The sequence below is a fragment of the Ornithodoros turicata genome, chromosome 1 (genome assembly GCF_037126465.1).
Source record: "Ornithodoros turicata isolate Travis chromosome 1, ASM3712646v1, whole genome shotgun sequence".
In the NCBI taxonomy this organism is placed as follows: domain Eukaryota; kingdom Metazoa; phylum Arthropoda; class Arachnida; order Ixodida; family Argasidae; genus Ornithodoros; species Ornithodoros turicata.
Window position 1 is genome coordinate 40,549,849 of NC_088201.1, and position 70,673 is coordinate 40,620,521.

The following is a 70,673-nucleotide window of genomic DNA, read 5'->3' on the forward strand; positions in this document are numbered from 1 at the left end:
AGAAATGATACACTGTTAAAACAGAACTTCACCACATAGCACGCTCCTAGCCAACCATGATTCCGAATGATATCATTCTGTGCATTGATTTGTTGAAAATGGGAGGAGGTGCCTATCTGGGACAGATTATCTTGTCCCAGATAGGCGCCTCCCCCATGTTTTGAACAAATCATGACACAAAATGATATCATTCGGTATGATGGTTGCCTAGGAGCGTGCTATGTGGTGAAGTTCTGTTTTAACAGTGTAGGGTTATCGCTTCTGATTCGAAGAGGGAGGAGGGCGTACGGCTTTTTTGGATATATGATAATAGCCGCAAAAAGGCGTACGCCCCACTCTCTCCTCGAGTCAGAAGCGATAACCCTATCATTCCCGGCGATGGTTGGCGCACAGCGTGCTATGTGGTGAAGTTCTGGGTTTAGGGTGAAGTGCGCCGAAGAGTACAGTGAGTCGTTTCTCAGTTTCTCTCTGTCTCTCTATCTCTCTCTCCGTTTTTTCTTTCTTTTTTTTTCGTTGCCTGAGAGTTTTCGGATGCGAAATTCAAACTTGTGTCCCGTACACATGTGCACGTCACTGCAGTCACTTTTCAAGAAGAGAGTATAAGTTAAGAGTGCCTCGCTATGTTGTTCCTGCTATGCAACATTGAACAGTGAAGCATTGAACAGTATTGAACAGCGAAGAACAATGACCCCGTCGAGGTCCCGGGTCGCAATCCCCTTTTCGCTGGGGCGACATTTCCTTTTGACAAGACTCGCCTCCGGACAGCACCCCCTGCAGGGATGTTATTTCCTAAATTAATTTCTGGGCGTCTTCAATGGTCCACAGTCTGCCCACGTTCCCGGATACTAGTGACTAATTACAGGACCGGAGCATTGCCTCGGGTGGCACAAAAGCACGTAGTACGTCTCGAAATATACACACATTAATACAACGCTAAAAAATTTATATATATATATACATCTCTATGGGGCACGTTCTTTGTGCAGACGAAAGTGTGAGCCCCAGGGCATGACCGAGGGACAGGACCGTGGACATTATTAATCGACATCCTAGCGCCGCTGTCGGAGACTATCGCCCATAGTTTTCCCTTCCCCGGATTTGCAGCGCTGTACCCGAGGCGAGCCAAGTCATTCGTCAGCTCTCTTTGTAATTACAGGATACGCACACTCAGTAACGCTCCTAAAGCATCGCCTAGCTTGTTTTCATCGATATCCAATATTCGTTCATAACACAGTGTCTGATAAAAAGAGTTGCTGAACCAAACTTTGCAAAAGATATCTATTAGCATTGTTAGAGAACTCGGAAAATGCGCGACAAATACAAGCAACCAACCCTATATGTTGTCATTCCGCCTCTAAGTTAACCTATATACCTGGAATTCCTCGGCCATCCTCACAAAGCGTGCACTGAAACAACACGTTTAAAGCAGTGGTGGCGCTGGTGAAAGGGCTGCGTTTAAAGCACCGCATAACACGCTGAAGTCCAACCATTGAACAGAATGATACCATTATCGTTCCTGACAGGGTGAAAGCTCCGGGCGTACGCCTTTTTGTGGCAATTAACATGCCTGCATAAATGTCACACAAAAAAGCGTACGCCTCCCATTTTCAACAAATCAGGAATGAGAACGATATCTTATTTTACCTGTACTTGTTAGTATACTACACTCTTAAAAATTTGGGGGGGGGGGGGGTGATGGCAGGATAGGCTCGCCGTTGTTGGCCACACAGAAGTGGGCGTCGTCACGACTATAGCCAAAAAAGAAAAGGAAAACGCATAGCAAAACAAAACACAAAGGAAGGACGGACGGATGGAGGATAGAGGAGGTTGAAGGATGGGGATGCGGTGAGGTGCATGAGTTCATCGGGGAGGGTATACAGTATTAGATGGGTCGATCAGCAAGGCCTGTCTTCAGCAGGAAGAGAATGAGGTTTCTTGCTTTGGCGGAACGTTCGGCAGAAGAACCAGCGGGGTAGAGGATGTCTGCTAGCGAGCCCGAGGTGGAGCGAGGGAGATGTGTTTCGCGCGCAGAATGGTATGCTCGGCAGTCTCGCAGGATGTGTTCGATTGTTTCGGGTTCTTGACAGTGGCCACAGCAGGCGTCACCCCTAGAGCCTATCTTGAACAGCTGAGAATAGGTGAACGCGCACCCAGTGCGGAGCCTATGGAGCATGGTCTGGATGCTTCGAGGAAGATTTTTCGTGGGAAGAGGAGGGCGATTATGATGCATGATGTCCCGTATTCCAGGGTGGCGCTGTTCAACAAGGAGCTGAACAGACATCTGCCTGTCGGCGTCGTCCGGAGTTGGCAAAACATTGCTGCAGCCCAGGTGTGCCGAGGACGCCAGCTGGTCCGCCCTTTCGTTGCCGCCGACACCGACGTGGGACGGTATCCATTGGAAGGCGATATCGCCTCCAGCTTGTTTATGTTGGGCGCACGATCTTCTGATGCTTCGGGCTAAGATGTTGTCACACATGGGGTTCATCACGTCCCATAGAGCGCTTCTCGAGTCTGTGAGTAGGACTGCTCTGGCAAACCCTCGTACCTGGACCGCAGCAGCTGCATGCAGGAGAGCCAGGAGCTCAGCAGTCGTGGAGGATATCGGGTAACGCGATGATCTCCCTTGCCAGGACACGTTCACTGACGGGATGTGGAAGGCACACGTGGCACTTTTGGTACGATCGTCAATAGAGCCATCAGTGAATACCAGAGTATGTGAGTGGTAGACGTCAGTTATGAGGTTCTCAGCCGCCGTTCTAGCGACCAGGGGGCTACATTCCCTCTTTTTATGAAGGCCCGGAACGTCGAGCGTTACACCCGGTACAAACTCTCGCCATGGCACTGAAGGTAACCCAGCAGGATGTTGAGGCGATCGCTCACTGTGGGCCAGGGCGCTAGTAGCGTATACGCTGGCCAAGCGGCCGAGAGACGTGTGTGACCTTTTTACGAGGGCAGAAAAAAGAGAGTGCTTGCTTCTGGACGTGGCCAAGTTGTCTAAGTGGCGGAGCCCCCTAAGCTCGGAGTGGATACTGACAGACTTTTCCTTGGCTTCCAGGTAGGTCTGGGTAATTCCAGAAAAGCTGGGTATTCCAAGCGCCGTTCTTATCCCTGCCCGATGGAGCCGCTCAAGAGCCTGCCATTGTGAAGGTCCCAGATCCACGTACGGCGACACGTACAGGATACGCGAGAGAATGAGGGCTTTGTGTAGCGTGAGCAGCGAACTTGAACTGCAGCCCCATGATTTGCCACTGATCCTTCGGAGTAAATTAAGAGTCTTCTTGCCTTTACACACCGTTTGGCTTACTAGCCTAGACCAGCGTAAAGAGCTGTCAATGGTGACACCAAGGTAACGACAAACCTCACATCTTGGGATGGGGGTGCTGTTGATGGAGAGATTAGGGAAACCCTTGCCCACGTACTTTCGGCGGGGAATGCAAACCAAGCATTGAGATTTTTCTGGAGATACGACAAGACCCCTTTCAAGAAGAGCCGCACTGAGGCCGTTCAATGCAATTTCGGCGGTGTCACGAAGCTTCTCCTTGTTGTCTCCCACAACGCGGAGGCAGATATCGTCCGCGTAGATGGTAAGCTGAAGGGTATACGGAGATGGGCGAATCCTGCGGTGGACACCGGCCATGATCAGGTTGAATAGAGTAGGAGAGAGAACACTGCCCTGTGGCACCCCACGTTCGAACTTTTTCTTTGAGCTCATGCGCCCATTGACGCACACATCGAACGTACGGGCAGAGAGAAAGTCCCAGAGGTATCTCAGCAGGCGGCCCTCGATACAAGCACCTTGTATCGCAGCCAAACATGCTGCGTGAGTGACAGAGTCGTAGGCCTGCTTTACATCAAGAAACAGAGCGAGGGCAAATGCATTTGACTCCCTTGCCTCTTTGAGCGATGTAGTCACTTCAGCGATGGCGTCAGATGAAGACCAACCCTTCCGAAAAGCTGTAATGTGTTCGGGGAAGTGATTGTCGCGCTCCAGGACCCAACACAGCCTCTTGTGAATTATCCGTTCCAATAGCTTGCCGACACATGAGGTTAGAGCAATAGGACGGTAGGAGGACAACTGCGAGGGGGGTCTACCCTTCTTGAGGACTGGAATCACCCTAGCATGCTTCCAGTCAGGCGGTATGGCCCCAGAGGTCCAGACAGAATTGTACAGATGAAGGAGAGCCTCCAGCTGCTCTTCACCCAGATTCTTCAGTGCCTGATTGGGGATTCCATCTGGGCCAGCCGCGCTCCGTCGTTTGAGGCTACGAATGGCGTATTTCAGTTCCGACATGGTGATATCGTCGTCCACCGGAGAAGGGTCGGTGACTGACTGGCGAAGTGTGGGGCGGCAATCACTGGAACTGGCGGTCTGCGCTAATTCCCTGGCAAAGTCTTCAGCTATGACCTTCGGATCACGTCGAGACGCGACCGATAGCGTGACGAGCGTGACACAAGTATAGCCTATCTTGCTTTCTAACCTAGTACTACACTCTTAAAAATGAACTTCACCGCCACGGTCCTAGCCAACCATCATCTCGAATGATATCGTCGTCTGCCCTGATTTGTTGAACATGGGAGGCGTACGCCTTTTCTGTGACAATTATGTACAGCATAAGTGTCACAAAAAAGGCGTACGCCTCCCGTGTTCAACAAATCAGGGCAGATAACGATATCATTCGAGATTACGGTTGGCTACGAGCGTGCTATGCGGTGAAGTTCACTTTTAAGAGTGTAGTACTAGGTTAGAAAGCAAGATAGGCTATACTTGTGTAAGCTAACGTTTGAGAAATCATCTTGAGTTCCACACTAAAAAGTAGTTATATACAAACTGAAATTGTTCATCACATTACACCGCTCTGAGTCAACCGTCATTCGGAATGATATCGTTTTGTCCCCTGATTTGTCGAAAGTGGGGTGCATCCACCTATATAGTTTAGATGCTTCGCATTTTGCTCAATATGATATCTCTGTTATTCCACTACCAGTGAAGGCGGAAAAGACGCTGAATGGTTCCAGACACTTCTTGAAGCCGCCACGTGGGGCATGTCCTGCATTTTCAAAGAACTGATTATCATGGTAGTTTAACGTTAACACTCGCGGAAAAGGACAGCGGTTGTGCGTGTGTTTTAGTCGTAAATGTACACTCTTGAGACAGATGGTGGACACTCTTTAGAAAGGTGGTGGCGATGATGGATCTGCTTGCCGTAGTCGGCCACGCTCGGGCGGGCAACGTCACGACTATCGCAGGGGAGGATCGGGCGTCCTGGGCCGACCTCACACGGAACTGTGCCGACATTTGTCTAAAAGCGTCCGAGGAAAACCCAGGGAAGATAGCTCATCCGGCGCCCGGATTCGACCCCGGATCACCTCCCAGTCAAGACAGAACTTCACCGCATAACACGCTCCCCAGCCCAATGACGTCGTTCTCTCCCCTGATTTGTCGAAACGGGCATTGCGATACTCAGTACGCAGTTATATTAGCTGTCACAAAACAGACGTACGTCCCACCCTTTCCACAAATTGCGAGTGATAACGGTATCATTCTGTGAAATAGTTGGATTTCAGCGTGTTGTGTGGTGAAGGCCAGCCATTGCACAGAATGATACCGTTATAACTGATTTGTGAAAAGCGCCGTGCGTACGCCTTTTTGTGACAATTGACATAGCTGCATAAGTGTCATAAAAAGGCGTACTCCTTCCGTTTTCGACTAATTAGGAGAGGGAACGATGTTATTCGATATGAATGGTTGGCTAAGAGCGTGTTATGCGGTGAAGTTCTGTTTTAAGCGTGCACCCGCCATGGATGCATTCGTCTGTGTGAGTGTGAGAGCGTCTGACAACAATGTATGAGAGAATGTGTTGAGTGTGACTGCGAGTCCCTGTGTTTCCTAGCGTGGCATGTGTATGTAGGTTGGTATTTCACTGCTGGTGCCTTTGCACCAGTCGCCATTATTTAATTATGCACTCTAAATCGTTTTACACCTTAAAGGGTGTAAATCAAAATGTCCATGGCGCATACCTTTTAAGGTGTATTTTAACACCCTCGTGGCAGTTGGGGTGTAAAGGTTGTAACGCCGAATAGAACTGCTGGGTTCGTGGCAATATGCTGGTAACTGTGTATTCACAATTACCAGCATATTGCATATCATCACATTGAGGTCCATATATGTATGTACATCAAGGTGATTAAATATGTGTGTAAACATGCACAGCCGACCTACAGAAAATCATGTATGGCGTGGCAGCTGTGTATAGCTTTTTGTGAAATTGTAGACCTGCTCATGAGCGGGCACCTCCCCCATATGCATGTTCATTACTTAGAACGTTGCATTTATTCGTTTCTTCAAGGCTTTTCAGTGTTGTTCCCACAAATATCTAACCCCTGTAAAATGCATTACATTGTTCATTATCCGCGACTCATCAGGATGTTTGGTCCTCTCCTAGCTGTGTGGTGTATGCGTTTCGAAGGGAAACACCAGCATTTTAAAGATGTTGCTAGAAAAACTCGACATTTTAAAAACATAACCCTTTCATTAGCAAGAAGACATCAATTTTATCAAATATATGTGTGGTCGCAGCCCTTCATCAGAAATGCCACATCTACTGATGGTTCCAAGCAGATACTGCTTCAACATGCCCCAGAAGCAATTCAGAGTTACATTCATGACCGTGATGTTCACGCAGAATCTATAGTCTATGTGAAAAGTGCAGTTGATAACGATAACACATTTGCTGGTGGCTGTGTTGTTGCCAAAGAATCTTCCGAGGAGGACTTACCCGTGTTCGTTGAGATTACAGGCATATAGTGTTATTAACTCTGATACCATTTTTCTCATACAAACATTAACTACAGTTGAGAATGATGAGCACTATCTTGTATTTGTTATGTCTTGCAATGAGGAGCAACGTGTTTTAAGAAATTTAAGCACTATCTCAACAGATCTTCTAAATCTGCATACATTACTAGGTGGTAGACGTGTTGTAAATCCACGCCATGCACTTTTGTAATGTAACTTCCCGTTCCTTGTTGTTGTATATATTTACTTTTGTTCATGTGAACGAAAATAAACATACTCCCTTCCTACACCAAGGCGACACACTTATCACCATATTTCACGTGAGGGTGTAGTACACCATTGTTACACCCTCAGAAACTTCCAAAACAAAGCTTTAGGGTGTGAAAGGGGTGTGATCTTTGTTAATACACCTATTTCACACCTTTAAAGGTGTGAAACGATTTAGAGTGTGGAACGGGTCGCGAGAGCCTGCTTGCACCGTACACGTGACCAGGGCGGCTTGGCCTTGCCAGTGGTGCTCGACAAGTGCCTTGCTCTTCAGTCGCGCGTTTAGTTCGAGGCATTGCACACTCCCGAACACCCAGCGTGCGCATTAGTGCAGTACGCTCTAAATAATTTTACACCTTAAAGAGTGTAAAAGAACATGTGCATGGCGCACACCTTTTAAGGTGTAACGGAACACCCTCAAGAAATCAAGGGTGTAATTGTGTGGAAGGGTGTAATGTAACCTGCAAACCATAGAAGAGGTAGCTGGAAATTATTACAGCTTCACTGTGAAAGTATAGTGTTTCTAGTTTTTACAGAAGCCACATGCTTGGTACTTTGGAGTGTCATTGTGGCTATCTTGGCATCACTCTTCGATCACAGCCATGCAAAATATTCTCTAAAAGGCCAAGAATATACTTTTCTCACACTGAACTTGTATAATACTTTCCATGTATACTACTCAGATGTACCCCATGTGAAGCAAAAATACGACATTGCAGACACATGTTGCACAGCACACACATGTTAGGTGATTGATGGGGGTTTATGCGGGCATCATACATAGAAGGCACAATCACGGGAACTGAATAGTTATGCTTTTATTAGGTTGACATTAGGCCATGCAGCATACATATCCTACATTACGTATGCATGAAGGTATTCAAACGTATCACTTAATACAGCTTTATCACATAGTCCTCTAACCTTGAGGGGTTATATGACACTGTACCAAATGTTGAGTAACTGGGCATTTGGTCTTTATATCACAACTTGTATCACAAGCTTAAGTTTTGAGTACCACAAGCACTCCAACACTGCACAGGAACAGAAATACATTTAGCCTGTGTAATGGAGCCTGTCCCACCTCCAAATACAGCCTTTGTTGCACCCTGATCACACCCTCCTGACAATGTATCATAAAAGGGTGTAATCCACCATAGTTACACCCTCGAAAATTTTCAAGCCAAGCTTCTAGGGTGTAAAATAGGTGTAATACATGAGAATACACCAATTTTACACCTTTAAAGGTGTGAAAATATTTAGAGTGTGAGGTGAAGTTCTGCTTTTTGAATGGATGGTTTAAGCTGTTCTTAACAGTTCCCACCTAACAAACAGTAGGGGTGGTGGCGACTGCACCATATTCCTACTAAGTGTCACAAAAAAGCGTACGCCTACTGCGTTCAACATATCAGGGTATACAATTACGATGTCATTCGGGATGATGGTTGGCTATAGTGCGTTATGCGGTGAAGGTCTGTTTTGAGACTGCATGGGGTGCTGCTAAGACATGTCTAGAACGCCGATACTCAAAAGAAATACATGTAGTAGTAGTAGTCAAACACTACTCCTGCTTGCCCTCCTAAGTGTGCTCCAAGTATGCCGACAGTCGCAGGACACTAGAAATAAGTCTGGCTCGCCTGGATGCCCGGCCATTTGACCTTGTAAAGCTCCTGGGTCCTCAGCCATTCAATCACCAAGCGGCTGCATTGAAAGCGCTCCTACGTTTCCTCGAAGAAACTGATCTGATTGACATTTTGTGAGGCTTTCTGGTCCCGCGTTTGTGACAAGTGTTCCCACTAGTTCGGGATATTTGTATCCCGACCCCCAACTACTGGGTTTTCTACTTCTTTTTATTTATTTCATCTAACTGCGCCTAAGTGGTCTGGAGTAGCCAGTCTGACTTTGTCGTGACTTAAATCCCTTTTCTTTTTTTCTTTTTTTCTATCACATCACATCACATCACATCCTGCACGCCCATTTCCGTGTGTGACAAGGAAAAGAAGAACGGAAAGGACCTGGTGTATCGGTACTGGACTCTTTGATCGGACTGGTCTTATTCTTTCTTGCAAGCATTCATTTTACGCAATCTTTTCACGCACGTATCAAACTCAGAAGGCATGCGGAGCGGAGCAGATGCTGCTTTTCTCCGCAAAGCACGACGAGGAGATTAACCTCAGGACAGTAGTTAGGACGCAGCAGGGCATCCCTTAAACTATATACGAGGCACAGACGGCAGGGAAGCAACCGATCAAGCTCCCGACCCCTCCGGGGTTCCCCGCAATCTGATCGGCCAGTCTGGGTACCACAAATGCCCTGAAAAGTTAACCCTATCTCTACGGCCTCCCACATCAGTTGCAAGAATATTAATTGGATACTCGACGTTTGAAACTTTTGGTTACGAAGCTTAAGGGCCGCGAACCAGTCCATCCATTTTCTCGAATTATCCGGGAACGTCTGGCGTCATTCATAGTGTACCAGAGAAATAACCTAAGCCAGTCATTGAGCTGACTGAAAGCAGGTCTGGTATGCTGATTCTATTCGTCACATTTCTTGCGTCTAAAGAAATCGAGCAGCACCAACAAAATATTGCGGTCCGTGCAGGTCAACATTTCCCCAGATACGCAGCTAAGCTAGATAAATTTCTTCCAGTTCAATCCAATTGGAATTGATATTACACGGTAGGAATATCGAACCCTCTGCACCGTCAACAACTGTTCACGTTTATTCTCTACGCATGGGCAACGCAATAAAGATGTCCGCGGTACGTCAAGTGAGGCATACTTGTCGAACAGATTCTTGCATGACGACGTCGTTGCAGATCGTATCCGTAGTACGAGTGGACTTGTCGATCTTCCCAGAATGTTCGGCACGAGTGATCTGAGAACCGTTTAAAGTAGGGTTGGAAGGTCACGACAGTGAAGAAACCTAACAAACGAGCGGAACATCGGCTTGTTTGTTGAGTTCAGATGCACAATGCGTCTCGACCATCGAACGAATAGTCTCATTGTCCCTGCTATAATCGAAGCAATACGGCTACAGAGCTTTACTGATAACTTCCCAAATGTTTTTTGCTCGGCTGCTCTTTTGTGATAACGATGAATATAATTCATGACCATTATACCGTTCTCTGTTTTCTTTTCGGCTAAACGAACGCTACTGTCGGCGAGGGTGCATATAAAATAAAGCCTGAGCTAAGAGCAGAATTTCTTATTCCTAAGATCGTCACAGAAAACGTTCAGTGAGGTGTATTGCTTGCAATTTAGAAATCGGATAATTGTGGAACTCACATATTCAATGCGATTAATGAATTAGAATTTGTGGTAAGTAAATATTTTGACTGTTATATATATTTGTATATGTAGTTACAATGTTGTATATTGTTAGATATGTGTACAGTGTTATGTATGCTGCTTCTGGTCTGGGGGCGGGAGCGCGTCAAGCTGTTCCTACAGCTTTTCCTCCCACTTCCAACATCATTAATAGATGAAAGTAAAAATGGAAATTCAAAATTAGATTCAATTCAATATGCACACCTGCACCTCCGTTGTTGATTAATATTCTGAAAGAGTACCTTCATACGCTGTTACCAAGCACTGCAGAACCCCTGACCAACATCTGTGCTGCGTTCCACTCTGATGTATGACTTCAGGAACATCACCCTCAGGGTGGCCCACTTTCCGGTGAGAATCGTGTGCTATACTCTTGTGTGCTATGCCACGCGTGCTAAAACAGTGGCGGTGATGGTGGAGGCACTCTAAAAACAGAACTTCACCACATGACAGTCTCTTAACCAACCAACATTTCGCATGATACCGCACTCTCTCCTGATTTGTTGGAAACTGTAGGCGTATAGTACACTTTTGTGACACTAATGTAGTTATTTTAAGTGTCACAAAAAGTCGTGCGCCCCTCAAGTGAGGAGTGATAGCAGAATCATTCTGTGCAGAGGTTCGCCTTGAGCGTGTTATGTGGTGAAGCCCTGTTCTTAGAGGGCACGGGATGTCACACCTCTCCATGATTTTCGAGATAACCTGACAACCCCTGATATCCGCTTCTGTGAAAATTATAATATGTGCAACAATGCAAAATGGTCACCTATGGCATCCCCAACTTTATCCGAACTCCATGTGTTTCTTTTCTCAATCAATCAATCAATCAATCAGCATCCATCTAGAATTTTGGTAGCGAAACCTGCCACCATATAGGTGTGCTGTATATAGTAGCCGGCCCAAAGTAGAGTTGAGTCAACCTTTTCCACATTGTCTTCTTTCGAAACCGAGCCAACCACCTCCAGCAACATAACAATGGCACATTGCAGTACAATCCATACGTAATCCCGTACGAGAAGGATGGCCGAATGCGTGTTTATGGCATCATTGGGTCAGTTGTCGACAACGTTACAAGTGTACTCAATGTAAGGTAAGTGTAACCTATTTAGTGTGTTCCAGCAGTATAGGCTACACGGAAACGCTTTCTTTTATTGTCACATCACTCGATAAAATACCCATAAATTATACTGTTTACTTGGACGAATTGATGAGTTTTTAATTATGTGTGATTTGTCCAGACATAATTAGTACATACACTCCTAAAACAGATGATGGTGGTGGTGCTAATGAAAGAGCTCGCCATTGTTGGCCTCACGGAGGTGAGCAACGTCACGACTTACGCTCTGGAGGGAATGTGCATCCCGGGTCGACTTCTAAGGGAACTGTGCCGACATATATCTGACAGCGTCTGAGGAACCCAAAACAGAACTTCACCGCATAACGCGCTCCCAGCCAACCATCATCGTTCTCCCCCTGATTTCTTGAAAACGAGAGGAGCACGCCTTTTTGTGACACTTATGCGGTTATGTTAATCGTTACAAAAAAGGCGTACGCTCCGTTTTGTGCAGTGTTTTGATCTTCAGCGTGTTATGTGTTGTACGTAGTCCTATTTTAAGAGCATATAGGTCTGATGCGGATTCACTGCGTAAGTTACGTCAGCTTTATTTGCGTTTTAGGGCAGTTTTTGTTTTCTATGCGTTTTGTACCTTCTTCTGAAAGCCCTTTACCACTATACACCTCGAAAGGCATTTCTTGTGCATGCGACCTAGACGCAGACAAATGGAAGAAATGTAGCATTTTGCGCACATTCCGAGGGTTAGTTTCTTGAGTAATGAAGTTATCCCTATATTACTTTAGCTATACCTTAGTTCTTCCAGAAGATGGGATGTGGGGAGCCATTCAAGAAGACGGTTCTTACAATGGGATGTTGAAGATGGTACACGAAAAGGTTGGATCATCATATATCGCCACGCAGTAACATTTGGCTAACTATCTGAATCCTTTCTGTCTTTTCGGTCACTCAGAAAGCAGATATCGCACTAGGCCCGATCACGCCCGATGCCCAGCTGATGCAAGACTTCCACCAGTCTGCTGTCAACAGCCACATCTACATAACAATTATGAGTGGAATGAAGCACCTTACCGAAGCTAACTCCTTAGGCATTCTACAAGCCTTCGATTTAAATGTAAACCCTCTTTATCGCATGAGTATACCGCATCATTTCAATAATTTCTATTATACGGTTTAAAGTTTACCGCATGTTCGGCGACAAACACGTCTTCCAGTGTGTGTCATGTCGCTCTCTACTGCAAACGTAGTGACACGTTCCATAACAATGTACTGATACCGTATATTCTCGTGACGCTCATTTCTCAGCACAAGTGCCTCATTTCCAAATCACCCGTTTGGATTCAGCATAAAGGATAAGCTGTTCTCTTTTTGGACGCGCAGACATGGCTGTTCATCTCTCTATCCATCGTGCTTTTATCCTTCTTTGCACCTTGCTTTCAAGTCATATTCGAAGAAACAGGACCCAAAGTTGAACGGCGTTTTTGGAAGACGCTGGATTTCATTTGGACCTCTATATCGGCTCTACTCAGACAAGGTACAGATCAATGTCTGTTAAGTGTTTATGATAACTGGCAATCCACCAACAACACACTATTTTCCTCACTTTGTCATAACATTTTAAGAGTGGTAGCGTATAATTATAATTCCCTACAGTATAGCTATATTTCGTGCGTCGGAACTTGTTCTGTGTTGTCACACAGAAACACAGTCACACAGAAACAGAAAACAGAACTTCACCGCATAACACGCTGTATCCGACCATCGTCCCGAATTACATCGGTCTCCCCCGATTTTTTTAAACGGAAGGCGTACACGCTTTTGTGACACCTATGCATTTATGTTAATTGTCACAAAAAGGCGTCCGCCCAGCGCTTTCCACAAATCACGAGTGATAACGGTACTATTCTGCTCAATGGTCGGCCTTCGGCAAGTTATGTGGTGAAGTTCAGATTTAAGAGTGCACCTTCCGATGGAAGGTTCGTGACTACATTTTTCTTGCACACTCTTAGAAATGAACTTCACAGCATAGTAGGCTCCTAGCCAACCATCATTTCGAATGATATCGTTATCTGCCCTGATTTGTTGAAAACGGGAGGCGTACATCTTTTTTGTGACAACTATGAACAGCAGAAGTGTCACAAAAAATGCGTACGCCTCCCGTTTTCAACAATTCAGGGCAGATAAGGATATCATTCGAGATGATGGTTGGCTAGGAGGGTGCAATGTGGTGAAGTTCATTTTTAAGAGTGCATCATTCCTGTTTATGCACGTAGGTGTGGGTGCAAGACGCTGGACGAACAGAACGAAAATAGCATTCGGGGCATGGCTTATCAGCACTTTGGTGCTGATGACGTCATTCACCAGTCTGATCGTGGCAACCCTCACTGTGCGCTTATCTGCTCCTAGAATCGACAGCATCGAGGACCTTGTAGCCCAGCCCCATCTTTACCCTGTAGTTCCTAAAGCCACTCAACTGGAAACGCTATTGGAAGTAAGCGATATACATGAATTGCTAGCACCCTTCTCACATCCTTGTTTGTTTCCTTGTTCTTAGACCTCAAAGTCAGAAGTATATAAAAAGCTCCATCAAATGGTTGTTCAGCATAACTCCCTGCGGGAAATTCCTGACCTGTATAACCCAGTAGTGATTCGGGACATCGTGAATGAAAAGGCAATCCTCTTACTCGACCGTGTGTCTCCCAAGCTCCATCTGTCACAACTTTGTCCTTCGCTACACGGCTACTTCCACCTGAGCAAGGAGTACGTCTATCTATGGAACAATGTGTGGCCCGTAAACAAGGACCTTCCCAAGCGGTTCCACATAGAAATGGATAAACGGTGAGCATGCAGTTGTATTTTACAACTCATCTGCTTCTGAAGCTCCACTCTTCAAGCTAAAAAAAGAGAACAATTACTGTAACCAGGACCGGTCCTCCAAACCGACCGGACCTGTGCTCCCTCAGTTTGACAGGGAGTACCGGGGCCGCGTTTATAGAATGTACAGTTCTACTTGAGATGTACAGATGTGCCATCTGCTTGACTCCAGTTTCGCTCTTTTCTTTTTCCTTTCCTTTTTTATTGTTTGTTTGCAGCATCAAATGGTGGGTCGAAGGTGGAGTTCCTACTATGCGCCCGTACGAGTTGCATCCACCGCGGGCTACCTGCTTCGTTGGAACACACGGGGACACAACGTACAGTTTCGCGACTATGGGCTTTAAGGACCTCACTACAGTGTTTTATTTGTATCTGATACTCAGCGGTGCGGCCTTTGTTGTGTTCCTTCTGGAAATAGCGTTGGGGAAAATGTTCAGAAGAGCGGCGCTGCCGCAGTGAAAGAACACACTTTGAGTCAAGAAGGGTTCAGTTTAAGCCTTGAACTATAAAACCAAAACTTCATCGCATAATGGGACCGAGAGCGTATCAGAATCGCCCTATCTTTTCGTTGTCCACCGGCTCTCTCAAGAAGATACTAATCTGGGCAGTGGCTGGCTTTAAGCATGTCGTTTGTTGAAAGTGGATAGGCAACCACACGCAGAACAATTCATTCAAGACATTCCACACAGAAAAAACAAAAAAACAAAACAGAGACTAGCTCATTGTATATAGAAGACACATAGTGTATGCGGCCGGTTGGTACATATCCCTTGGCCAGGCGACAAAAGTGCGGCGACGCCTTGCGTCGTCGCTGTCTCGTTCCTTTCTTTTGTCGCCTGGCCAAGGGTCATCGTATAGACTGGTAACTTGTGCCACCATGTCCCCTAAAGGTGGAGACCTCTAATCCAAGAGGAGGCAGCAACAGGTGATGGCAGTGTCCTCTTAAAACAGGACATCGCAACACAACACGATCCTAGCCATCAACCATCCCAATGACATCGTTGTTTTCCTGGTTTGTTGAAAGCAGGAGGCGTACGCCTTCCGTGACACTTGTGTAGTTACGTTAATTGTCACAAAACGAGTACGTCACGTGCGTTCCACAAATCAGGAGTTATGACGGCATCATTCTGTGCAAAGGTTGGTCTTCAGCGTGTTATGTGGTGAACACTACCGTCAGGGATACTGCCTCCCCCCCCCCCCCCGGCTTAGAAGTCTCTGTCGTTGGGGTGGGACAGAGATTTCTAATACACTGCTCTGGGGTGGGGGGACATGGTGGAACTCCAGAAGAAATATAAAAACAAGTGTGGAGATATCTACCAGCCGACGTGTAACCCTTGAAGTGGAACCTTGCTGTATTTACTGTGTCACTTGTGTTCAGAAGTAGACGAATAAAACAGCAACTTTATTTTATGGTTATGATTGCGGAGTTTCATCCCCAGGAGCGATGTTCTACCCCATTGCTGGTGGTAATGTGGTGAAATGGAATAATGAGCCGCCTTACAGTCAGGACCTAGTCCTACGGTGTCCAAAAAGGTCAGAAGTGCTTTGAGGGCAGAGCGTTGGTGGGCTAGATTTGGCCATGAACCAAGAAATGTAGACAAAGTGAGGGGGACAAAGCTGGACATCAGCTGGACAAAGTCCAGCTGATTAAGAAACCGTGAAAGTGTGGTTCGGGAAGGTTGGTAGTGCGGGCGATGGAGAAGGATGTGCTCTATAGATCTTCCAGGTCGCCGCAGTGACGGCGTCTGGGAGAGTCAGCTTGTCTCAGGCGGTAACGCCACTGAGCTGTAAAAGCCCATATTGAATCTCATCCGATGAATTAATGCAGCACCTTGACGAGAGGTGTTTCGTGGCATCCGGAAAGCGAGCGTTGGAACAACTCTTGTAAACATAGATTTTCATTTCATTGCATTTATTAAACCTTAAGGGCCCTTCCGAAGGGCATTACATAAGGGGGGATTGCAAAGATAGGGGAAGAATGTCATTTGCCCATTGGCGGAAAGCCAGGGGTGCCATTAGACGTCGAAGAATGGAACGACTGTCTCCTCTCAGCAGTGCAATACTCGTCCGTCTCCGAGATGAGAGAGCCGTTTCTGGCGTCGCTGTCAGCCTGCTCATTCCCCACGACAGCACAATGGGTTGGAACCTACCGGAGAACCGCCTGTGTCCTGCTTCTTACGAATGCTAGTAAGCCATTAGGGAGCTTTAGGAAAACATACAAGTTTCACGATAACTTTTCCGGGAACATGATAAGCCAATCGCCTGATTCCTTTGGAGTGGCTGACATCACATTACTGATATCTGATAGACTGACAGCGATACGATACGGAGTCGGAATCGGAGGGCGCTTACGATTTCCTAAAACCCCCTAATAACACACACGTCACTGGTGCGGACGAGTCTCGTATGCCCATGTGTTCCCAACATAGCTGGGCGAACTCACTCATAAGTGCCCCTCACCTCACGCCTTTGAGGTGAGGGTGAGTGAGGGCAAGCCCGCGATGACCCCATCCGTGAGTGCACTCATGCGCTCTGGGAGAAACTCGTGCCATTCAGGTTCCTGAAGATGGAAGAGTCTGGTAGCCATCTTTAGAAAGAGCTACCGGCTACAGGTAGAATGGAGCAGAACACGGACATACAACTAATAATATGTAAGGAACTGCATAAAAACCTCGCAATATCAAAAGCTATACTTAAATGTGGCTTTCTTGTGACTTATTGATTTTTTGCTATATTAGTTCCAGTCTACCAAGGTGCGGCGCTGTTGTACCTTCTGACGTCATTTGTTTGTTTGCATTGGCTATGGCTTGGCTATGGCTTGGCTATAGTTGCCAGAATGGTGCGATGGTGCGATGCTAGAGCCTCTAGATAGCGTTCGTGGTGAGTCCATCAAGTTCGTTTAGCATCTGTTATCTGTTTGTTTGCATGGTTTTCATCGTTCGTGTTTTTCTGTTCAAACTTACAAGTGCTTAATAGCACACGGTGTGTGTAGTTAACAGAAGAGTGGAATCCAAACGACATCATAGTAAACACTGCATGGTTTTACTGTTTTACTACGGTGTAGGCACCACTTTTCCGCATCACTACTACTTTTACTACCTTTATTGCTTATATCACTTAATTCAAGCGTTGAATGCACAACTTTATGCCCATTAGCTTAAATCCTTGCAGAGGATGCCACTTTTAAGGTTTCGGTATTGTTCGTAGTTTATCGGGAAATGGTATACAGCGCGCTGAGTTGCATACTTATTAGCTTTTTTGGACTTCTTCCTCTAGGATGGCGTCACGTGTGGTGTTAACCCGACCGTTTTCTGGAGCGAGATTGTTGACGTCCAGCTCGAAGACTATGCTGAAAGCCCGAAGTCAACCAAGTTCCGATCTGGCAGCTTTCAAAGAAGTCCTTAAGGCGGCTCGGCACGTTGTTGCACTTACTGGTGCAGGAATTAGTGCCGAAAGTGGCGTACCTACATTCAGAGGAGCTGGAGGGCTCTGGAGAAAATATAATGCCCAGGTACTTTGTGTGACTATTTCCTAAAGAGCTTTCACCTATGTCACATGGGGTTATGCAGGTATTAATGTGCAGACATGCCCAAACGATGTTTCTAGATCTTTGTTCCAGATCCAACACCAGGTCAAGGATAGGAATCAACTAGATTCTGTTGTACTTGTCAATGCTTGTACTTAAATTACCTCTAGATGGTTCTGAATCAGTTCAGTTTACCCAAACAGTTTCTAACATCGTTTAGGTAACACATTCGTATTTCTAAGCTATGATCAAAAACATGTTGTACACAATTTAGCCAGGTAATAACAATATCATAATGACCACTGTATTTAATCTGCAGTACAGGTCGGGACAAAAGTTTACGGAACACGCAAGCGGTGTATTTCCTCCTCGGTGCAGCACCCTACCAGCGAGCGGAAACTTGCACGTTTCAGAGGGGTGAGCGAGTGTGCTGGTAGTGACACACCACAGGAGTTTTGATATCGCTTGAATGTGCTCAAAACATGGTTTGAATTGGTGGTGCTGCCAGCGCACTTTTCCACCCCTTTGAACGAGTGAACAAGCCTGCTGCCGCTTGCCGCTAGGGTATCGCACCGAACAGAAAATACAAGGCTCGCGTGTTCCATAAACTTTTGTCGGGACCTGTACAATGGTCAGCCGTGGTGATTAATTTTTTAGCAAGCCATTTCGTCATAAGAAATAGTATTGGCGTACTGCCCTTATATCAGCAAATATCTAAACAACAATTTAAACAATCAACAATTGAAATTAACAGTCAGATATGTGAATGATTTCACTTAATTGCACTCTGTTGTTTCATGCAACCAGCCTACGGTCTCTTATTGAAGGTGTACATGGTTCCGCATTTCCAGTGTTTCTTATGGACAAATTCGGCTTATGTTCTTCCGTATTTAACTTTTTTCTGAGAAGTCTGTCTTTATCGGGTAATGTTGTAGAATCTAGTTCGCTTAGCTGCGACAGTCTGCAAATTCAAATTGAGGAACCGACAGTGGTGATTGTTTTTGTAAGAAACATGTTCTTTTTTTTTTTTTTGCAAGCTCTGAACATAGTGTAATGTAAGATTAGCACTCAGCAAACAGGCATGCCGAAGGTACCGCATTTGCAAAAGTTCACATCATAAATAACTGAACACTCCTGTGCTGAGCACAGATATTGCCTTTGTACTTCGTGAAGAAAGGGCTACAGCCTTTGAGGCACATTGTGAGAGTAAAGGCCAGTTTGTAGCATGTAGCCATCAGAATATAAGAAGATGGACAGCGTCTTGCCAGTATACTGCTTTCAGCACACTTGTATGTAATCTAGCTCGTGGTGGAAGAATCCTCTATTGACTGTGTTGTGCACAAAGGAGCTGTACTGAAATCAACTCTGAGGGGAGGTCAGCAGACAGTAGAGGCATTGCGGGCGCCGTTCAGCACATGAGACTGCATGGCCACCCCGGGGAAGCAGTTTTGGTATAGCTCTTTCATGTGTGACGCCGCCAACAGGAGGTTGTTGTGCCACGAACTGGAGACTACAGACAAGTGTCTCTCAAGCAGTCCATAGGTCCTACGAAGAAAGTTTCCTAGCAGCTTCATCAAGTACACCACTCTGAGAGAGGACAAGGAGAAATAAATCTACGATTATAATAGAATGGGATGGAAATGGTCAGCTTTGCACTTTCCCAGCAACTGAGGAAAAATTGCTACTGTTTTACATGTGTGTATCTTGGACCCGCACATGCAATCAGCGTTTCTCGGCTAAAACTGAATAGAATCAGTAAAAGTTACTAGCATGTGTTTATTGGCTTTCTTCAGTTTCAATCAAAAACGACGAACCCTATGATAGAAAGTGATGACTAGAGGGCGGATTTCCAGGCGTACGCCTTTTCGTCGGAAGGCATACAGATGCTGCCTTTCAATGTTCTAGGCACGAATCAGGTTGAAGGGGACCCGTTAGTGCCGTTGTTGCCTTTCTTTTCTTTTCTTTTTTTCTATTAGCACCTTTTTTCAAATAGGCGCTCATAAGTGCCTAAATGGGTACTTTACACGCTGCTTTTCATTTATTTTATCGTTTTTGCAACGAAAACAAAAATGTTCGCAGCAGCCGAGGACAGGCTCCGCCGCGCTTCAACACATAATGGAAGTGTCTCCCTCGGTTACTGAAAGTGAATTCTTTTTCACCTGCATCCCTTGCACCCAGCGCAAGACCATGTCTGCCCCTGCAGCTATGCTTAGTGGTGACCGGAGCTATATAAATTACTCAGAAAGTGTCAATAAGTTACTGTTACATGACTTTAAAAGTAACGAAGTTCAGGAAAAGTTACTTGGACTGAAATGTACCTCAGTTACTGTTAGAGTTACTCATGAAATTTCATTGAGTTGCTTCCCAATTACTTCCGCTTACTTATGTTCAAAGTGACCACGTCTAAAACTTTGGAACGCAGTGTATCAAACGTAGTACTTGTGGAAAACAAACTTCTGAAACCACCCACATACTCACTCGCTTGGTAGTCCAGCTGATAATGCTGATAAATTTGTTCTTAACAGTGGGACATTTTTTAAGTTCTCATTAGAATCGCTATGTAATGTTCCACCCCAGGACCTAACACTCGCATGGAAGTTCGATTGGAGAAGTAACTTTCCTCAGAGTACAAATTACTCAAAAAAGTAATTAAATTACAGTTACTGATACACGTTTTAGAAAGTAGTTGGTTACAGTAATTAGTTACACAAAAAGTAACTAGTTACAGTAACTCAATTACTTGTAATTAGTTACTTTACAGCTCTAGTGGTGACGCTCCTCCTGTTACCGACGGTATCCCTCGTGAGTACCCGTCCTCGTACAGGCAGGCACGCACCATCCACTTGGTCGACGTCGTCAGGTCGTCCTTGGCATGTAGGACAGGTTGCAGTGACAGGCAACAGAATTTCACGCCGTGCCAGCGTAGCATAGTGGTTGGCGCACTCGGCCAGTAATTGAGAGGTTTGGTGAGAGCCCACCGCTGTCTGGCTTTTTCGACGAGTACTGTGTTTCAATCCTTCGAGGAACCCTGGTTATAGCATATAGAGTACCAGATTTCCAGGTTATGAAGTGGCAGGCGGATGATCCGTGTAGTAAATAGTATAGCACTCGCTTTGTCACTTTGTATATATTAAATTTGTTACATTTGCATATCTGGCATATTTGACTCGCTAAGGCTCATAATTTCTCAGCCCATGAAAGTTTCAGCAGGGCACGAAATATGTCATTTTGCTCACCAGACCTACTTACAGTATTGTTATTTGTGTTTCATTTCTTCCCTAGGATATTGCAACACCTAGTGCATTTTTGGCAAACCCTTCACTGGTGTGGGAGTTCTACCACTACAGAAGAGACTTAGTTCTTCAGAAACGTCCTAATCTTGTGAGTGGATGAGTTACATGATTAATAACCCAGCTCCACTCGTATCTCTGATAAGTTGAATAGTACACCAGCTCACTTGCACATTTCTATTTTGTTCTCTGATAAGCGTTTGATTGGGCTATGCATGCCCCTGAGTCCCAGTAGTCCGAGGGGGCCTGTTTTGTAACCCCCTTTTCATACAGTGCACATGGTATTTTCGGCCACTCTCTTCACTGTACAGTACATCTAGTAGCCTACTTGTAATATCTTTGCTTGAAATACTTTAAACCTTACACATAAATTGCATACTTTCCTTAGTTGTCTCTCCGCGACTATCTGGATGCCTAGACTTTGTTCTTAAAGGGACTATGAAGTTTCCCAAACACCCCATTAAATTTTTGCTGAAAATGGTTCTCCTTGTCAAGAAACTCGTTCACAAGAAATTTTTCACAATTAAAGTGCACTGTCTTTTAACCACGTGCGGTTCAAATCTCCCTTGGACATCTCCATGACATCTCCTCCACTCTTTCCCCTCACGTCCCTCCTCTTACTTGTTGACCACTATATGCATGGTCCTGGGTCCCTCATTATGTTGGATTTGTATACAGCTCACAGAAAGGAGTGTAAGCCAAATTAGGCATACAGTGCACAAAGCAGCGAGGTAATCTGGCATAGCTGTGACAGGGTCAAGTTTCTCCCTACGACACTCCTTCCACCGCTCGCCGTGTCATGTCGCCAGGTGTATCAGCTTCATATAACTTTCGTACATTGTTCAAATTCTCACATGAGGAAACCGTGTACTTGTCTAACATAAAACTTCGGTTGTGTGCTTAGGAACATCTCCTTTGTCGAACATAAAAGAGAAAAATATTTCATAGTCCCTTGAAGCCCAATATGGCAGACGAAGGTTAAGGGTGCAAAAGTTCCCTCTCTCAAACATGGTCCCTGGCTTCATTTCTGAGCTGCTCAGTGTTCTTCAGCTTATTTTGCTTTACCATTTGATGAGTGTCAAAAGAAAAGCACACTCCGAAATGATAACATTGGAAACATTATTTTCGTAGAAGAAATGTTTTCTAGCATTTCCTTCTCATATACATATTTGTGTACATACATGTCTCATATGTATATTTTGCTTAATCTGATTTTACATACTTTAAAGGCACATCAAGCCCTTGGTAAAGCTGAAGACAGCTTTGAGAAGGCTGGAAAGAGGTTTGTGGTTATCACACAAAATATTGATGAGCTTCATCAAGCAGCAGGAACAAAAAACTTGTTGGAACTTCATGGTACGTAATTCTGAAATGTAAGAAGTATTAATCCACTGGTGGTATTTTATTTTGCTGTATTTTCTGTTTTGCACTTAATTTTAGCATCATCTTGATTATTTTTCTTGAGACTGAAACATGCTTAGTCATCCTCAGCTCCCTGCTTAACAACTCCATTTTAATTGCTTTAGGACCTACTCAGGGTTTGATTTCCATAACTAGCTACACTGCATTATAAAACATTTATTATGCTGGCATTTATGCTGGGTGCTACGGCTGCTGAATATCATAAGCTGACATTCAATTTCTTCGTTTACCAGGCACACTTTTCAAGACGAGGTGTACAAAGTGTGGAGATGTTGCGGTGAACAAAGACAATCCAATTACACCATCTCTTCGTGGAAGGGGGTATGTACCATTAATCTCACACAGAACCCATGTCACTTGACAGACATAATCTTGTTGCAAAGCTCCACTACTACTATTTTTTAACACACATTTGAGATTCCATAGGGACATAAGGATGCCTGTGAATGTACACCATGTATTTAATATGCCAGAAGTTGGCCTTAGTCGCTCTTGTGCCATAAAGCACCAAAACACCAAATATGCCACAAAAGAATGTCCAGAAAGGATTTTGCATTTCTCTTCAAAATTTTAAGGAGGGGGTATGTTTACCATGCCCCCACTGGTGAAAATTATGTACCAGTGGAACCTGTGGTACGTCTGATACCTGCAGGCTCTAGCAGTACGCTCTGTCCCTTGCTATGCATGCAGTCTCAGGTGGTAGCCATTGATCTGAATACTGACCACACTCTTCTCAAGTTAAAGCACAACTGTACAAGAACAGAAAAGCACGAACAGGAACTTGCCATTTGAAAATAAAGCCACTTTTTTGTGTATGTGCTTTGCAAGACTTGCACTAGTTTTTTCCTCCCTCATGGCAGTTATATGGGCAATCTTAAAAAGGAGGTGTTATTCTCATGTAGGACAGTCAGGCTTGCCATTGTCTCTGATGCACGACATCAAGTCGGTGACTGCACTTTTGTAAACATGCACTCTGTAAATTGCCATTTGTCAGGGTCTTGCATTTATTTTCTAGCTGTGTTCAATGGCAGCAGCATTCTGCTAGGAATATTCAAGACTATCACGGTAACATTGTAAAATGGAGAATCCAGCGATTGAGTGAAGAAAAGATAGATACAAGCGAAAGCCTCAGGTCGGGAGCTGACAATATTACATATTTCAAACAGGGACTGGTCTTCTACTGGGTAACTATATACTTACTTGGTAGTACTTGGGCAGTACTATGATTACTTTTTGCATGTCTGTTTTCATATCAGGTTCAGTTTCATCACTTCCTTCAAAATTTTTTTTTTGTTTCGCTTGACCTTTCCTATGGACGCAGAGAATTTGGTGACTCATTTTATGTAGCTAGAACCACGATGGCAAGTGACTAGTGGTAGCTTTGTTCACCATTTTGTTTTTGGAAGAGAAACGTGTATCATCTCTCTAGCAGTGCCAGTCATTGTAGGTTGCGTTTTTCTGCGCATTGGCATAGAACCATTGAACGGTACCTGAGAAGGTACCCTTTCTTCCATGGTCACTTTCTTTTTGAACACTGGTGACAACTTGACAACATTATCGGTACAACGTAAGCTGTATTTAATCAAGAAAATTCTTTTTCAAAGATAGAGAGGAAGGCTGACAGATGGACATTTTGAAATTCGACTCCTACTACGAGCCAATAAAGCCTATGTTTAAATAAATAAAAGAAAAACAGTGATTTTTTTTCAACACCCCACCGTGCCTGGGAATCTGGATAAACCATTGCAGTGATCTCCTCCACAACCAAGTATCTCGAATACTTTTTGAAGTATTTACTACTTTGAGTACTCTCATTTCTGTGTATTTGTGCTGTGTCTTAATTACATCTGCCTTCACTCTTTAGTATCATATTCAAGCACACTTTTATAGTATGTTGTACTTTTCTGGAACCCACATATAATGTGACGTGTAGTTGTTACACAAAGACACGGAATACAAGGGCAGCATCACAGCGTTGCGATGAGCCGCTCACATGTCTTCAATTTCACACTTGTCGACAATGCCAAGGGCATGTATTCGACTCATTGACACCGAACTTCACCGAACAACGTCAAACTCACTGTGAAATAGCCACAGAGCGTGGGGCACCTTAGAGAATCAGCAAGCACCTGGAAATAGGTCTCTATGAGGGCTTTGTGACGACACCACATTTCCCATGTTGGGCTCTGCACGCGCTCGGACAATTGATGGATGCTGTCAGATGTTGGACCATTGGCATCAGTGTATTCCTTCCGACATATTACTGTATATTTATTCGCATATTAGATGCACTTGCATATTGAACGCCGAAATGCTGGTACCTTTTTGTTCTCCACATATTAGACACACCCCGACTTTAGTAGCATGGACGGATTGCCTCGTGCAGCGTGAGCCCGTATCGCACTCGCGCGGCTGTTCGTTACATGCACACTCAGATCGCACAGTCAACGAGAACGAGTGTGTGGCGTCAGAGTGACGAACGACGAATGCGATGAACGTAGAAGAGTATTTCGTCCATGCTTCATGGAACAGAAGATTTAGTGTGGGAGAATCGCGACGACAAGGGACAATCACAATGCGAGAGAGAATCGGGACGTTCGATTCCAGGGAGGTCATGGTGGATATCTCGGAATAAACCAGGAGTTAAGTGTACCTTAAGCATTGAGTTCCAATTTTTCCCCGCGTATTGAGCGCACCCCTTAATGGCGCTATGTTTTTGGGTAAAAAATGTGTGTCCTATACGCGAGTAAGTACAGTATTGCATGTCTCAGCTTATGACTGGAGCTTTGTGCTGCACAAGACACATCTCGGCAACAATTTGCGTCACTCTTGTTGAAGGAACACGTTCTAATCAAGACGAAAAGAGATATTTCACTCTCCTCATTGCTTGTGTTGTCATGTGGAGCGCTGTCATGATTCGTAGAGAACTAGCTGTTGAGCTGGGAGAAGGGATGAAATCTCGTCTGTCATACAACTGCAGCGTTTGGGGTATTGCGTGTAATGCGAGCACACATATAGTATGACCCTACTTTTAATAGCTTCTTGTACAAGTGAAACCTTGCATTAATGTGAACAATTCAGAAATTTATGTAAGTGAAATTCGAAACTTAAATCAGATTATTAAATCAAATCCTATTATATTTGATTCACCTTGAAGAACACATTGTATCCCTAATGCAAGCTTAACAGTATGTTGTATTAGCTGTCAGCTAGTAGAACGCTTGATTTTGTAGGGCTCCGGACCCTAACGCACCCGATGCAGCCATTCCAGTAGGGGAACTACCAAGGTGAGGAATGGTTTATGGTTGTCTCTGGTAATTTCCTAGAGAAACACAAAACTTCAACGCAGGTGCAAAAAGTGCTCAGGTCTGCTAAGACCTCATGTGGTGTGGTTTGGCGAGTCACTTGAACCAGATGTTTTATCAAAAGCCACTGCTGAACTAGACAAGTGTGACCTCTGCTTGGTGGTAGGTTCATCTTTCGTATCTCTTACCTCATGGTCTGAATCTCTGTGATTTGAGGGATGCAAATGCTTTTTGTGTTCTATAGATTGGCACATCCTCAGTTGTGTACCCTGCTGCAATGTTTGCACCAGAAGTTGCAGCACGTGGTGTGCCTGTTGCAGAATTCAATTTGGAAACTACAGCTGGCACAGAAAACTTTGGGTGAGTTGGGTAGAAGCAGAACTCTAAAAATTATTATTGAGAAATAACTGAATTATAATTACAACTATTACATCCTCATAAAAGTAATTGGATTACAGATACAATTATAGCTGCATTACGATTACAGTTACTGGAAAAAGTAATTGTGTTGCACAGAGTTGCATTGCTTTTAGTCCAATTTTGTTATAACTTTGTTCCTTCCCTGAGGAATGCAGTAGAAATATGGAAATATTTATTAAAAGGACAAATAAAATGACCAGTGGAGTACAATGACTAGAAATGGATGCTTAGCACAAACATAAGAACATGCCTGAACTCGGGCTGCAAAAACAGCACAGAAATTTGGTGAATGCCTTAAAAATTCCACAGTAAAACGGTACAAAACAAAATTTTTCTTGCTTATGCCAAAACAAAGGGGGTAGTGCTCATGCCTATAGCTTGTAATATCCATTTGCCTTCAAAAGCAGAGCATTCTCAAAGTTCCTTTCTGTCTCAAGGTCACGATAATCTTGTCTTTCATGAATTAGAAAAATCGCAGACATCGTGAAAATTATTCAAGGTGTTGAATCCCATATTGCATGTAGATTAATTCCAAAAGTTACTCAAAGTGCATTATAAATTACTTGCCAAAATGACTAGGAGTCTGCTATGTGATAAAAAGTGGGAGGGACCTTGTGTAATAATGATGGATGAGTGCCCTGTTTTTGGAACACTTTTGACAGTAACTATATACTTGATTTGCAGCTTCCATTTTGATGGTCCATGTGGGACAACTCTCCCTCGGGCATTGGACATCTGAACTTCTGTTTCCTGAGAGCATTTTATCTGCTCTGTGCAACTGTCATATGCCAAAGCTTTTCTATTTTGATGACCATATCCTTGGAATATTAGAAATTTTGTGCAAATGTAGAGAGATCGACTATCATGTTAACCAATTTAGTTAGTTACCACAATATTTGAACAGGGCTGTTATGCATTCTCATGAACCTAACAGATTAGTCTCCATCCTAGTATATTCTTTATTATAGCCTAGCATCATAAGCTTGGTTAGAAATGTGCACTATGAGGAAAGGTGGCAGTGAAAAGCGAGCATAATTAATTAGGTTCATTCTCTGAACTTAAGTCAATGCTGGCATGCTCATCTCAGCAGGTTCTACATACATTATTGAAATGGAAAAATTAGGGTATTACCTTTTCCATGCATATTAACATAGTAGTAGTAGTAATGTCGAAATTTGGGTTCTGCGCAAACAAAGACCAGGCCCATTTGATATATAGCTATAAAAGTAACGATGTATGGCAAGCAAGAACTTGAAATTTAATATGCTGTGTTGTGCTAAGTGTCCCCTCCTCCCCATTTTTTCTGTCTCTCTCTCTGCATGATATTGTGAACATTGAAAAACAATCATGTTCACAGATGCAGGTGTCAGCATGCATACATGCTATGTTAGGATCACATTCCAAAAGCTTCTTACGTCATCATGGTGGTAAGTCTACATCTTTTCATCAACAAATGTGCATTGCATGCAAACAAGCATTGCAATTTCTAATTTTGAAATGCAGAAGAAAATTGTAAAATTTGCCAGTAGACATCTGCTGTGCATTATTTAGCATGTTACATAATATGGAATGTCCAGTGGTATATGAAATTGAGCTTATTGACCAATTATACCATTCCACTTTATTCAGAGTGTGCTTTAACCTCCTATATTGAGAAGTTAGTATAAATCCAAAAGTTTGAAAATGACATGTACACTGAAAAACATTTTCAATATGGGCAGTTCTGCACACTCAATGTTTGGTATGTTGATGATTGGACACCTAGCCTAGCTCTGCAGATCTCCTTTCGCTTTCTGCAAAGATCATGCATGTACTGATCTCTAGTAGCAGCTCAATTAAATAACACAAAGCCTGCACTGTAACAACCATGGTAACTATGTAGTACAGTACTGATTCTGTATTATGATTGATTGTATGTTGTTACACCTGTGAATGCTTGAGAACCAACTGAAAACTATTAATAAAGTGAGGTTACATCAGTAATTCATTCAGTTAGGCTCTTTTTGTGTGAGAGAGTGAGTGAGTGAGTGAGAGAAGTTCCTGTCCACTCTGTCAATTTACAGCATGTATAGCTTTCCTATGACCTAAACATTATACTATATAGTGGCTTTGTTGTCCCTGTGCACTGGTCACTGCAACCATCCATAACATTGGGGAAAAATCAGCTGCCCTCAAAGAAACATCTATGGTGTATTTTCTCATGACCACAGCTCACACTTTGTGAAATTCACCACATCCAATATGAAACATTCACAAGGTCGGGCAAAAGCAGTGATCACTATCATGTAAAACGCATGCACGAGAACCTGATAGTCCTCCTCTCTTAGGCAACTATGCATTCTTATCAGCCTAACTGCAAACAAACATGTGTGGGATGGGATGTGTTACTGAAAGAACAGTTATCACTGCTGTTATCACAACATGTTCTACCTTTATAGATGTACAGCGTACTTCACAGTTGTTTCCATACTTCCCACATCCTTTGTGCACGTTGTGATGATCAAACTTTGGAAGACAACTTTTCCACTTTCGAGTGGTAAAAATCTGAAGGGAGTCTAATTTCTGAGCTGCCCGTATTTCTGTGGGCAATACTGCACGAAAACTGCCGGCCACAGCGTTGGTCAAACGTGTCTTCATCAGGTCCCACAAGAATGAAAGTTACAAACAACAACTTTATTGTATGATGATAACTGGGGAGTTTCATCGCCAGGGGCAACATTCTACCCCATTGCTGGTGGTAACGTGGTAAATGAAATAATGAGTTGCCTCACAGCCAAATTCGTCATCTTTGGCTTTGTAGCAACAAGCTTGTGAAAATGTATCCGAGTGGTGCAATGGCCAGTGTTTTTCAAGCGATGTTGCCTATAGAAGTACTGATAGCTCAGAAATTACTCGTTCTAGATGGTTTATAACTTAAATTATAGCAGAAAATGAGACCATCTGTGAAGTTTGACCATGAAAAGTCCCTTTTGCTACTTTTCCTTTGCATTTAGGGTTAACCAAGCAGAGTCCCACTAGACAGTAATTGACCGAGGGGAATGCAGCTTCCCATAACCAAAGCTGTACAACATGTGTGCAGAGATTTTGCTGTTTTGTAAAATACTTGTATGGTTTGCACAATTAGCTGACTGAGAATGGTAAAGAGTGTCTGTCAAAAAAGGCATGTTCACATAACTTTATTTAAAAACATATAGTTGTCACTGTTACTGACATATTGACATCTCCTTAGAAAGAAAAAGGAAACCATACTATTCACTATATTATGGTGTATGTGACATATAAAAGAAATGTACAAGTCGCATTCAACAAAACGTCGACCAGAAGCACTGTACATTTTGCTTTCTCACATGGTGTATCAGCTCCTTCTCTTTGGTGTACTTCTTCGTTTCTCCTTGTTTTTTGCCTCTCCAGGAGAGGCAGTTTTATCCTGTTTTATGTAGCCATGTTGAAGTAGTAGATCTCTGGCACAGTTGTTGATATGTTTGAAACGATCTGGCCCAAGGTGTGTTCCACCATACCATCTTGTTACGACTACGTAGACATCTTTGGCATCCACAATCTTTTTTAGAGACAGTCTTGATTAGCATACGATATATTAAGAGCAGGTCTGTCATTCATTCTGCTTACATCTAGTAGGTGTAGTAGACGGTTCCCAGCATGTGTTTCACCATCATCTGCAGAGTCTTTTAAGACAATTCCTTTAGCCTGATTTTGCACTATCCTGTACAAAAGATGTTAGTGATACCTTTTTTTCCTAGTTTCTGCCTCCTTTGAGAGTCAGCATTAAAGTGATATATTTGTAAAATAGTGGTCTTTGTAAACACTTCAGTTATCAAAGCACAAGATATTTGTAGAAAACCAAAGCATATATCAAAGGTGCACTATGTGCTCACATAAAACTTTACAACTGCATACCTGTAGGCCCAGATATTATGTGTTGCTTCTGCAATTTTTTTATTCTGTTTCAGTGTTGTCAATACGTATTCCACCTGGAAAGCATTGCAATATGGGACCAAATTTTACATAGCTCACAAACTGGAAATACTGTGCTTAGTTTTCTCAACTCTAACTAGCTATTTACCTCTTTCGTACTCGTAACTGCAGCAAGATGAGCCTGAAACACGCTTCTACGGTCAACAAATGTTTCACCGTGGAAAATCTCAGGCACATGTTCACACTGCAGTTCTGGAAAGTTCGTTAACATTCCCTTGTGAGTTTCGATTTAAATGTTTTATTGACACTGTTCAATACAACCCGCTAAAAACAGTAGGAAACAGTGTTGATTAAACACACTCTGCCATCAAAGGACACAAAATGCATACTGTCTTTGCTTTGTTTCCCTGTTTAAACAGATTGTGTAACCACTATTGGATTCAGAAAGATGCGAGATGAAATAATAAGCTTTCTACCTTCTTGTACATCAACCAGTGTGAGCTGCTCCAAAGCAGGAGGCGTTGGCTGGCTCGGCTCACTGATGTTTTGTCCATGTTGCGTCAAGAAGTTCTTTATAATATCCACCCAGTCATAGAGAATACTCTCTCTCAAATGTGTGCTGCGAGAGGAAAAGTGATTGATTGGTAAACGTGTCTATGTTGAATGCAGGATAATTCTCTATGAAGTAACACAACTCCGAAATATACTTTAGATGTTTCCGATGGTTATTGAAAGCACAGTAGTGTAAGCACATACTGGTCAGTAGATATTTCAATAAATCCAAAACCTCGTACTGCACATGGGATGCTGACCCCCTTAATTTTTGTCCTTACTGAGTGCTCATATTAATCTTATGCCATGTATGTAGCATGCTGTCCTAACCAGATCCCTTAACGCCTTGATTTCCGAAACCGACATTCACCGCCGTATTCTCACTCAGCCTGAGGGGTCCCTGCGCTTCCAGGGACCCTTTCAGAAGCTTTGGCAGCGCTTCCTGCACGTGCCCAATGCATTGCCAAAGCTACTGGAAAGGTCCCTCAAAGCACGGGGACCCCTCAGGGCTTCGTGGGATTACGGCGCTGAGTTTATTGTGTACGTTGCTCTCGTTCATAGGTGAGTCTACTCTTCCCTTGGCTGTTAGTACATATGTGGATTTTCTTCAAGCTTTGAGTGAGGAGGTGTAAGCTACACCTTTCAAAATGCAAACTTTGAACCAACTAATAAGTCTAGAGACACCACACTATGGAATGCTAATGGAACATGCTCTCTTCCCCCCCCCAAGCACAGTAATATGGCACCTACCAGTAGTGGTCTTCAAGAGCATTTGCTAAGGCCTCTTTGGAAGCTGGGCTCATCCATGGAGCACTACATGAGTTCAAAATGAGTTACCTTACCACACTTTAACAAATAACAGAAAATTACACGATAAATGTGACATTTGTTTGGAGTAGAAAGCAGAAGGAAACTAAAACATGAGCCACACATACCTGATTTCGTAGATTGGAGGTGACTCAGAGGGATAATCTGGTGGTAATCTTACCTGCAATAAAGCCACAAAAACCCATGGTTGTCGAGCAGAAAGTTTGAAAGTACATAATGGAGTTACAAACATATAATGAATAACATGCTCTGCCCCTATTTTACTCAATGAAATGAGCTTTCCACCAATGAGGCCAATAGATAAAACCCCGGGCAGATATGAAGCCCGGTGCAACCAAACAACAGCGGTACTCCCATGCGGTGCCCATCATATTTTAAAATTATGTTATGCCACAAAAACCCAATTAGTGGAAGCTGCCAACAATATTCCTCATATATAAAATAACCCATTATCTATTTAGATATGACTGATATCAGGTGAAAAGGTTCTATAGTTTGAATCCCATCAACTCTGAAACTCCAGACAACAGACATTACATGGGCCTTTGAGGGAATCCTCCTGAGAAGGGCTGAGAGAGAGAGAGAGAGAGGATGACGTGGCATCAATACTCCCCCTTAATGTCTCGCCTAAACTTAAAGGCGTTGAGACAGGTCATCACAAGTTCCGCGGCAGGAACGAGCAAATCATTCTCACATTTGAGGTCACATGAAAATGGTGGCAACAGTAAGCGGAACAGGCATGTTATCAGAGCAACACCCTCATGTCGTCATACTAACGTCACGCATACGTCTCTCTGTAACCGAATTTCAAATTTGAGGATTCCAGTGATTTATAATGCTGATAAGAAATTATTATAATGAGTAGCATATCAAAGGGGCTACGAAATTTCTTAAACATCCCATAAAATGTTTGCTGAAAAACGTTCTTCCTATCAAGAAACTCTTGCACCAGAAATTTTTCCCTACTGAAGTGCGCCATTTTTTAACCACACGTGGTTGAAATCACCTCCAGACCTCTCCTCCGTAATCCTCCTCTCGCATGTTCAGTACTAGACACGTGTTCCCTGTGCCCCTTTACGTTGGGATCGCACCGAGATTGCCAAAGGAGCGTCAGCGAATCATTGGTGTTCCATTCGGTGCGCAGTGACTTAATGGTGTACAACGGTGGCAGGGTAAAGTTTCTCCCCATGACACTCCCATGGAGCATTGGTAAGGTAGCATGGCTACCCAAGTGTACTGAAGCCTTTCTCTGTGCAAATAAACTATCAGTTGGAAGTTCAGTGCTATATGTGTTGTCCTTCTCTGTTGGTCTACAACTCCACATCTATGACTGGCATTGAGTATCACCATGCGACTGTGTACTAGCTCCACAAGTATCTTAGTCAAGACTTGCTGTACTCGTATGCCACCCCTTGCTTGGCACGACATGCACTGGTTGTTTTCTGCAAATATACTTACTCAATACGGAAAAGGCCTGTTACACAAATTTTAATGACAGTGAAACACCGCACAATCACACGAAAATTAGGAGCCCTTTAATACCTCACACTAGGTTAAGTGCTCATCGAAGCAAAAGCCTCAGGTTGAGAGCCACCGATACTTCGAACTGAGACCGTTCTTCTACTGGGTTAAATGCTGCGCTACTTTGTGTACACTGGCTATGTATTTGTTAGTAATGAAACGTGTGAGAATATCAACCTGGAAATAGAATTCCTCATTTGTGCTCTCATGATGCAATGTGATGCTGTAGACACGTTTTTCTGCATCCTCAACCTTCCAGTCTTCATAAATGGCCATCAGTGCCTCTATTTCATCAGCCTGCGCAGTAAACGATAAACAAGAATTCTTCATTTTCTATTTCTTACAGCACCATGTAACTGCACCTTATGGTTCGATCTAAAAAAAAAAATTCAATTACACTAATTTACTATCGTTGTAACTTGTAACCAAGCTATTTTCTCATACCTGGGAGCATGTGTTGTCAGCCTCATCTCTGTCTGTCTCCATAATTTGCAACCATGTGTCCAAAAGCCAGAATGAAGCTATGTATAACGTGGAAGAAAAGCAAACAAATGAAGCTTCCTTGCGAGGAAATAATTGAAAACAAAGGCAATCATGCATCTTTACATGCAACCATGCATGCAACAGTACTAACTATTTTGTAATTCATGTAACTTTAACATTCATGTAACTATTGAACTCTGCAGTTCAGTCATTTGTTCCTGGGAAGGTGAATTTTAGGCATTGGCGATGGTTGAAAAGGCAGACATTTAGACGCTAAAAATGATAGTTGCAGACTGTATATGCGGTTAATTTTGGAACTGAATAATTCGCAAACTCGGATGGAGAGATGTTTGGGGAATATTTTGTGGTACCTTAATCTCACAGTATGTTGATCTTGCACCGTGGAGTTCTTAGAGGTGTCACATACCTTGCGGGTCTTTAATTTCACGGAAAAATAGCATTCGCGAAAATTGTCTTTGCAAAAATTGAGGAAGAATTGAGGAAGAGGGAGATGATCCGAAAAATTGTGACTGAGTGGAAGAGGCTGGGTATCGTGACTGAGACCCATTCACCATATGCAAGCCCGGTCTTGCTGATTGGCAAGAAAAATGGTGAACAGCGCCTGGTGGTGGACTACAGACGCTTGAATGCGCAAACTGTACGAGAGAAATACCCACTGCCGAACTTGGATGATCAGTTGGAGGGGCTGGCTTGCGCGTCGTACTATACCGTATTCGACCTGGCTCATGGGTATCTCCAGGTCCCTTTGTCTGAGGACGCTAAACAGAAGACCGCTTTCATAACGCCAGACGAGACAGGACAATTTGAACGAATGATGTTCGGTTTGACAAACGCTCCGTCCGTTTTCCAACGTCTCATGAACAAGGTGCTTGGGCCTTTGAGAGGACCAGTCGCTGTACGCTACCTAGATGACTTAATGATTCCTGCTACATCATGGTGTGATCTGATCGATAGGCTAACCAAGGTTCTACAGGCCTTTAAGGAAGCAAGATTAACTCTGCGACTAAGTAAGTGTGCGTTCACTATGGAAAGCATTGAGTACCTGGGATTTCGCATCAGTAAAGGGATGGTTATGCCAGGAGATCTGAAGGTTAAGGATATAACCGAGTTTCCAGCTCCGAAATACCTCCACGAGGTGAGACGATTCTTGGGACTTATGAGTTTCCTCAGGAGGTTCATAGAACACTATGCAACAGTCGCCGAGCCACTGACGCAGCTTACAAAGAAAGGAGCTCCTTACGTCTGGGGCCTTAAGCAGGAACGCAGTTTCCAAGAGCTCAAGTCAAAACTTACACAGAAGCCATTGCTAAAGCTGTACGATCAGACTACGGAGACCGAGTTGCACACGGACGCGTCAGCAAAAGGTCTGGCAGGAATGCTACTGCAAAAGAGCGATGGAAAGTGGCGCCTTGTCTATTGTGTAAGCAAAAGGACGACAGAAGCCGAGAATAAATACCACTCGTCACAACTGGAGTTGACGGCAATAGTTTGGAGCGTCGACCGCCTGAGACCACTGCTTCTCGGCATACGCTTTACAATCGTCGTCGCTTTACGGACTGCCAGGCTCTCGTATACCCATGAATGCCAACATAACACAGAAACCTCAAATCGCACGTTGGAGTGATCTGATACAGGAGTAAGATTTCACTGTCCGACATCGACCGGGGACTGAAATGCAGCACATTGATTCACTGAGTCACGAGCCGGTAGAAGAGCCTTCGGACACGCTAGACAATGTTCTCGAGGACCACTTCGAAGTATGTTTGACATACAGCACGGAAGATCAGATCCTTGCCCTACAACGGGGAGGTTGTGAACTGCGCGAGTTATTGGAAATTCTCGAGAGGCCCCGTAGCAACTGGACCAAAGAAGAGTCCACTTGTGTGAAAGACTACATTACAGTGGATGGCAAGCTGTTGAAGGTCATCGACATAAATGTCAAACAACACAACCGCTTCATGCTTCCCAAGTCTCTACGCAAAGCCATTGTAGTACGATGTCATGACTTAATGGGACACTTTTCGGTAGACAAGACACTGGCTAAGATCAAGGAAAGGTTTTGGTTTCCTCGAATGCGTGCTTACGTAAGAACGCACATCTCGAGATGTTTTGAGTGCATCGCTAACAAGGTACCAGGAGGAAGAACGGAAGGTCTACTTAACCCAATATCGCCAGGCACAAGACCCTTTGAGACTGTGCATGTGGACCACCTAGGTCCCTCTGTGACGAGTAAGCACCGAAACCAATACCTACTTGTCATGATCGACAACTTAACTAAAGTAACAAGGGAAAGGGTGCAAGCTAGCTGGTATAGATCCAAGTAAGTTCCATACTAGATCCATAGGTCCATACTAAGTTTGTGCGACTCTTTCCTGTCAGGAATACCTCAACCAAATGTGTACTACGATGTATAGAGGAATATATCCTAGAGCAGGGACTACCGAAGACCCTAATAACTGATCGAGGGTCGTGCTTTACATCGAAAGCCTTCGAGGAGTTTTGCGTGGAAAGGGCCATAAGGCACGTCCTTACTTCTACGTAGGGTTGCCACCTTTCGTAGTGAAAAATATCGGCTGAGGGAGAGGAGGTGGAATAGAGGGAAAGGCTCGCAGGAAAGGGAAGTGGGTGAGCGGTGGAAGAGCACACACAGAAAACAGAGAGATAGAGAGAGAGCTCAAGATAATACGAGGAAACATATGTTCCTGTGTGTAATATTAATAGTAATAATAATAATAATAATAACAATAATAATGAACAACTAAGGAAAGAACTGGTGACTGCGGAGTTGGGGCTATGCTCCAGATTTATTCAAGCTGTAGTGGAATGTTGAAGGGAAAACCCCGCAAAAGCCCATATGAAAGGTCTTGAGTCACAAATACCGGCAAAAGGCTGCCGGTATCACCTTCCTACCGGCAGAGCGAGCAAATAACCAGCCATGCCGGTATAATACCGGCCTGGTGGCAACCCTACTTGTACGCGACGTCCGCAAGCTAATGGGCAAGTTGAGCGAGTTAATCGAACTGTGCTGCCTGTGATTGCTTCGTCCATGCGGGATCCTGAGCAGAGAGACTGGGACGAGCGAATCAAGGAGTGCGAGAGCTATCTAAACAACGCCATTAGCAAGACGACAGGTAGAACACCGTTCAAAGTACTGCATGGTTATAAGCCTGATTTCTACGCTCTTGCATTACAACGTCTTTCTGGAGACGATTGCAGGGAATTGCAAGATCCCACGAACAACAGAAAATGAAGATGGCCTATGACAAGCGGCATTATCCGGCCCATCAATATGTAGTTGGCGAGATCGTTTTCATGCGGACTGCTCCATACAGGACAGCCAACCAAGACGCAGCCAAAGTTTCGAGGCCCCTTGGTTGTAACTGAAGTCCTCCCATCTGACACATACAGAGTTTCAGCGATAGGCAAGTCGAGTCATTTCCGAACGACTGCCCATGTGTCACAGTTAATGGGGTGGTTCACGACAACTAGATCCTCCTATCAGCTCGATGATGACTCTGATGATGATGATGAGGGATAAGCGGGACCAGCATCAGCCCCTGAGCAACTAATCCCAGAAGCATCCACAGAAGACAGGGAGCACCGGCCCAGAAGAACAAGACGACCTCCAGCAAGATTTGGAGACTTTTAACTGTAGTTGCGTGCGTTAAAGTTTTTCCCGTACAAAGGGATATATCTTTATATAACCTACCTATATTTTTATATAACCTTTTCCTACCTAAAGTTTGCATATTTACCACTTAACTGAGGATAGTTCCGTGTGGCAATTTAACGGGGACGTTTAATCTTTCAGAATGTCCGAGTGTAGTCGTTTTTAGTTTCTTCCCATACGCGAGAGAGATCCAGTTGTATGTTGAAGCGCCATGGCATCGGGTACGCTAGAGCGCCAGCGAAGATGTTTGGGTTTAAAGGGCTGTTGAACGTTGGACATTGAACGGAGGAAGGCGAGAGTTGCTGCTTGCATCGGCGGGACGCGGTATGGCGAGGTGTCCGCGCGTTTGGTCGAGATGAATTGGTTGACCAAACAAATTCGCACTTTTGTTTTTCTTTCTATTTGTACACGTGACTATAGACAACGCCTCCTCTATAAATGAGGAGGCGTTGCTATAGACACATCTTGCACTGGACAAGAAAATCTCTTGGGTATAATTTGATGACGCCCCCATTCGAATTTGACATTATTATTCTGTAAGTAACACCCTGCATAAAACCCAAAACGAGATGACGATCCTCGAACGTCCAGCAGCTGAACGCCGAACACACCCTTCGGCTACTCAATCCGTTTGCTGGAACCCTGCGTATTTGTCATTTGTGACAGTTCGCGTGTCAACACGTCGTCGCTTCCCAGCGAAGCGTATGCAACATATTCATTGTACTACACGTGCTTGGATACAAAAAAATAAAAGTGTACAAACAAACAGCAAATAGTACGAACACCCACCTCCATAAATTCACCTTTCTTCTTTTATGATTATTTTTTTAACCTACATTTCTGCGTCCGTGTGCAGGGGTGTAGGGATACAAAATGGCCGGTGTTGGGGTTGACGAATAAGAACAGTAACAACGGGGGTAATATGTAGTCAGATGCAGCTGCGTGGTTGTGAAAGGATAGTTCACGATTACTGCATTGCTCGATTACGTGTTCATGCTGCGTGGAGTAAGTAAAACGACGCGTGCCTGGCTGGCATTCAGTTGACTCTCTTCATAGTAGCTCGTGATTTCGTGAGGACAATGTGCTCGTATCAGTTGCTGCAAGAAGGTGCAATGCTGGTTCACGTAGCATGTGTGACGATTATGTAAATAGATTTTATGCTCTACGTCGCAGAGCTACTGTCCAAGATTACGAGTTTTCGTCCATTGAGAACACTTAACGGTACTCTTTTAAAATCACGAATTACGGAAAGAAGCATGGAAGACATAGTGAAATCATCGTGCGACACACGTGCTTACAGAGCCATTAAGCTTGACAACGGGATTACTGCTCTACTAATTTCCGATCATAAGGCACGGCGGTTGTCGTCACTGTCTTCGTCCACATCTCCGTCAAGGCATTCGACATCGTCACGATCTTCGTCCCGAACTACGAGAAATGGGCGTTCAACGCCAGGTGAAGATTCGTCAGTGTCCCATCATGTACGAGTTCCAGCTGTTGATTCTTCGTCTCCACCAAAAATAAGTATAGCAACAGCAATCGCTAATTATCTCGCCCCTGCAAGCGGTGAAGGTGCTGTTCCTGAAAAGGGCCCCCCCGGGACGACTGTGTCTAGCAACACAGATGGTAGTGCTGCGTCAAGCCAGTTTGGCAGTGATGATGATACTTCATATGATAGCGATAGTGATGATGACAGTGGTCATGGTAGTGAAACAGAGCCCAAGGACAGCATTGTCTCATCTCATGGTAAAGCAGAAAGCAAATCTCACAAGATCATGAAAGAGAAGATGGCTGCAGCAGCACTTTGTGTTGGAGTGGGAAGTTTTCATGATCCAGAGCACCTGCAGGGACTTGCTCACTTCCTCGAACATATGCTGTTTATGGGAAGTGAGAAGTACCCCAAAGAAAACTCATTTGATTCATTCCTTAACAAGCATGGTGGAAGCGATAACGCATACACGGAATGTGAGAGAACCGTGTTTAAAATGGAAGTGCACCAAAAACATTTTGCACATGCACTCGACATTTTTGCTAACTTTTTTATTGCTCCACTCATGAGGAAAGAAAGTATGGATAGAGAATTGCAAGCTATCGACAGCGAGTTCCAGCTCAACCTTCCATCAGACTCCTGCCGTCTTCAGCAGTTGCTGGGGAGCCTGTCTTGCAAAGGTCATCCAATGTGCAAGTTTATGTGGGGAAACACGAGGACTCTGAAAGAGATGCCTCAGAACGAAGGCATTGATGTCCATGCCGAATTGCGGAAGTTCTTTGACGATCATTATAGCACGGAAGTGATGACCCTCACTGTACAGTCAAGGTATTCACTCGATGAAATGGAAGCGATGGTAAAAGAAAGATTTTCTCTTGTACCACAGCGTGGAGCAAAGCAGAAGGAACAGTTTATAAACTTGTCCTCAGTTGTGCCATTCCCAGCAGAGAACTTCAACAAAGTCTACAAGGTGCAACCAATGAAAAAAGTAAATAAACTGTCTGTCACTTGGGTGCTCCCAGCAATGCTACATGAATACAGGGCAAAGCCACTTGACTACATTGCTTGGATTGCTGGCTATGAAGGTCCTGGTAGCATACTTGCTTATCTGAGGGGGAAATCTTGGGCACTTAGCCTTGTTGCTGGTAATGAAGGTTCAGGTTTTCAGTTTAACTCGCTGTGCTCACTCTTTAATATCACTATTTCCCTAACGGAAGAAGGCCTGAAGAATGTCAAGGAAGTGCTAGTTGCAGTTTTCAGTTTCATGAATATGGCACGACAACAAGGTCCCAGTACCAGAATCTTTGACGAGATAAAGACAATAGAGGAGAACAACTTTCGATGGTGTGAAGAAGAGAGCCCAATAGACTATGTTGAAAAACTTTGTGAGAGCATGCAGTTGTATCCCCCTGAACACTACCTGACTGGTGACAGCCTTTTTTATGACTACAAGCCGGACCTCATTCAGAAGTGCATGGATGACATGATTCCAGAAAAAGCTAATATAATGATCATTTCCTGTCGATATCAGAAGCAGGGTATCTGTACAGAGAGAGAAACTTACATGGAAACCCAGTATTCCATTGAAGACATTCCAGAGGACTGGAAAGCAGCCTGGTCATGCAACCAGCAAGACCTTCATTTTGATCTTCCTCAGCCGAACAAATATATAGCCACAGACTTCACCCTGAAGAGCGATGTTCAGTATCAGACTCAGTTTCCAATAAAACTACATGAAGATGAACATTATCGCCTTTGGTTCAAGCAAGACAACAAGTTTAATGTTCCCAAAGCTTGTGTGTACTTTCATCTTATTTCCTCTACACTGCGTACATCGCCAGAAAATGCTGTTCTTCTTGACCTTTTTGTGGATGTCTTGGACCAGAACATGAGTCAAGAAACCAACGCAGCTGAATGTGCTTCTTTGGATTTTGCTATATACGGCAATGACACAGGTTTGGTTATACAGGTTGAAGGGTTTAATGAGAAACTTCCTGTGCTATTTGATGTCATCTTGGACCACTTGGCAAATTTTGAGGTGCAAGAAGATCTTTTTGAAAACCTCAAGAAGCATCTGCACAAGCATTACTACAATGAGTTCATGAAGCCTTCGAAACTGTCTAGAGATGTGCGGTTGGCAATCCTTCAACAAAACTACTGGTCCCATGTGGAGAAGCGTCTCTTGGAAAAGGATGTTACTGTGGATTCCTTGAGGAGCTTCGTTGAACAGTTTAGAAGCCACCTATTTGTTGAGGGTCTGGTTCATGGAAATTTAACTGCTGATGAAGCTTCTGCCATGGCAGAGCAAGTAATAAAAAAGCTGGCTTGCAAGCCCCTGCCACCATCCATGATTCCAGAGACTCGGGTCATGCAGCTTCCTGTTGGTAACCACTACTGCAGAGTGGCGTCATTCAATCTTGAAGACAAAAACTCTGTTATAACCAACTACTATCAATTGGGACCTGGAGACGTAAGCCAGCATGCCCAGGCATCGCTTTTAATCAACTTCATGGAAGAGCCCTGCTTTGACATCCTGCGCACCAAGTCACAGCTTGGGTACGACGTCAACTGTGTTAACAGGAATACTTTTGGCATTGTGGGCTTTACAGTCACAGTGTGTTGCTCAGCAAAGAAATTCAGTTGTTCCTACGTTGATGAGCAAATTGAAGCATTTCTGAAGACCTTCTCTTCAAAAATCCAACAGTTGACAGAAGAAGAATTTGCTACTCAGGTGTCTTCACTTATTAAGCTTAAGAGTTGCTCTGACCTGTGCTTGCAAGAAGAGTCCAATCGTTACTGGGCAGAAATTGTGTCATTTGGTTACCTCTTTGATAAGTTACAGCGAGAAATAGAGTTTCTCAAACGTCTGCGCTTGGATGACTTCAAGATGTGGTGCAGGGCCCTCTTGCCGTTTGAAAATTCAGAGCAGTCACAATGCCGCAAGTTGTCTGTTCAAGTTGTTGGATACGGAGAAGCTGGGTTGTCAGAGTCCCAGCTACCTGGATCAACTGAGCCAGTGCCCCCTCTGACGAGCCAAAGCAATGTATCTGACGCTTCTACAGAACGACGCGGCTCATGTTTTCGCAGGTGTATGGAACACATGCACCACTTACATCCTTGGATGCATCTGAAAAAGCCTGATGAGACTGCAAATGGTTCTGAATCTAGCAGTGAGGATGTCACCTATTTGCTTCAGTATCTCGAGCCTGTTAACATGAAAGCGAATGAAATCTTCATTGCAGATGTGACAGCGTTCAAACAAGGCTTGAGCATCTATCCATTTACGACTATAAACTCTTAAGTGCCTCTGCTTGGCTTAGGAAAAATATCTAAAACAGTTGCCTTGTCTCATTGTTTTTGACTGTGTGCTTTAAGTACGCTTTCAGCAGTTGTCAGTAAGGTACCAATTAAAGTAGTCTGTTTTGATTGCATTTCTTGCTTGAAGGATTCTTATACACACAATGTCAGGAAAGTTTCAATGCAAATTTAGTTATGCAGGACTATGTATAGTAAGCTGTTCAACACCACATTGGTCATTGGAAGAATCACTTACTACAGGACCCACCTCCAAGAATAATGCTATTGGGAAGCATTGGTAAACTATTAAAAGGCCAGCTCCAGAATTTGGAGACCCTCAAAAACCTAGAGCTTGTGGAATGAGCCTGTGTAGTTTTCATTTGTTTACTAAACATGTTGTTTAGGCACTACTTTCTTCCCACGTTATTCCTGAACCATAAACAAAACACCTCACCTCACATTTCTCAATTGTTTCCCGAAGTGTGACCGTACCACTCTACTGAAAACTGCTTATACGCCGTTTTCCCCTGCTCTTGACGGCGGCAAGGATAGGCTGCCTCACATTGGAGCTGCCGGTGGCCCGGTGGTACACTATTAATCCAATCTACATTTGCTGTGGTTTACCCAGCACCCACCCAACAATTACTGTCTTAATTTATTTCATGCTGTTTTGGTTTTGTGACGGTTGTGCTCGTGTTCTTCCAGAGAATGACATTATATATTGATATTTTTGCTGTAGTAATTCACATTGTTAAGTTGACAGTGAAGAAGACTGGGTGTGGACAAAAAAACAGACACAACACGAACACAACAACTCCGTTCGTCTTTATTTTGCATGCATGTTTTCAACATGGAGCTCTGTTGAGCTGTTGTGTTCGTGTTGCTTCTGTTGTTGCCCACGCTCTGGCTTTTTCACTATGGAGTTTTATCGCCAGTTTGCCTGTACCTATGCGATATTACTTGACATGGATAAGCCAAAATAATGACTGAGTGAAACATGTAGTTGTTCATATCCAGGACTGTCGAGAGAAATTACCGGCCCCAGGGATGGGTCATGTCCGGGACCCCTCCTCACGTCTCGATAACACAGTCCGGGTATCTCTTCTTTATATGATTACGACAGGCCTTGGGTCATGCGGGCCCCTGAAGTGGCCCAGGCCCCGGGGCACCATCCGTGGCTGCCCCACCCTGTCGCCGCTCCTGTTCGTAATCATTATGCCTTAGTGAAAGTTACATTCCCGCTGTAATAGGATCACGTAGAAGCTTGTCTGCAATTTATATACACGGCAGCGGTTTATCCAAGGTTGCAAGCTTGGGGGGGAGGCTCGTTATTGCAGTTATGGGTAAAATACCTCAAAACTGTACTTAAAGCAAAGTACCAACTACCGGAATCATTTGTACATAAAGTGTAGTACAAAGTACCATATTGCAAATGTACTTAAAGTAAACTACAAAGTACTTTAAAGTACTAGTCATGTACATGGAGTACACACGCACAACAATTATCCATCTGGCCATTCGAAAGGGTGAGATAAGGAACAAGAAGACATAAGTTAAGGCAAAAAGGAAACAAGCTAATAGATTGGGATTTCCTGGCTCTTCACACTCTATACTGACAAATCACAGGCTTCCTAAAAAGCATGAGAGAGTAGGAAGCGGAATACAAAATGCACGTCCTGTCTTATGTTCCATTTTTTTTTAAACTAAGATTTCTACGTTACCACATGAAAAGGGTAAAACGTAAAAATGTGAAACGAAAGCATGTGTGCCTTCTGGTCTTTCCCTTTTTTCATTCATCGTATAATCAGCAAAAACCATGCAGGCATTGCAGAATATGATAATTGCGCTGATAACTGAAAGGAACAGTGTATATAGCAATGCAGATTAGTAAATACAAAAAAAAATATTCAAAAATAAGCTGCTGCGCTTCCTGTAACATAACATGACGGCAAAGTTTGCTATTCCCGACTTTGAGCTGTTGAAGGATATAAAGGTGGACTGTGGCTTCTCAACGTTTCGAGCCTGTCAACACTGCATTTTCTTCGTCTAAAATGGCACCACCCGACACACAAAATTATCTATGGGCATGTGCCTATTTTCTTTTTTGCATTACCATACGGTTACTTGATAGGAAAGTACTGGACAAAAGTGCCTAAAGTACAGTACAAAGTACACACTTTGAAATGTGCTTAAGGTGCGTGAGGTGTGCTTAAGGCTTAATGTGCTTAAGTAGCATCGATTTGTTGATTTATGTTGCAGACGGTAGTGTATTTCGAACTTTATCAGGTCCGTGCAGAGCCGTAGCGGCGGGGGTGCGAGAGGGGCAGCCGCCCCGGGCGCCCTCGCCAGAAAGGGCGCCGAATGGCAAGCCCTGCAAGGTTGGTTGGACAGTTTGAGGTAGGAATGAACAGAATTTGAATTTGCGGACTCGGCAGTGTAAATGGGCATTTTCTTTTGTTTGTTTACAAGGCTTCTGACGGCAGGGAGGGAGGGGGGGGCGCTCCCGATTTGCCTTGCCCCGGGCGCAAACTCGCCTCGCGACGGCTCTGTGTCCGTGCATTAGTTTCCCGCAGCTCGGCGATCTGATTTATTGTAGTCATCTGAAAGCAACGAGATCCACGCAAGTAAGCTTTTCCGCGGAGAAGGACGCGCGCGCGACGTCTGTTTGTGAACAGTGTGATGTCAAGAGGGCGGTCCGTCTTCCCGACATCGAGATGCGGCTTCCTATCGCCATCCCTGAAGCAACGTCACGAAACGTCACGCGAGCCGACCGCCCCCTCCTGTAATATGCTCCTCCCCCGGCGCTCGGCCGCGCTGCCGGTGTCCACAGGAAAATACTGAAAACTTGGAAAATACGAAAGTAAGTGAAAGAAGGAAATCACTGAAAAGGTTAGCCAGCTGCAGGACTCCAGCCTCAGAACATCACTTTCCATCGTGTTGAAAAATGCGTGGATTTCGAATGAAAGGTATTGACGGGGAGTTGTTCATTGTCTATTGCACACTTCCAGCGAGTTTTTTCCAGTTTCATTAGGGAGTGAACTATCCCTTTAAAGTACTACGTGAGTACTTGGATGGTAGAAAATCTGGCGAACCTGTAAGGAAATATGAGGGGAAGCGCCTCGGGACGAGAGCCACCGATATTTCGAACAGAGATTTGGGCACCGTCCTCATTATGGGCATACCATGCCAATGATGAGGACGGTGCCCAGAAATTCATAGGTTTTACTTCAGAAAATGACAAAACTACTTGGAATACACACGTACAGACTTTTGCCACAGATGAGGCATTTGCATTCGTGTCACACTGCAATACACACTATTCCAATCAAAATCGCGGGGTTTTTCACAAGATTTCGACAAAAATTTGACAGCCGAAAATCAGTCGCTGGGTTAAGCGAGCTCGCTGATATCGACGTTTGCGGAACTGTTGGCTCCGTCCAATACGTGTCTTCCCACTTCGCCTATTCCCATTTCGCCTAATGCTTTTTAGCGGATTATCTCGCAATCCCTTAGGAGGTTCACCAACTTCCAACTCAAAGGGGATCCATTTGGCCTAATGTATGCTGCAGACAGTCCCACTTCGCCTACTGATCCGTGTCACGTGATGAAATAAGGCGGTCCACTAGCGTGCTGCCAAAAGTCACTTTCGCATCTTCACACAACTTTACAACCTAGTTGGTTTTATTCAAGCGTAGCATTGCGTTATGTGCATTTTTTAGTACTTCCTCAAAAGTAAATGCGATAAATTTGTTATTCTTTGTCGGGAAGTCAAAGTTAGTTATGCATCTCCACATAGCAACTTTATCTCTTTGCTAGTTCTACTCAAGCGTACTGTCAAAAGGCACTTTACCTGTTATATTTCGTATCTGTGTGCTAAACTAATGAGGTCTGTCACAGGTCACGTGCACAGGGACCACGTCACGACCACCTGGTTGGTCACGGCGTACCCTTCGCCATGCCTTCGTGTACCCTCCGCTCTATTCACGAGTGGAGTTTTCCTTCGTTCGCTCTTTCTTTTCTCTTTTGTTTTTGGAATGAGCCAAAATCCAAAAATCTGCCTCTTATTTTTTTTTTTCATTCCAAGTCGAATTCCCTGAGCCGCACGAAAAACCTGTGTCCCTGCTAGTGATTTTGCAAAGCGGTACACTCTAAAAACTGAACTTCACCGCATAGCACGTCCTGCGCCAACCATTGGACGAATGATAGGATTATCCCCTCTGATTCGAGAAGAGAGGGAGGCGTACGCCTTTTTGTGTCGATTATCATATATCCAAATTGACGCAAAAAGGCGTACGCCCCCTCTGTCTTCGAATCAGGAGCGAAAACCCTATCATACGTGGCAATGGTTGGCGCAGAAGTTGCGGTGAAGTTCAGTTTTTACAGTGCAGCGGGTCCATCTCCGTGTCCAGTCTGAATGGAAACTTATCTCTTTTTTATGTTAAACATTCATCCATCCATTCATTCATGAATTCATTCATGAATCAACGAAAATAAAATAAAATGAATTGATTATTATCGAGTAAAACACTCGATAATAATCAATTCATTTTATTATTTGTGGTATCGCACACACCTTCGTTTGCAAATGTAAAGGGTCCTTGTTTCGGACGACGTAAGGTTGTGGTCGGACGAGCGCATTCATTTCTTGCAGACGTCACTATCGGGGCGGGGCATGTAAGTAACGCCCATTTGTCGACAGTCCCGTTTCGCCTAATGAGATTGCGCGGCAGTCCTATTTCGCCTAACGCCAGTCACCCCTCCCGCCTCTTTAATCCGATAATCCGGATTAGGCAAAATGGGAATAGGCGAAATGGGATTTAACCGTCCAATACCCTCCCTCCTGTGCAAGAAGGAAACAAACCACGCCACAATCACACCTTTCGTCCTTATCAGCGTGTCTATCGTCAGTCGCCAGCAGGGGCGGATCTAGGATTTTCCCGCGTGCATGCTGGGATTAGTCCACTGAACCCTATGTTCAAGTCTGGAATTAAGGGGGGGGGGCGGACCCCTGGACCCCCCTAGATCCGCACCTGGTCGCCAGCCACTTGAGTTGCACGACACGGCCCTCGATCGGAATAAAACTGTATCGCTCTTTCCACTTCGTCGCGATAAAGGCGGGACCAAGAGTTCCGCAAACGCAAATTTCACCGAGCATACTTCGCCCAAAGACGGATATTCGGCTTTTGTAGAAATTTTATGAAAAAACACGTGATTTTGATTGGAATAGTGTATTACGGTCACAGACTTCCGAATTCAGGAAGAAAAATACTGCCGTTGCTTGGCAATTTTTCGAGTTTAGTTATGCAAATTAGCTTAATTAATACGTGACACGAATGCGAACGGTTACGGAACACGAATACAAAAGTCTGCACGAGTGATTCCAAGTAGTTTTATGATATTTTGAAGTAAAACTTATTTTTACGAATTTAGTGACATCCTCTCCTGGCACACCTCGTATACCATTGCCAACAGGTGGCCAGAGCTGAAATAACAAAGGCCAGTGATTTATCCAGACCGCCTACACCACCTAACACCCCCAAAATGTTCAGTGACACCCCCCTAACTTTTTCACCTGCACTCTTAAAAATGAACTTCACCACATAGCACGCTCCAAGCCAACCATAATCCCGAGTGACATCGTTCTCTCACATGATTTGTGGAAAACGGGAGGCGTACGCCTTTTTGTGACAATTAACATTCCTGCATAAGTGTCACAAAAAGGCGTACGCCTCCCGTTTTCAACAAATCAAGGAAGGGAACGATATCAACCGGGATGATGGTTGGCTAGGAACGTGCTATGTGGTGAAGTTCATTTTGTTCATCTTCCCCACGCCAGGCCTGGTATACTGACGGACGTCCTCTTCCCCGAAGGTTCTTGTGCGGAACGACTTTCAAAAACTCGCGGCCTCGTGCGCTTTCTTCAAGCAACGGGCCTAGCGGAGAGACCACTCTAGTGCTCCTCTCATCTACAGTGTGCTTCCGTCCCATCAGTACCGGTCATCCTGCCTCTACATCACTTTGAAGTCCTCAACTCCCCTTTCTCCCACTTTCTTTTCCTTTTTTTTTTTGGCTATAGTCGTGACGATGCCCACTTGAGTGCGGCCAGCAACGGCAAGCTACCTCGACACCCCCCCCCCCCCCTCATTTTGAAGAGTGTGTGTACCCCCTACGGGGGGGGGGGGGGGTTGCGATTTCAGCTTTAGACACATGTCGGTAATGATATGTTAAGCTGTAATGACGTAACTATAATAATAACATCACACACACGCGCGCAATTTTTTCCAACACCCCTCCGTGCTTGGGATTCTGGATAAACCATTGACAACGGCGCCGGTGCTCGGAATGGGATGGTGTGTCGATAAATATTTGGTGCGTGTAGGGGGAGGGGAGGGGGGGGGGGGGCTGGATAAAGAAATGATGATACGCAGCGTGCAGTTGAATACGTTATGCTTTCACGAAACGTTGGCACCGATAAAGAATGAAGCAACTTTGGCCAACCGAGCCTTGCCGGTGTAGCGCCGACCTGTCTGAGCTGAGCGGGAACAGAACGGAACCGTACCGAAGTGTTGCAACCAAGCAGAATCTCAGGCAGGCTGGCAGGCGATGTGACAATGTGCATTTTAGTAAGCTGTAGTTTACATCATGTTAAGTATCACTTATGAGGTTTTTAACGGAAAAAACGGTCAAGTCAGGTGCTGTGACATTTCCTGTGGACAGCGTTTTCATTGGCGTATGAGATTAAGTCGAGTGCGTCACTTCCTCTCCGCAACCGAAATATCTATCCGTGGCAGAACTGGGCGCATCGGTAGACCATGGCCATGGCCATGATGTAGAACACAGTGTTTCCCAAACTGTGGGTCGCGACCTCGAGAAGGGTCGTGGTAGATTCAGCAGGGGGTCGCGAAGCGGCTTGCTGCGGCTCGTGTTTGGTGCTGCAGTTTCTGCTGAAGCCACTTCCCAAATTTTGGGTGGGTTTGGTAGGAGAGTACCTGCTCTTGCAGGGGCGTCGGAAGCCCTTCACGGCAGGCGGGGGCTAACCTAACCTAACTTAACTTAACCGGTGCATGGAGTTCTAGATTGAAAAGTGCGGCAAATACGAAAATGGGAGCCATTGATGCGCTCATTAGAAATGACTCGTCCAAGCAATCCGATGACGGTGGAGGTTGTAATGCAGATATAGGGAAGACCATCTCGCGTTCTTGATTACCTTGAGGCGAAAAAGAAATTGGCATTACAGCAGCAGAAACTGAAATACTTGTTAATGTTTTCAATAAACGCGGTAAGACCAATTTATAGTAGAAGTAAGCGAGCGGTGGCGTGTTTCTTTATTTTTTTTTATTTTTGTTCTCGTCAAAAGTACAATGATTTCGTCTGCAAATGGTCATTACTGCTGCACTATACAGGCTTTGTCGATTGTTCTAGCCATGACCCAGGCAAAAACAGCCAGATATGCCTCACGAGTCATCAAACGTACCAGCGAACGCCTCGCCGCAGGATAAGAGCTTGCGAATGCTTCCCTTCGTTGATCAAAAACAAGGCGGTATCCTTTGCTGGAGAGCAAATCTGCGTTTTCTTGTACCGTCTAAACAAGGCTACTGAATGGCGTGTCGCTGCTGTCCGCGTATATAGGTACGCGCATAAACAGTATCATGTAGGATAACTTGTGATAGTACCTTTACGGGGGCGTGAACTTCGTCTTCTCCTTTCTACTTATTTTCTACTTTTTAAATCGGTGTTCATTTTCATTCTGCGGTAAGAGACCTGAAAGGAAATCTGTCTCGGATGAGACTTACAGATGAAAAATGGGGTGGCGGGACCTTCATGGCTTTAATACTGGAGAGCACAGGAGCTCTGGGGGGGGGGGGGAGCCCCCCCCCCTGCCCCCACACTCTTAAAAATGAACTTCACTACATAGCACGCTCCTAGCCAACCACCATCCCGAATGACAACGTTATCGCCCATGATTTGTTGAAAACGGGAGGAGGAGCCTATTTTGTGCCGTGCATAATGCACAAAATAGGCTCCTCCTCCCGTTTGCAACAAATCTAGGGCGAGAACGTTGTCATTCGGGGTGATGGTTGGCTAGGAGCGTTCTATGTGGTGAAGTTCATTTTTAAGAGTGCACCTTCCGACGCTCCTGTGCTCTTGAATATTGAAGCCATTAAGGTTCTTTTTTTCTTTTGCAATGGTGAAGTTTGCTAACTTGGCTTCGCTGTGGTGGCATCGATGAAGACAATGTACAGGTCACAGCTCAACATATGGAGCCGGAACTGCGAGCTTCTATGTGGAAACTCCGCCGTCGTTTTGAGAAACTACTCTAACAAACAAGCCCACTTCAGCCATACGAGCAGCCACTCCTGCTGGCGCGCGTTATTTTTTTTCTTTCTTTTTGCTGCCATATGCTATTTAGAAGACTATTAAAGCGGTTGTAACACTTGGCTGAAGTCATGCCAGATAAATGTGTACCATCGCTAACAGGATGACGACGAGGTGCGAGAACTCGCGACCTTTATCAGTTGTTTTGCGAGAATAATAAGTTGTTTTCTTGTAGTATCTACAACTGTAGACCCGGACGTGATTTCAATGCACAACCGCAAGGTCATACTTCGCCATCTTCTTGTGGGGCAACTTCCAGTGCCACAGCTGTTGCCCCGAAATTCCATACGCCCTGCGATAGCCTTCGTTTTGGTCCTCCAGCCCCGGAGTATATGGCTTCTGCAAGTGGAGTGCCAGTTTGAGCTTGCTGGCATTGGCTCCCAATGGACCAAATTCCGCCACGTAGGTAGTGTCCTCCCACAGGAAGTGGGAGCTGAACGGACCGACCTTCTAGTTTCTCCGTCCTCCGCCAACCCTTACGACGCCTTACTGTCTCTGGACGAACTCGGGGACTATCGCCCAAGCCATTCCTGCTGTAAATGCAAAATCTGTCGGGGCCGCACACTCAGACTTTCGACGTTGACCTCTTCAAGCAGCTTTTCCTCAATCGGCTGCCGCAACCATGCTATTACTGCAGGAGTTATAGCAGCTAGCGCATGCTGACAAGATCATGGAGGTGGCAAGTTCCCCAGTTTCTACACTCTCCACTGTCGCTCACACTACAGCTGGCGTTGACACTCCGTATCGTCGCAACCAAAGCGACCGTCTGGCACGCCTGCAAGCCTATTTCGAGGGCCTTTCTGCAACGGTAGCGGCCCTGACTCCTGCCAATCCCACGTCCGCAACCGCTCCCTGCGTCGTTCCTCATCTCGGTGGCAAAGCCCGGTACCGTTCCACGTTCTACAAGATTCTGACACGTTCACATTGGTACCACCGAAAGTTCGGCCGCGCAACGGCCAACGCCCGTGGGGAAGCGCAGCGGGAGACCGTTAGAAGTGACGACCGGCTCCCTCAATGCTGCAACAAGCCGCTCTTTCGCCATCCTCGACGAAACATCCAAGATAATATTCCTTGTGGTCACGGGTGCAAAGGTATAGGTCTTGGCCTCGAAATAAGAGCGTGCGCCTCCTCTGTATCACCTCCCTGCAGTAGACAACACCGGGATTCCTGTGTTCCTCGAACGATCTCTTCCACTAGTCATCGGTCTCAGCCGCCTCGTTCCATGGATTTTCCTCGCCGCCGTCGACACTCCCATCCTTGGAACTGACTTTCTGACCACAGATTGCTGATGGATGTTGCTCGACGAAGAATCACGGATATCACGACCGCTCTGTCCGGCGTCGTCATAGATTTCCATCGTCCCCCGTGGATGAGACAGGCACATTCCTCGAGCCCCTGAAGTCGACCTTTGCCGAGGTGCTGCAGGAGTTCCCCGCTCTCATGTGACCGCGCGGCTGGACACAACCAGGCCAACATGACGTCCTTCGCCATATTCAAACCGGTCGACCTCGATCTGAACCCGGCACCGGCTGTACTGTTTCGTCTGGGTTATCTTTAGGCGCTGTGATGCTGATAATTATCACGAGGGTGGCGCAAAAGCAGCTAGGCCATAATGCGCCCAATCAGTGGCGTACTCTGGGGGCGGGGGGTGAACCCCTCCCCGAAATCGTACCTTTGGTAGTGCATTTGAAACAAGGGCGAAGTCATCCTCCCCCAAGCAAAGTCCCCATAGAAGCCCTCACGAAATATTTTTCTGGCTACGCTACTGCGCCCAATTATGGATGCTCAGGGGATGCTGACGACGTCATGGACTATAGTCGCCGAAAATCAGACAGGAGGACATGTACTCCAGGACATGTTCCTCCTTCAATTCCACGGTTGAAGAAACAGCGAGTGCCAAATATACACTGCTTCTCGTTATGGCAGTGCCATATATGGGAACGGAGATTAGCGAATAATTACGATCCACACGCAACAACGACGCTCCTTAGTGCTTCGAAACGTAAAGGATGCATAGTCGCAAATGGCATAAAAGTGCAGCTGAACACACGGAGAACATATCACTCTCGTTAATCTTCACTGCACACAACAGCCGCTACTAAGGACACGACGCCCTTGAGGCACAACGGCTGGACCAACAATGGTACCACGCGTTCAATTTTTCTCCCTGTTGTTAGGAACAGGATATGTGCTGGCGCAGCCACTCGATTAACGTCGCCAAAACTTGTGGCAGGTTTTGAGGTGAAGGCTACCACAACCATAGCTGGTACGTTCAATGAGCGATAAAAGTTTGTCACCGTCAGTGTATATTGTGAGGTTTTTCCGCAGATATGTTACGTTTCAAGTTCATCGCTTTGTTCTTCTTCATTGTCGTATCCAGAGCTCAAGGTAAGGTTCTTTCATGCACTCTCGGCAGAAAAAAAACAAAATCAATGCCAAAAGTTTCTAACTGCTTTTATGCGTCTGCTGTCCCACGCACGGAAAACCGATACCGCGCGTGAAACTTTGCGTAGTGCTGGGCACGCACCGTTCCACGCAGTGAAATCGCGCCATGTGTGTTCACGAGGCGAACGATGTACTCGCGGTTTGTCTCTGTAGAGGGAAGGAGGGATGGGCAGTACAACTGCAACGGGAGGTGTGAGGACGGTGAGTAGTAATAGGTCTTGTCCATTTGACGACATTGCCGCCAGGGCAGCGCCACCGTCGCGTCTGCGCCGACTTTTTTCGCGTATTTTTCCCCGCGCGCGGCAGGCGGCGCTCGGGTGGAGGCTCTTACCGGTGGGCGGAGCGTGGCCGGAGGGTTGCGTGCGCGCTTACCCGCTCACATTTTTCAGCCTGGGCCGACTTCTTTCATCATTTCTCAATCTGTGTCGAATTCAATCGCAATTTTTTCCCCGCTACAACAGTTGTGCAGTAGACAATTTACATGCAAAGGATAGCCATACGCAAAAGTACAAGTGAAAATATATTTATTAAATTCACTAGTGTCAGGAATTATGTTATTACTCTGTGTGAAGGAGAAAAACCCAGCCGAAAAACCTGAAGCAGAAGAAACACAATACATGTAACAAAGATTATACTTATTACAGGTATGATGCAATAGCATTGAAGGGGTATCACACATCATACACAATATTTTTTATTAGTGGTAATCACGCGTTTTCAATTAAGCAGAAGGGATAGCACATTTAATCAAAGAATATATTTTTAATCCATATGATTACAATCAAAATTACAAGTTTTATTATAAAAAGTCTCACATTTTTTTCAGCCTGGGCAGACTTCTTTCGTCATTTTTCCGACTGGGGCGACTTCATTCGTATTTTTACCCGATACAATAGGTGCGCAGTAGGCGGTTTAGATGCATGGGGCGACTTGATTCGTATTTTTACCCGATACAATAGGTGATCAGTAGGCGGTTTACATGCATGTATAGACATGCAAAGAGGAGTCATACACAAAAAGTACAAGTTAAAATATATTTATTAAAGCCATTAGTGCTGGGAATCGTAATGCCAATTGTGATGCCAATCAGGTGAAAGAGAAAAACCGAGCCGAAAACCTTCACGACCTGAGACAGAAGAAACAATATACATATTTTATTCACTATACCTAGCCATCTGATTCTGAAAGAAAACATAAAATCAACATTCATCACATTGCTTACTAGTTTAATATTCCAACGTGACACCAATAATCAGTTTCTTATGAAGTGAATAGCGCAGACATAAGCAAATAATTAGAATCAACACAATCAACACATAGCATTAATACAGAACCAATCCTCCAACATGTAGGGAAATAATAGCTACTGATTATTCCAACATTACACAATTAATCAGTTTCTTATGAAGTGAATAGCGCAGACATAAGGAAATAATTCGAATCAACACGATGAACACATAGCATTAATATAGAACCAATCCTCCAAATGTAGGGAAGTAATAGCTACACAATGCCATATCAAAACGAGAAAGGGTCACCACATTTAATCAAATAATATATTTTTAATCAATATGATTACAATCTAAATTAAAAGTTTTATTATAAAAAGTCTAACATTATTATATGTGACCACCATAGTGGAGCTTTAATTAAAAGTGCCGATAGATGTATGTGAACAGCAGAGAACCTGGAAGACCATGGGACACGAACACAAGAGGAAATAAAATCTATAACATTACATTGGTTAATCAAAACAACAGAGGAGAATAATCTATCACTTTAACTGTCATAAAATCATCCTCGTGACTTCCCAATACAATTTTCATTCTAAGAGACACTACAAGCTCTACTTTGTTTTATGAATCCGACACAGAAAATATGTTAAAAAATTACCTTCATCACATAGCACGCTCCTTGCCAACAATCAGCTCTAATAATATCTGCCCTGATTTGTTGAAGACGGGAGGCGTACACCTGACAGTTATGAACATTTTCGAGCGCAATAGGGAAGATTATTCCAACATTACACAATTAATCATTTTCTTATTAAGTAAACAGCATAGACATATGGAAATAATGAGAAACACGATCAACAGCTAATAGAGAACCAAAACATATCACATAAACAACAGACACATGCAGGAAAATAAATGGAAAAGACTCTATCAAAACGATAAACATGCACGGATGAATGGCAGAGAAACACTTTGAACGCCACATGATGAATAATTTAATACAGCACAGAGCTAACGCTGAATAGCAGAGAAACAATCTAAACGGCGCATCTACCAACGTGTAAACAACAGTCAGGAAAATATTACTGAAACAGCTAATAGAGAGCCAAAATCCAACACGTAAACAAGAGGTACACAAAGGATAAATAGTTGAAGAACAATCTAACAAAACAAGAAACATGCATGAATGAATAGCAGAGAAACACTCTAAATGGTGCATCTACCAACGGTAAACAACAGACACATGCAGGAAAATAATTGAAAAAGAATCAATCAAAACGATAAACATGCACGGATGAATGGCAGAGAAAGGCTTTGAACGATGCATCTGCCAACATGTAAACAACACACAGGACAATAATAGCGAAACATTACAATTTGAAATAATATATCTTTTGAACTATCATAAAATCAACCTTGCGAGCTAACAATATCCTACTCAGGCACTTACCTTGACAGAGTTATCCAAACACGCACCACAGCTATACTTTCCACAGTACAACCAGACTCGAGACACGGTGGGGTCACTCTCTCCATCTATGCAGACCGGTGGGGTCACTCTCTCCATCTATACAGCCCAAAAGCGGGGAACCTGTTGTCAATCTGCGGGGTGGGGAAATCCTCTCTCTTTTTCAAATTCTTTCCTCCAAAAAGGAAATATTCTTAGGACCAGTGTACAGAGGCGAAATTTTTTATTGATCGCAAATAGACATTGGAATTATTCGATTCTAAAGAACACAATAAGAATTCTATCAAAGAAAAAAATCTAAGAATAGACTTTCTAAGCAAATGAGAAATATTATCGACGCAAACAATACCAAATGAGAAACGATGAATTTTATTGTATTTCAGATCAGACAAAACTATTAGGCATACATTATTCTCAACTCACAAATATCATTCGATTGAATATCTGAAGCAAAGAGAGAAAGTCAAATTTATTCAATGATAGAAACAATACTCGTTCGAAAACGAGAATCAAATTTAATTACATCGTTTTATGTTAACTTTGCAATACACGCAGAAGTCGCAAACAACTCATCTGAAATGCAAATTATTGTGTTTGCTATAGCGGAAATCAACGCACACAACATTCCCAACTAGTAGAATATTTTTATTAATATCAATCGAGTGATCATCTGAAACAAAGTCAAAAGCAGTAATTAATTTAGGCAAACATTTTTTCATAATCACACAGCGCAAATATACATCACAGAAACATGTCTTTTTTCACTCAGGACCCACTAGTGGAAACGAAGTGAGAGAGTTCCCGTACACATTCGTTAAGGTTACGCCCGCAGGGAGTAGGGGAATCCAAACAATGGTCTAGGTATTCAAAGCCATAAAATCGCTCCTACAAGTCAAGTTAGGGAAGGAGGGTCTCTTGCGCTGTCTTGTACATAGAATCACTGAAAGCAAACGTTTTTCCTTTACACATCACATCTTTTTTGTAAATTGACTTTCATAATTCTAACGCCAGGTGGAAGATTATGAACCTGATAATAAAATTTTAATAAATAAAATTAGCACCAATATGATTTAATTAAATGTCGAGGCGCACTACAAAACAGAACAGACAATTGCTATACATTGAAGAGATGGACGGATTTTGTACTCGTTACCATACGTCATGGGAGGACCTGATAAAAAGCTGCTTCGAAAAGGAGGAGCCGCGAAACGATTCATTTATCGCTGCATTTCAATACGTCCTAGACATGGTCGTATTCGGAGATATGGCACAAATTATGGAATTCAAGATGCGAGAACTTGTATGCCGAATCTACAATAGTTATAAAAATATTTGCACGTCATCATCGGAAGGACCACTTGGGTTGATGGTGGAGTTTTTGAGGTTTGCTAACGAAGAATTGAAATACACTAGACCAAATGTAATTGTAATCATTGCAATGGGTATTGCATTAATCAAGAAAGCAATCAGATCAAATTATCATATACAAGCAGTCTATATCGCACGATTCATTACGGATTTGTTGAAATTACACCTAACGGTTGAAATGGAAAGTACATAAAAAATCTTATCACGTGATATATTCCACTAGAGCCTCTACACATTTATTTTATTCTACCAGTCAAGGATGTCGAATGAACAGAAGTTCAATATTGTCGTGCAAGGTCTGATGTATCATCACTTATTGAAACTCAACAAACATATCAATTGTGGTGGGCCACCGGACGATTTTCATCTAATACTCTCTTGTACGCCATTCAAGAATCTTCATACAAAGAAAGGAAGCATCAATAAGAGACTGTGCAAATTCGTCGCAACAAAGTGCAAGTTGTTGAAGCAATACAAACACGGCGACAACATATCACCTGCGTTAATCAACGCTGGATTCAAGCACCCAATAATCAGAATAAATTACTTGATGTCTTCGGAATTCATCAATCAAGACAACAAACGAAAACTTCGGAGTTTGGAATAGAATTATAATTTATCGAAATAAACAAGTGTATAATTGAAATAATAATTGTATTCTTTGTCATAATTCTAATGTATTCTACACAGCGCAACGAAAGCAGCTTTTGATTAGATTGCTAAGGAGACACTGCATACAAGGATCTTCGCATGGAATCAGCGCTGGCAATCAAAGAGATTTTTTTACACGACCACACTCTATACAACACCGACACCCGAAGGAAAGAATTGTAGAAGAATCGATAATAGAAATTTAGAGGCATGTTACATCAGTCTTTGTTTACAAAGAGGATCACTAATATTTTGCGAAAGCTTATTTTACGAATTAAATTGCACAGTGTATATATTTTCTCAGACTATTGGGCAGTTGACAATACTATATTGAAAGGAATCTATTATCAAATGACGCGAAGGTGGAGTCTACAATTCTAATCATCGTAACATGCGGCACACAATTCCAATAATATTTTGGGAGAATCGAATCACGCAACTGTCATCAGAAATGTTTAACTAATGAAGATGAGCACTATGCATAAGATATGTAATTATAATAAGTAAATATTCCTTTTGCAAACATAACCAAAGCAGCACACATAAACGTAGCTTCAATTCACAGAATGTACCCGAGGTTTTTAATTAGCCATACTGAAAAACTATGACTCTATTCGATATGTCACGGCATATGAGGCACTACAAATGGAAGGACATACATTAATTTTAGAAGATTTTAGCTCATAATGAATCAAAACGCAATCTCCAACACCAAAGGTTCGTGTTTAAATTTTTCAAAGTCAAAACTGTACACTCTTTCTTACAATTTTTTTTAAGATGTAGATTAAAAAGCTGTCTATATAGTCACACACTGTATACAAGATATTTGTTTGTACATTAATTGATAAAATTTATCAGATCACATTCCGGAGCGGTGGAGACTATCAGTAAGTGGTTAATTAAAACTGCTGCCGCAATTTACGAACTGAGTTGTAGAAAGCGTAATTTCACACCTTTAGCAGGCTCACTTTGATACGCGAAGGTTTTAAGAACTCCTTTGTGATGACAAAGAATTTAATCGAGTGTATTGATGTTTTCTATATACTCTATAACGTAATGTGAATTCTCCACGACGTGGATAGTAAAAGTTACGAATATTTTTCGAACAAAATTTACTTAAAACTCGGAGAAAGGGTCACTCGCGTCGTCGAGTGCATTTCGGCAACACGCCGGGCAGCGTTTCCCGGACACCCTTCCGAAACCGAACGCGATTCCGTGGTGCCCAACGCGTTAACGCGGCACCCCAACGCGAGCGTGTTGCTTCCTTCCGGAAACGGGTTCGTCGACGCGGGTGACCCTTTCTCCGAGTTTTAAGTAAATTTTGTTCGAAAAATATTCGTAACTTTTACTATCCACGTCGTGGAGAATTCACATTACGTTATAGAGTATATAGAAAACATCAATACACTCGATTAAATTCTTTGTCATCACAAAGGAGTTCTTAAAACCTTCGCGTATCAAAGTGAGCCTGCTAAAGGTGTGAAATTACGCTTTCTACAACTCAGTTCGTAAATTGCGGCAGCAGTTTTAATTAACCACTTACTGATAGTCTCCACCGCTCCGGAATGTGATCTGATAAATTTTATCAATTAATGTACAAACAAATATCTTGTATACAGTGTGTGACTATATAGACAGCTTTTTAATCTACATCTTAAAAAAAATTGTAAGAAAGAGTGTACAGTTTTGACTTTGAAAAATTTAAACACGAACCTTTGGTGTTGGAGATTGCGTTTTGATTCATTATGAGCTAAAATCTTCTAAAATTAATGTATGTCCTTCCATTTGTAGTGCCTCATATGCCGTGACATATCGAATAGAGTCATAGTTTTTCAGTATGGCTAATTAAAAACCTCGGGTACATTCTGTGAATTGAAGCTACGTTTATGTGTGCTGCTTTGGTTATGTTTGCAAAAGGAATATTTACTTATTATAATTACATATCTTATGCATAGTGCTCATCTTCATTAGTTAAACATTTCTGATGACAGTTGCGTGATTCGATTCTCCCAAAATATTATTGGAATTGTGTGCCGCATGTTACGATGATTAGAATTGTAGACTCCACCTTCGCGTCATTTGATAATAGATTCCTTTCAATATAGTATTGTCAACTGCCCAATAGTCTGAGAAAATATATACACTGTGCAATTTAATTCGTAAAATAAGCTTTCGCAAAATATTAGTGATCCTCTTTGTAAACAAAGACTGATGTAACATGCCTCTAAATTTCTATTATCGATTCTTCTACAATTCTTTCCTTCGGGTGTCGGTGTTGTATAGAGTGTGGTCGTGTAAAAAAATCTCTTTGATTGCCAGCGCTGATTCCATGCGAAGATCCTTGTATGCAGTGTCTCCTTAGCAATCTAATCAAAAGCTGCTTTCGTTGCGCTGTGTAGAATACATTAGAATTATGACAAAGAATACAATTATTATTTCAATTATACACTTGTTTATTTCGATAAATTATAATTCTATTCCAAACTCCGAAGTTTTCGTTTGTTGTCTTGATTGATGAATTCCGAAGACATCAAGTAATTTATTCTGATTATTGGGTGCTTGAATCCAGCGTTGATTAACGCAGGTGATATGTTGTCGCCGTGTTTGTATTGCTTCAACAACTTGCACTTTGTTGCGACGAATTTGCACAGTCTCTTATTGATGCTTCCTTTCTTTGTATGAAGATTCTTGAATGGCGTACAAGAGAGTATTAGATGAAAATCGTCCGGTGGCCCACCACAATTGATATGTTTGTTGAGTTTCAATAAGTGATGATACATCAGACCTTGCACGACAATATTGAACTTCTGTTCATTCGACATCCTTGACTGGTAGAATAAAATAAATGTGTAGAGGCTCTAGTGGAATATATCACGTGATAAGATTTTTTATGTACTTTCCATTTCAACCGTTAGGTGTAATTTCAACAAATCCGTAATGAATCGTGCGATATAGACTGCTTGTATATGATAATTTGATCTGATTGCTTTCTTGATTAATGCAATACCCATTGCAATGATTACAATTACATTTGGTCTAGTGTATTTCAATTCTTCGTTAGCAAACCTCAAAAACTCCACCATCAACCCAAGTGGTCCTTCCGATGATGACGTGCAAATATTTTTATAACTATTGTAGATTCGGCATACAAGTTCTCGCATCTTGAATTCCATAATTTGTGCCATATCTCCGAATACGACCATGTCTAGGACGTATTGAAATGCAGCGATAAATGAATCGTTTCGCGGCTCCTCCTTTTCGAAGCAGCTTTTTATCAGGTCCTCCCATGACGTATGGTAACGAGTACAAAATCCGTCCATCTCTTCAATGTATAGCAATTGTCTGTTCTGTTTTGTAGTGCGCCTCGACATTTAATTAAATCATATTGGTGCTAATTTTATTTATTAAAATTTTATTATCAGGTTCATAATCTTCCACCTGGCGTTAGAATTATGAAAGTCAATTTACAAAAAAGATGTGATGTGTAAAGGAAAAACGTTTGCTTTCAGTGATTCTATGTACAAGACAGCGCAAGAGACCCTCCTTCCCTAACTTGACTTGTAGGAGCGATTTTATGGCTTTGAATACCTAGACCATTGTTTGGATTCCCCTACTCCCTGCGGGCGTAACCTTAACGAATGTGTACGGGAACTCTCTCACTTCGTTTCCACTAGTGGGTCCTGAGTGAAAAAAGACATGTTTCTGTGATGTATATTTGCGCTGTGTGATTATGAAAAAATGTTTGCCTAAATTAATTACTGCTTTTGACTTTGTTTCAGATGATCACTCGATTGATATTAATAAAAATATTCTACTAGTTGGGAATGTTGTGTGCGTTGATTTCCGCTATAGCAAACACAATAATTTGCATTTCAGATGAGTTGTTTGCGACTTCTGCGTGTATTGCAAAGTTAACATAAAACGATGTAATTAAATTTGATTCTCGTTTTCGAACGAGTATTGTTTCTATCATTGAATAAATTTGACTTTCTCTCTTTGCTTCAGATATTCAATCGAATGATATTTGTGAGTTGAGAATAATGTATGCCTAATAGTTTTGTCTGATCTGAAATACAATAAAATTCATCGTTTCTCATTTGGTATTGTTTGCGTCGATAATATTTCTCATTTGCTTAGAAAGTCTATTCTTAGATTTTTTTCTTTGATAGAATTCTTATTGTGTTCTTTAGAATCGAATAATTCCAATGTCTATTTGCGATCAATAAAAAATTTCGCCTCTGTACACTGGTCCTAAGAATATTTCCTTTTTGGAGGAAAGAATTTGAAAAAGAGAGAGGATTTCCCCACCCCGCAGATTGACAACAGGTTCCCCGCTTTTGGGCTGTATAGATGGAGAGAGTGACCCCACCGGTCTGCATAGATGGAGAGAGTGACCCCACCGTGTCTCGAGTCTGGTTGTACTGTGGAAAGTATAGCTGTGGTGCGTGTTTGGATAACTCTGTCAAGGTAAGTGCCTGAGTAGGATATTGTTAGCTCGCAAGGTTGATTTTATGATAGTTCAAAAGATATATTATTTCAAATTGTAATGTTTCGCTATTATTGTCCTGTGTGTTGTTTACATGTTGGCAGATGCATCGTTCAAAGCCTTTCTCTGCCATTCATCCGTGCATGTTTATCGTTTTGATTGATTCTTTTTCAATTATTTTCCTGCATGTGTCTGTTGTTTACCGTTGGTAGATGCACCATTTAGAGTGTTTCTCTGCTATTCATTCATGCATGTTTCTTGTTTTGTTAGATTGTTCTTCAACTATTTATCCTTTGTGTACCTCTTGTTTACGTGTTGGATTTTGGCTCTCTATTAGCTGTTTCAGTAATATTTTCCTGACTGTTGTTTACACGTTGGTAGATGCGCCGTTTAGATTGTTTCTCTGCTATTCAGCGTTAGCTCTGTGCTGTATTAAATTATTCATCATGTGGCGTTCAAAGTGTTTCTCTGCCATTCATCCGTGCATGTTTATCGTTTTGATAGAGTCTTTTCCATTTATTTTCCTGCATGTGTCTGTTGTTTATGTGATATGTTTTGGTTCTCTATTAGCTGTTGATCGTGTTTCTCATTATTTCCATATGTCTATGCTGTTTACTTAATAAGAAAATGATTAATTGTGTAATGTTGGAATAATCTTCCCTATTGCGCTCGAAAATGTTCATAACTGTCAGGTGTACGCCTCCCGTCTTCAACAAATCAGGGCAGATATTATTAGAGCTGATTGTTGGCAAGGAGCGTGCTATGTGATGAAGGTAATTTTTTAACATATTTTCTGTGTCGGATTCATAAAACAAAGTAGAGCTTGTAGTGTCTCTTAGAATGAAAATTGTATTGGGAAGTCACGAGGATGATTTTATGACAGTTAAAGTGATAGATTATTCTCCTCTGTTGTTTTGATTAACCAATGTAATGTTATAGATTTTATTTCCTCTTGTGTTCGTGTCCCATGGTCTTCCAGGTTCTCTGCTGTTCACATACATCTATCGGCACTTTTAATTAAAGCTCCACTATGGTGGTCACATATAATAATGTTAGACTTTTTATAATAAAACTTTTAATTTAGATTGTAATCATATTGATTAAAAATATATTATTTGATTAAATGTGGTGACCCTTTCTCGTTTTGATATGGCATTGTGTAGCTATTACTTCCCTACATTTGGAGGATTGGTTCTATATTAATGCTATGTGTTCATCGTGTTGATTCGAATTATTTCCTTATGTCTGCGCTATTCACTTCATAAGAAACTGATTAATTGTGTAATGTTGGAATAATCAGTAGCTATTATTTCCCTACATGTTGGAGGATTGGTTCTGTATTAATGCTATGTGTTGATTGTGTTGATTCTAATTATTTGCTTATGTCTGCGCTATTCACTTCATAAGAAACTGATTATTGGTGTCACGTTGGAATATTAAACTAGTAAGCAATGTGATGAATGTTGATTTTATGTTTTCTTTCAGAATCAGATGGCTAGGTATAGTGAATAAAATATGTATATTGTTTCTTCTGTCTCAGGTCGTGAAGGTTTTCGGCTCGGTTTTTCTCTTTCACCTGATTGGCATCACAATTGGCATTACGATTCCCAGCACTAATGGCTTTAATAAATATATTTTAACTTGTACTTTTTGTGTATGACTCCTCTTTGCATGTCTATACATGCATGTAAACCGCCTACTGATCACCTATTGTATCGGGTAAAAATACGAATCAAGTCGCCCCATGCATCTAAACCGCCTACTGCGCACCTATTGTATCGGGTAAAAATACGAATGAAGTCGCCCCAGTCGGAAAAATGACGAAAGAAGTCTGCCCAGGCTGAAAAAAATGTGAGACTTTTTATAATAAAACTTGTAATTTTGATTGTAATCATATGGATTAAAAATATCTTCTTTGATTAAATGTGCTATCCCTTCTGCTTAATTGAAAACGCGTGATTACCACTAATAAAAAATATTGTGTATGATGTGTGATACCCCTTCAATGCTATTGCATCATACCTGTAATAAGTATAATCTTTGTTACATGTATTGTGTTTCTTCTGCTTCAGGTTTTTCGGCTGGGTTTTTCTCCTTCACACAGAGTAATAACATAATTCCTGACACTAGTGAATTTAATAAATATATTTTCACTTGTACTTTTGCGTATGGCTATCCTTTGCATGTAAATTGTCTACTGCACAACTGTTGTAGCGGGGAAAAAATTGCGATTGAATTCGACACAGATTGAGAAATGATGAAAGAAGTCGGCCCAGGCTGAAAAATGTGAGCGGGTAAGCGCGCACGCAACCCTCCGGCCACGCTCCGCCCACCGGTAAGAGCCTCCACCCGAGCGCCGCCTGCCGCGCGCGGGGAAAAATACGCGAAAAAAGTCGGCGCAGACGCGACGGTGGCGCTGCCCTGGCGGCAATGTCGTCAAATGGACAAGACCTATTACTACTACGGTGTGGTACGCTTTGCAGCTGACAAAGCCCCAACAAAAGAAAAGAGAGGCGTAGTCTGCACTAAAAGTATGTGTACCGAGAGAAATGACTTCCCCCGTTAGTCGTACCGACTGCCCGACATGCCGTGCTGCAAGCGATATGATCTGAGACATCTCTCAGGAATTCTAGGAAACATTGCGAACAGCAGAGATGGATAAGGTTCAACGCCAAGATTCGTGACGAAAAAACGAACGAACACTTCCGACGGAGACTGTCTGCCCACGTGACACCTGCGATGCTATGATGCGTGGGAACGCAGCTGCTAAGGTAACAAGAGCCCACCGACGCTTCCCAAGCACTGCACAATTTATTGAAAGTTGAAGTACATCAGGAGTGGTGTTGGTGGGGGGGGGGGGGGGGGGGGCAGGTGTTTTATCAGAGCGGTGTTTCCTTTCCCGGTGCTGCCTACGAAGAAAGCAGCCTTGATCTACCCACCCCACCCCTATGCACTCACACCTTCAGGACATTGTGCCGCTGGAGCCCATCCTTCCTATAGCCGCCGGACCGACGATCCTACGATGTTCTCCTTAGTGGAACGTTGTTCGGTCACTTTTTGTTTTTCTCTACTCCTGTAAACCTTATCAAAATTGCTCATTAGCTTGTCCTTACATACTGTTTTTTGTTTTGTTTTTTAATCTATCGCGATAGCGAGGCGAGACGTAGATGTAAGGGATGGTTGATGTCTTCTGCATCGTGGGGATTGACATCTCTGCCGACGGAGAAGCAAAGGCACGTCCACGCCGTTTTATTTATTTTATACCGTTTTCGTTTATTGTCATCGTCACTTCTAATCAATCTCCCGTTTCCAAAGCTCTGATATGCGCCCGACTCTCGGGCAGCGAGAGTATTGGATTCGCGGAGGGGGTTTGGGTGCCGGCAAGGTTTTGCGCCTCACATCCACGAGTGCGGACACAAGAAAAAAGAAGAGAGAACGTGGTGACAAGGAAGATTACACTATTTGTCCGTGGCATTCCTCCGGGGTGGCTTTGCGCCCCGCTCACACAGTGCTCATCTCACAGTGCTATGCAGCTGTTGCAACGAACCTTTGCTATTTATTCCGTCTATAGTTTGGCACTGTGCTTGTATGCGCTTGTCAACTGGAGCATGGTAACAACAGCAATAACAAAAACTTTATTTTGAGATTATGATCGGGGAGTTTCATCGCTAGGGACGATACTCTACCCCATTGCTGGTGCTAATGTGATGAAATGGAATATTGAGTCGCCTCACAGTGAGGGCCGAAGTCCTACGGTGTCCAAAAAGGTCAGAAGTGCTTTGAGGGCTGAGCGTTGGTGGGCTGGATTTGGCTGTGGGCCAAGCAATTTTGACAAAGTGAGGGGGTGAGAGTCCAGCTGATTAAGAGACGTGTGGTTCAGGAAGGTTGGTAGCTGGAGCATGGTATCACCAAACGTTACACACCAAAACATAAACGCACGAAATCGCTTCAGTGACTTTTGTTGACCGGGCAGTTATTCCACCGCAATGACTTTTTTTTTTTCAACAGACTTCATTTTTAGATTCTTCCACTAGTCCTTTAAATATGCACAGGCTTTTTGATGGCCATCTCGTATGGTACACCTTGTGCATCCCTATAAGGGAAAGTGAAGTCGCGCAAAACTACGTTTCATGAAACGTACATTGTTGAAGTTTGCTCACAAACACGCATCAGGAAACTACGAAGCTATAAATATACCGCTGTCGCTTTATTACCTCTGGCGCAGGCTGACTCTGGTAAATATGAGCCAGTGTTCAAGTCAGTAGCTATGTGAAGAAACCACGTCTGTAGCGTTGCCTTTCTTGTTGGTCCCGTAACTTTTTGATCATAGGCGAGAGAATGGGTGGTTCATAAGCGATGATGGTATCCGCGAAGAAAGTGAGACTGTTGATGACACACAGTGAAGCCGCCAAGAGCCCGGGCGTGTCAGCCACTTTGGTGTTCGCTTCAGTGAGGTATGTGAGGCTGGCAACGATGTAGGCCACACTACCGAGGACGCCATGTACGCGGTAGAAGATGGAGTAGGGCACTTCTGTGCTCCCCATCAGCACTGCGAAGAGAATCATAGCACACGTGACACAAAAGCAGAAAGAAATCAACGAGAGGAACAAAGCGTGCGAGTCCATTAGCACGTAGTTGGTGTCCACATCAAAGTGAGAGTACATGAGAAAACTGAGTGCCATCACGCCAGACACCACCTGGAACACCTTCATTGCTCCGGAAAACGTGTTCAAATAGCTGAGGTGCTTTGTCATTGTTGCGCGGCTCCGTGCCCTCGACGCTAAGCTGGCGGTCAACTGCTCTTGCAGTGCTGCTCCACGCGACCATGTACCCACACTTCATCATCTTCATCAGCTTGGTCCTGAATGGGACTTGTGTTTACAGTAAACAGTACAGACGGCGCGTCTAGACTGGTAAACACCAAGAGGAAGTGGGCGGCTTTAGAGGGCGCAAACAATGAAATCTCATATCTTACTGCAGCTGGGCATTACAAAGAAAAAGAAGAAAGGGGAAAAAAAAAGAGAAAAAGAAAGCTGAAGGAAGGCGAAGCGCGGACAAACTATCGCCGCATTGGGTAAAGTGCCGTACCTCCAGGGCCACATGGTAACAAACGCGAAGAACCGGTGTTCCTCTCTTTTTATTCTTTGTTCTAATAAGTATATCCCCCCCCCCCCCCTGTGTTTCTTCGTGTTTGTTACCATGTTACTCAACCAGCACGCTTTACATCTTCTCGCACTCCAGGGCCAGAATTAGAAACAGAAATCTACGCAAGGTAGCGCCTTACACAAAGCATGACAGGAAGCTTTGCGAAGTCGGAACCCTGGACCACGGTGAAGGTCAAGTACACAGTAACGGAGTAGGCAAAAACCTGATTGCTTGATGTATGGTTAGAAGTTGGAGCAACTCTTACATGACGCTCAGATGCTGTCCGACATATGCCGGCACAGTTCTCTTAGAAGACGGCCCAGGACGCACATCCCCCCCCCCCAAAGCGTTAGTCGCGACGTTGCCCACTTCTGTGAGGCCGACACGGCGAGCTCTTTCAGCACTACCACCACCATCAACTCTTACATGGTGATTAAAATACTTAGCTGATTTTAAAGCTCCATAATGCTGTCTATTGGTGTTTTTCTAGCATTCTACACAGAGATTTCATCTTCAGTTCGTGTCATTTTATGGCTTGTCCCTCTATAACTCCGAGGTCTTACATATTTTCCTCACACGCAGACAACGTGCTACTCGCCAACAATTACTTGGATTCCGTGCTGAGCTCCGTGCAAACGGATCGTAGCCTTCTAGCTGCCATTGATCCATTGCGAGTGGCTGATTTCGGAGAAGAAAATTATCGCATTCACGGTGGAGAGGTAGTTGGGCTCTCTTCGTTCTACCGTAATGGCAACAGCACGATCCACTATACCCAAGACGAAGTTTTAGTTATGGCACCGATGATAGTGAGGAGCATCATGTTCTTTGGTCGCCATAGGTACTCAAAGTACGGAGTCACCATTAAGGGTGACATCGAAGCCAAGGTTGAGAGCGTCGAGATCTTGATCACCTACCGTGCTCCCAGGAGCGGGGGAGACGCCAAGCTAGAGTCGTTCCAAGTAAGTAAATGGGACAAATTTACCAAAAATGTTTCTTCCACGTGATCTTATCACCTTATGCTGATAAGCTGACGCTGAACGAAAGGTTATAACTGATGCAATGGTCAAGTTTTGCAAAATGGAACACATTACAGAGCTATACGCAGTCTTCCTCGATAGACATTATAGAGTTTTAGTATATCGTACGCTATCGCCTTTGCGTACGTAAGGGATAGCGTTGGTGGTTATGCGCACGATCAAAACATAAACAGAGCTTCGCGCATTGCGCAGAACCACCACGCTAGCCCTTATGTACACAAAAGCTATAGAGTACGGTGGTACTAAATCTCACTATTAGGTATAGTTTTAAATAGGACACCCAAGCGCTTTGATGCCCCAAAGTGTTTTGCGCAACGCAGTAACGAGTCCTATTTCTTTGGGGCCCCAAAGCGCATTGGAACTCTACTCTAAAACTCTCTATTGAAATCTGTGTTCTTTGTGCTAGCATATCAGTGCATATGCGACGTCGCAACCGTTCCATCAATTTTGGCTTTGTCTGAAGGGATCCTAGGAAAAATACGAGTGAGAGTTAGACCGTCGTAAAACCATTGTAATTTATTGAACACAAAAGGCACGCAGAAAGATAATTTTTCCACGTAGTCTTAAATTGCATTCAGTATGAATATTCTACTGCTTCGGAAGTGCATAGAAACTTATCGAAAACATTATTTTGGCTGGTATGCGTAGCCCAGGCGCGTGCACCGCATGCTGCACGTCTTTCATGTGCATTGCAGACAGGGAGCTTTTGCAAATCGTAAGGTCTTTACGATAACGATTCCGAAAACAAACAATCAAACCAATCGCCTGATTCCTTTGAAATGACTGACATCACGTTGCTGATCTTTGATTTGACATCTTCCTTTATCGTATCGCCGAACAACATGGACGATTGCATGCGCTAAATGATGACTCATTCGCGGTGATATTTCTTCACGGTGCTTTCAAGTGCAGAAATGGCTTCTGTTCTCATTATTCTGTGTTTTACTCTGTACTTTAAAAATGACGCTTGCTATATGAGTATTCAAAATCTTGTAAAATAGATCCCGTAAAAGGAGATCCTGTAAAATAGAATGCGTTCCGAATTTTTATTGCTCTTTGAAGGCTTTCAATCGGCTCCCGCCGGCATATCTCTTTCCATGCTATTGGCAAAGAAAAAAAAATTCTGACAAAAGAGGGGGATAAGGGGGATATCAATTCCGTTTGACATGTTAAACTGTATACGAGTGCATGCAGAGTTGTTGAATGGCACAAGGAGATAGTATTGTCTAAGGACGCGCTTTTCTGTAAGGTGGAGTCCCTCAAGGGATTGCAAGTAACCAAGATTACGGGCATGTCGAGGGCCTTCAACTGGCTCCTGCGAATTGTGGCCAACAGAGTGGCGCGTCAGTTCCAGGGAAAAATCGAGGGCGCCCTCGAAGAAGAAGCCTCCAAGTTCATCAGCTCCCAGGTGGACAAAAAATCGTTCCCTCCAATGTCAGGACCACCGACGGAAGAGAAGGGAACCAGCTTCCCAGACACTTACCCACCTGGGCCATTTTAAATGCTGTAACACGCACACAAATTAAAGGCATTGCCCAGAGCAAATGTACAAGAAAATCTACCCGTTTGATACCGTTGCCGGGACATTTTATCGAACGTTTCATCGAATCAATTCCACTTCGTCTGGAGCATTCGTTTTGTTAGGGATCAGTCCAGACTCCAGAGATACCGGGCAAGACGAGTAGTTTCCAGCATCGCATGATTTTGGACATCAAGTTCGTCTAAATGAGGAAAACAAATGCTGAGCAAGTCAGGAGTTTAAAGGAACAATGAAATCACATTCAGCATTGTTCGAAACCCGGCTTCATTAATCAAGCAGTCAGTCAGGAACCACCGTGCAACATCTTTTAGCTGGACAGTGTCCTGTCACTGCGTAAACACCGAAAATACTCTAAAAAACCAGCCATGAGCGGTCTAGGAGGCCCGGCCCGATCTTCTCACGTGACGCAGCATCCGCGTAGAGAGCAGCCGCGCGGCTTAATTTCCCACTGAAAATTCGTCTGCCACGGTCACGGCGCGGCGCTACTTGCGGGGGACTCTCCACATCACGGAGTTACGACATCATCATTCATCCACTTACAGGCTCTGGTTCGCTTACAACTTACAAATTCACTTACAGATTCACTTACAAGGAGGAGATGAGAGGTTTCTAGAGAGTTGTGCAGATCAAAGACTCCTCTCTCACGCTATAGAGGTCAGTTACGATAATCGATTTTGTTATCTGTTGCACAATCCCCCGCAGTAAAAGACGAAAAGAATACGCATGGCGCTTTCACAACTCCACAAACAATGTAAGGAGCCGGAGACGTAGCCTTGTTGGCGATGCAATCAACATCAGAAGTGCATGATAGGCTGCTTGGACTGAGG

The 70,673-nt window shown here is 43.7% G+C and overlaps 5 protein-coding genes across 8 annotated transcripts; 4 read left to right on the forward strand and 1 right to left on the reverse strand.

Moving 5' to 3' along the window:
- The first annotated feature begins 4,289 nt into the window (after positions 1 to 4,289).
- Positions 4,290 to 14,810, forward strand: LOC135386549 (glutamate receptor ionotropic, kainate 3-like). Its single transcript, XM_064616373.1, has 8 exons — positions 4,290 to 4,454; positions 11,382 to 11,482; positions 12,250 to 12,340; positions 12,417 to 12,635; positions 12,845 to 12,998; positions 13,738 to 13,955; positions 14,019 to 14,302; positions 14,557 to 14,810. Exons 1-8 carry the CDS (start codon positions 4,290 to 4,292, stop codon positions 14,795 to 14,797), a joined length of 1,473 nt encoding a protein of 490 aa, XP_064472443.1. The 3' UTR covers positions 14,798 to 14,810.
- Positions 14,811 to 17,129: 2,319 nt separating this feature from the next.
- On the forward strand, positions 17,130 to 28,284 carry LOC135378061 (NAD-dependent protein deacylase-like). Of its 3 annotated transcripts, none has more exons than XM_064610905.1 (9): positions 17,130 to 17,218; positions 17,615 to 17,849; positions 21,147 to 21,245; positions 22,384 to 22,510; positions 22,810 to 22,897; positions 25,810 to 25,863; positions 25,926 to 26,043; positions 26,126 to 26,241; positions 26,986 to 28,284. In XM_064610905.1, the coding sequence occupies exons 2-9, from the start codon at positions 17,616 to 17,618 to the stop codon at positions 27,038 to 27,040; spliced, it is 891 nt and encodes a 296-aa protein (XP_064466975.1). In that variant the 5' UTR covers positions 17,130 to 17,218; position 17,615; the 3' UTR covers positions 27,041 to 28,284. The 3 variants fall into 3 exon arrangements, with proteins under 3 accessions (XP_064466975.1, XP_064466977.1, XP_064466976.1); XM_064610907.1 differs by lacking the exon at positions 17,130 to 17,218 and adding an exon at positions 17,232 to 17,363; XM_064610906.1 differs by lacking the exon at positions 17,130 to 17,218 and adding an exon at positions 17,233 to 17,398.
- A 1,177-nt stretch (positions 28,285 to 29,461) lies between these two features.
- On the reverse strand, positions 29,462 to 38,197 carry LOC135378060 (protein IMPACT-A-like). Of its 2 annotated transcripts, none has more exons than XM_064610902.1 (10): positions 38,099 to 38,197; positions 33,580 to 33,656; positions 33,313 to 33,432; positions 31,722 to 31,774; positions 31,537 to 31,599; positions 30,711 to 30,853; positions 30,383 to 30,486; positions 30,217 to 30,290; positions 29,929 to 30,022; positions 29,462 to 29,860 (listed from the first exon to the last, which is right to left on the reverse strand). In XM_064610902.1, the coding sequence occupies exons 2-10, from the start codon at positions 33,619 to 33,621 to the stop codon at positions 29,657 to 29,659; spliced, it is 897 nt and encodes a 298-aa protein (XP_064466972.1). In that variant the 5' UTR covers positions 33,622 to 33,656; positions 38,099 to 38,197; the 3' UTR covers positions 29,462 to 29,656. The 2 variants fall into 2 exon arrangements, with proteins under 2 accessions (XP_064466972.1, XP_064466974.1); XM_064610904.1 differs by lacking the exon at positions 38,099 to 38,197 and adding an exon at positions 37,921 to 38,043.
- Positions 38,178 to 42,229, forward strand: LOC135378059 (nardilysin-like). Its single transcript, XM_064610901.1, has one exon. It carries the CDS (start codon positions 38,467 to 38,469, stop codon positions 42,097 to 42,099), a length of 3,633 nt encoding a protein of 1,210 aa, XP_064466971.1. The 5' UTR covers positions 38,178 to 38,466; the 3' UTR covers positions 42,100 to 42,229.
- Positions 42,230 to 49,196: 6,967 nt separating this feature from the next.
- LOC135386859 (uncharacterized) lies at positions 49,197 to 69,810 on the forward strand. The gene is made up of 7 exons (XM_064616401.1): positions 49,197 to 49,260; positions 50,647 to 51,006; positions 51,197 to 51,466; positions 52,564 to 52,737; positions 52,800 to 52,859; positions 67,852 to 68,228; positions 69,556 to 69,810. Exons 1-7 carry the CDS (start codon positions 49,197 to 49,199, stop codon positions 69,805 to 69,807), a joined length of 1,557 nt encoding a protein of 518 aa, XP_064472471.1. The 3' UTR covers positions 69,808 to 69,810.
- The last annotated feature ends 863 nt before the right edge of the window (positions 69,811 to 70,673 follow it).

Excerpts from the sequence above, each read along its gene's own strand:
- LOC135386549 (XM_064616373.1), top strand. The coding sequence starts at position 4,290 with ATGGTGATATCGTCGTCCACCGGAGAAGGGTCGGTGACTGACTGGCGA. Across the intron at positions 4,455-11,381 it reads GCGTGACGAGCGTGACACAA|TACAATCCATACGTAATCCC; the intron begins GTATAGCCTATC and ends GGCACATTGCAG. Across the intron at positions 12,636-12,844 it reads TCAATAATTTCTATTATACG|ACATGGCTGTTCATCTCTCT; the intron begins GTTTAAAGTTTA and ends TTGGACGCGCAG.
- LOC135378061 (XM_064610905.1), top strand. The coding sequence starts at position 17,616 with ATGGCGTCACGTGTGGTGTTAACCCGACCGTTTTCTGGAGCGAGATTG. Across the intron at positions 25,864-25,925 it reads CCAGTAGGGGAACTACCAAG|GTGCAAAAAGTGCTCAGGTC; the intron begins GTGAGGAATGGT and ends ACTTCAACGCAG. Across the intron at positions 26,242-26,985 it reads GCTGGCACAGAAAACTTTGG|CTTCCATTTTGATGGTCCAT; the intron begins GTGAGTTGGGTA and ends CTTGATTTGCAG.
- LOC135378059 (XM_064610901.1), top strand. The coding sequence starts at position 38,467 with ATGCTCTACGTCGCAGAGCTACTGTCCAAGATTACGAGTTTTCGTCCA.
- LOC135378060 (XM_064610902.1), bottom strand. The coding sequence starts at position 33,621 with ATGGAGACAGACAGAGATGAGGCTGACAACACATGCTCCCAG. Across the intron at positions 30,487-30,710 it reads ACTGGTTGATGTACAAGAAG|AACTGCAGTGTGAACATGTG; the intron begins GTAGAAAGCTTA and ends CGAACTTTCCAG. Across the intron at positions 30,291-30,382 it reads CAGTTACGAGTACGAAAGAG|GTGGAATACGTATTGACAAC; the intron begins GTAAATAGCTAG and ends AATGCTTTCCAG.
- LOC135386859 (XM_064616401.1), top strand. The coding sequence starts at position 49,197 with ATGGGAGCCATTGATGCGCTCATTAGAAATGACTCGTCCAAGCAATCC. Across the intron at positions 51,007-51,196 it reads TCGCCCAAGCCATTCCTGCT|CTGGCGTTGACACTCCGTAT; the intron begins GTAAATGCAAAA and ends CTCACACTACAG. Across the intron at positions 51,467-52,563 it reads GCAGCGGGAGACCGTTAGAA|CCGCTACTAAGGACACGACG; the intron begins GTGACGACCGGC and ends TGCACACAACAG.